This window comes from Ahaetulla prasina, chromosome 1 (genome assembly GCF_028640845.1).
Source record: "Ahaetulla prasina isolate Xishuangbanna chromosome 1, ASM2864084v1, whole genome shotgun sequence".
In the NCBI taxonomy this organism is placed as follows: Eukaryota; Metazoa; Chordata; class Lepidosauria; order Squamata; family Colubridae; genus Ahaetulla; species Ahaetulla prasina.
Genome location: NC_080539.1, coordinates 288,646,704 through 288,718,792, shown reverse-complemented (window position 1 = coordinate 288,718,792; position 72,089 = coordinate 288,646,704).

The window sequence follows — 72,089 nt, the reverse complement described above, 5'->3', positions numbered from 1 at the left end:
TTTGGTTTGTTTGTTTGTTTACATTTATACCCCGCCCTTCTCCGAAGACTCAGGGCGGCTTACAGTGTATAAGGCAATAGTCTCATTCTATTTTGTATATTTTTACAAAGTCAACTTATTGCCCCCCCAACAATCTGGGTCCTCATTTTACCTACCTTATAAAGGATGGAAGGCTGAGTCAACCTTGGGCCGGGCTCGAACCTGCAGTAATTGCAGGCTACTGTGTTCTTAATAACAGGCTTTACCAGCGTGAGCTAAACCGGCCCAAGGTTTAAGGTTTACCTTAAGTTTGTATCTATTGTGTGCTCGTGTATTGTTGTGGTTGAAGCTGAAGTAGTCATTGACAGGTAGGACATTGTAGCAGATGATTTTATGAGCTATGCTTAGGTCATACCAAAGGTGGCATAGTTCTAAATTTTCTAAGCCCAAAATTTCAAGTCTGGTGGCATAAGATATTTTGTTGCGAGTGAAGGAGTGGAGGAATCTTCTTGCGAAATATTTCTGGACGCATTCAATTGTATTAATGTCCGATATGTAGAGTTCCAGACAGATGAGCTATATTTGAGAATTGGTCTAGCAAATGTTTTGTATGCTCTGGTTAGTAGTGTAATATTAGCAGAAAGCTATGCAAAATTTGGTTTACCAGTCTTAATGCCCTTTTGGCGATGTTGTTACAGCGGGCTTTGGCACTTAGATCATTTGACATGAGTATTCCAAGGTCCTTGACAGAGTGAAGGTCATCTGCAAGGTCATGTCCACTCAGTTTGTATTTTGTATTCTGATTCCTTTTGCCAATGTGTAAGATAGAGCATTTGTTGGTTGAGATTTGGAATTGCCAATTTTTTGACTATTCCGACATAAAGTCAAAGTCTGTTTGAAGGGTAGCAGCATTGTTGGTGGTGTTAAATAGTTTTACATCATCGGTGAAGGGAACATAGTTACTTATAATATGATCACAAATGTCATTTATGTATAGTATGAAGGGTATTGGTCCTAGATCGCTGCCTTGGTGGACACCGCTATTAACAGATGCAGGATTTGATAGGGTGCTTCCTATTTTGACAACTTGTTGTCTTTTTGACTGGAATGTGGTTATCCAATTATGAAGGGGTCCAGAGATGCCATAGGATTTTAGTTTTAGAAGTAGTTTGTCAGGTACCACTGAATCAAAGGCTTTAAAGAAGTCTATGTAAATTTCATCTATTGCTTTGCCCAGGAACAAATGCTCTAACACTGGAAGTTTTAAAGAAGAGATTAGATAACCATTTGTTTGAAGTGGTGTATGGTTTCCTGCCTAAGCAGGGGGTTGAACTAGAAGACCTTCAAGGTCCCTTCCAACTCTGTTATTCTATTCTATTCATGCAGTAAATAAAGTTATTCCTGCTACAGTACAAAACAGAACTTGAAACAATGGATGGAAACTCTAGGAAGGATGACCTGTACTAAATATCTTGAGAAATGTCATACTTGCTTCTGAAATAGACAGCTAATAGAAAAACAAAGCAGAAATTAGATTAATCAAACCACAGTTATACAACCATTCTTGAGGGAAAATATAGCAGCAATTTGAATTGTATATCCTATCCTGAAATGAGACTGAATAAATGGTCTCTAAGAACCCTTTCGACTCTATGGTTCTATGGTTCTTCTGGCATCTATTAATGCTTGATTCTATCCTAATCTTCAATTCCTAACTGGGATGTTACTATGCTACATATTTTTTTACTCCTAAATTCATAATAAATAAATGAATATACTATTTTCATGCTGCATATGCTTTATTTACATTTTAGTACATTTTCATTAAATCTTGCCCTAGTGCCTTGCGGGCAAATAATGTAATTCATAATTCTATCAAAATGTATAATAAATCAAGTTTTCAGTCAATCTATATGCCCAAATATATACACCTGCAGTTATTTTGTTTACAACAGTAAATCTATTACTTGTACATATAGGAATTTTAACATACGTTTTAACATAATTTCATTGAAATAAATGATAAATTACTCATGAGAATGAAGGACTTTCTGAGTTCATTACACCGTTTAGTTATAACTAATAGATTGAGAGGAAAGTCAGAAGGGTTGGTGATCACACATCAATTTTCCAGCCTTGCAAAAGTGTTTGGAAATATTTCCTTGGGAGAATATATAGTTTCTCAGACATTGATACCTATGGAGATGATAATTTATAAGTAAACAGAGAATATCTGTATTGTGATGAGTTTATTTGAAACATGAGCCGATAAAAAGCACACAAACATTTCACATTTGCATAGAAACGTACTTCTGTAAAGATGGATGCCATAATTAGAGAGCTTCCCTCAAGAATTCTTGGGGATTCTTAGGGAAAGAATTATTTCAAATAATTATTCTAAATATTCTACTTATTGTTTTGAAAACCCACATATTCTTTAAAAGGAGACATAGATTGCTTCATTTAAAAGCCATGTAGCAGATCAAGTATTATACTATTTCCAATAGCCAAAGCACAGAGACAGTGAAAACCTTACTGTTTTTTAAGAGAAATAGTTACCTGAAAATCTGGAAAAGGAGAGATGAGAAAATGAATCCATTCAGCCACTGTTTCTTTTCCATTTTCAAGTGATCATAGAAAATCAAATGTAATTCAAGTTTTACATTTGCTAGAATTTAAAACACAAATTGCAACAAATTGTGTTAATATTTCAAAAGGACTTTTGTTGTTAAAATAAAAGTATTTCCCAACATTTTAGTCATATTTTATTTGTACGTCAGATCAAAGTATGTTGCTACCATCTTACGGTCTTGACTTTTAAGTTTTAATAATTATAGATGGAAGGATTTAGCTACAGTGAATGTTATTTATTTTCAAATTAGAATATATAGTACATCTCTCAGGTGGTCACAGCCTACAAAATACATTTTATCTTCAGTTTTGCAGCCAGCTATCCCCAGCTGGGAGGTCTTCATGTACAGCCCTTTCATATTACTTAATTATCAGAACCAGCTGTGAGAGAGATTCTTCTACAGGTAACATAAGTCTTCTTGGAAAGACACTCCCCTCCCCTACACACATTTCATGGTGATTTCAACAACCACTGGCTGCCACATAAAAGGCTTCCAATGAGCTAAATGGCTTTGAGACAGATCTCTCATCTCTCCATGCTCCTCATCTGTTTTTCTCTTTCGAATAGTTTTTTGCATTTTAAATTTTAATAAGTTTATACATTTTAGCAATAACATGTTCATCATTTGTACATAATTCTGTTTCAAATTCATTCTTACAATATTCCAGACCAAAAGTCCTTTTATCTACTTTAAATCCTTTGACTTTTTGTATATCAGAAAAGTGTTGACATGTACTGTATATCTTTCTGAAGTCAGATCTTTTCTTGATTTCATTTTTAAATCTCCCTGGAAAATTCCAATATGTCACCGTAAGTTAACCATTAAGCTTAGCTATCATTTCTCTTCTTTAATATGCTTCTTGTGGTGAGAGCCACAAAGGAATTTTTGAACACAGCCTAAATTTATTCCATATTCTCAATATGGCATCATTTTCAATGGAGAACAATCTGTATGATAATACTGCTCCTCTCCTCTCCTCTGCTCTCCTCTCCTCTCCTCTACTGATTTTGAAAACCAGAACACAAACTTAGTTAAATGCTTCCATAGAACACAAAGTTATGCTTGTAATTGAGCATATAGTTCTGGGTTGTTGGTGGTTTGTTGTTGTTTTTTTTGGTTATCTTGTATGTCACAGATCTTGTTCATTCAGACCACTTTCACACAGCTATTTATTTATTTTATTTGTTTATTTTATTTGTCATAACATTATATATAAGCATAAGCATGAAATAACTATACAATATATAAGCATATATATAACCATAAGTATGTAATAACTATATGAAATTGTATACAATCAAAGGGAACATTAGGGCAGGTACAGTAGACACGTCTTATGCACACCCCTTACAGACCTCTTAGGAATGGGGTGAGGTCAATAGTAGACAGTTTGGGGATTTTGGGAAGAGACCACAGAGTCTGGTAGTGCATTCCAGGCATTAACAACTCTGTTTCTGAAGTCATATTTTCTGCAATCAAGATTGGAGTGGTTTACATTAAGCTTAAATCTATTGTGTGCTCGTGTATTGTTGCGATTGAAGCTGAAGTAGTCTTCAACAGGAAGGACGTTGTAACAAATGATTCTATGAGTTAAGCTCAGGTCATGTCAAAGGCAGCGGAATTCTAAATTTTCTAAACCCAGGATTTCAAGTCTGGTGGCATAAGGTATTTTGTTGTAATCAGAGGAGTGGAGAACTCTTCTTGTAAAATATTTCTGGACACGCCCAATTGTATTAATGTCCGAAATGAGGTATGGGTTCCAGACAGGTGAGCTATATTCAAGAATTGGTCTAGCAAATGTTTTATATGCTCTGGTTAGTAGTGTAGTGTTTCTGGAGAAGAAGCTACACAAGATTAAGTTTACAATTCTTAAAGCCTTTTTTGCAATGTAGTTGCAGTGGGCTTTGGCACTTAGATCATTTGATATGAAAACTCCAAGGTCTTTAACAGGGTGGGGGTCATCTACAAAGTAGTGTCCATCAAGCTTGTATTTAGATCAGATTCTTTTTTCCAATGTGTAAGACAGAGCATTTGTTGGTTGAGATTTGGAGTTGCCAAGTTTTTGACCATTCCGACACAAAGTCAAGGTCTTTTTGAAGGGTAGCTATATTGTTGGTAGTGTTAAATAGTTTAACATCAGCAGTGAAGAGAATGCAATTGCTTATAATATGGTCACAGAGATCATTAATGTATAATATGAAGAGTGTTGGTCCAAGAACGCTGCCTTGGGGAAACGCCGCTATTGACAGAAACAGGATTTGATGTTTTTGTTAGTTGCGAAGTTGTGTCCGAGCCATTGCGACCCCATGGACAACATTCCTTCAGGCCTTCCTGTCCTCTACCATCCTCTGGAGTCCATTTAAACTCATGCCTCAGTGACTCCATCCATCCACCTCGTTCTCTGTCATCCCCTTCTTCTTTTGCCCTCAATCTTTCCCAGCATTAGGCTCTTCTCCAGTGAGTCCTTCTTTCTCATTAGGTGGCCAAAGTATTTCAGTTTCATCTTCAGGATCTCGCCTTCTAAAGAGCAGTCAGGGTTGATCTCCTCTAGAACTGACTTGTTTGTTCGCCTTGCAGTCCAAGGGACTTGTAGGAGTTTTCTCCAGCACCAGAGTTCAAAGGCCTCAATTCTTTGGCGCTCAGCCTTTCTTATGGTCCAACCTTCACAGCCATACATTGCAACTGGGAAAACCATAGCTTTGACTATACACACTTTTGTTGGCAAGGTGATGTCTTTGCTTTTTAGTACGCTGTCTAGATTTGCCATAGCTTTCCTCCCCAGGAGCAAGCGTCTTTTAATTTCTTGGCTGCAGTCCCCATCTGCGGTGATCTTGGAGCCCAGGAAAATAAAATCTGTCATTACCTCCATTTCTTCACCATCTATCTATCTATCTATCTATCTATCTATCTATCTATCTATCTATCTATCTATCTATCTATCTATCTATAGGATTTGATAGGGCACTGCCTATTTTGACCACTTATTGTCTGTTTGACAGGAATGCTGTTATCCAATTGTGGAGTGGTCCAGAGATGCCATATGATTTTAGTTTTAAGAGACATTTGTCATGTATCACAGAGTCAAAAGCTTTACAGACGTCTATGTAAATTGCATCTATTGCTTTGCCCTGATCAAGATTTGTAGTCCAAATGTTTTTGCAGTGTAGAAGTTGTAAATTACAGGATAATTTTTTTCCGAAATCAAATTGTTTATTAGAGAGTAGGTTGTTTGTTTCTAGATGGAGGGTAATGGATTGGTTAATGATTGATTCCATTACTTTGCAGGTGATACAGCATAAAGAGATTGGTCTTTAATTTTCAACTAGGCTAGGGTCTCCGTTTTTAAAGACAGGGATGATCATGGCTAGTGACCAAAGTTTGGGAAGGGAGCTGGTCGTGAAAGCTTTTTCAAAGATTATGCTTAGGGGTTCTGCTAAGTTAGTGGAAAGCTTTTTTAAGAAGTATGCACATAGACCATCAGGTCCAATAGATAGAGATGCTTTCAGTTTGCGAAGGGCCTTTTCAACATTATCTTCTGTGAAATCTAATTGTATTAGGTCATTGTACTCATTGTTGGTAGGACTGGGGAATGATGGGTATGAGCCATTATTGTTAACAAAGACTGAGCCGAAGAATGTGTTAAAGAGGTTTGCTTTAACTATTTCATCATTATATTCTTTGCCGTTAGATCGTTTTAGTGGTGGGATGGATCTTGAGTCTTTAAGTTTGTTGTTCACAAAATTATAAAAAGCACGATTGGATTTTGTGTGCAGAAGGTCTTCTTCTTGTTTGGTGTGGTAATTGGTGCATTCAATTTTTATTTGGTTGCATATATTTTTGTAGTGGTTTCTGAAGTTGGTTACATAGCCAGTTTTGTTTTTTCGCCAGAGAGATTTTTTTTGGATTGAAGCTTTTTTATTGATATGGGTAATTTGTTTTTTCTGGTTTTGGTGGTGGTTTGTGGTACGTATAGTTTAATGACTCTATTGACTTCAAGTAGGAAAACTCTATAGTGGTATTCAGAAGTGATACAGGTTGAGAATAGATTTTGCCAGTCAAGATATGAGAGGTCAGTGTTTATAAGTTCATAGTTGGCTTTTTTGAAATTGTAGTTTGGAATACCATTATTATGACGATTTTTGTAAGGGCGTATATTGAGACAAAAGTCTATCATGCTGTGGTCACTGTTGGAAAAGGGTTCTTTTATTTGTAATCCATAAATTGAGTTTGCATTATTGCAGAAGATGAGATCAAGGCAGTTGTTGTGTCTTGTATTGTTAGTTACTAGTTGATCAAGACCTAGATTTGTAACAGCATTGTAAGGGTAGTGTGGATGGGTTCAGTTGTACATTCGTTTGTTATCCAGTTAATAAGAGGTAGATTGAGGTCACCCAGGAAGATGAGAGGATATGGACAAGAGGTGGCCCATGTTAGTAGTGTGGTTAACATGTTCGCATGTGCGATGTTGTAGTCAGGGACTCTGTAGCATAGCAAGAAGTGAAGTGTGATGTTAAGGGACAGTTCGCATACAATAGTTTCAGGAAGAGCGAGTTTATGTGCAACTTGAATATTTTTTAGATTCAGTGACTTTTTGTAAAAGATAGCCACTCCACCTCCTCTGCGGGTTTCACAATCTGACCGAAAAACATGATACTCTTTGTCTGAAATAATGGAGTCAGGGAGGGATGAATTCAGCCATGTTTCGCATACAAATATAATGTCAAATGTACCAGTATTTAACAAGAGGACAAATTCAGGCAATTTGTTTACAATGCTTCTTGCATTTATCAGTTTGTATTTGAGATCTGCAGTGTTTGGTGTTGAGGAAATAAGGGCGTGCATACCTTGTTCTGAATGACGGGTGGTTGGAGGTTCTGAACGACGGGTGGTTGGAGGTTTTGTACGATAGATGGTTGGAGGTTGGTTGGTTGAACGATGGGTGGTTGGAGGTTCTGTACGTCGGGTGGTTGGAAGTTCTGTACGACGGATGGTTGGAGGTTGGTTGGTTGAATGATGGTTGGTTGAAGGTTCTGAATGACGGGTTGATGGTTCTGTATGTCGGGTAGTTGGAAGTTCTGTATGGGTGGTTGGAAGTTCTGTACGGGTAGTTCGAAGTTCTGTACGGGTAGTTGGAAGTTCTGTACGACGGATGGTTGGAGATTGGTTGGTTGAATGGCGGTTGGTTGAAGGTTCTGTACGATGGATGGTTGGAAGTTTTGTATGACAGATGGCTGGATGTTTTTAGTGATAGGGGGTTGGATGTTTGCCAACTGACTGTAGGTTTTTCTTTTTATGCAGTCAGCACAGTAGTCAATATAAAGGTTGGTTTCTCCTTCGTCTTGTCAACATTTGAGTTCTGTGTGGAGTTCACGGGAGCGAATCCGTTGCAGAAATGATAGATCAGGCCTTGCTCTAAGTTTGTTGAGGCTGGGGATGCTTCTGGCAATTGAGTTTATAGCATGAATGAACTTTCGTTTGCTGGTCTCATTTATGCAGATGACTCTACAGAATTTAAGCGCCACTGAGCCATCACTGTTTTTGTATTCAGGTCCATCTCTGAAAGCTACCCTTTGCACTTGCCAGATCCAGAGAAAACTGTTTTTCTGCCCTTTGAACGTTCTTATCATTGTTTCCTCTAAACTGATAGCCTTCCAGATGAAGAATGGGGACAACAGAAATTAAGATGCAGCCAATGTCTTCTTTGCAACACAGCATAAGTGCATTCTGTTTTCACAATAAGGCACAAGAGCTATTCATATCCACACACTGGAATAATGGCAAAATCCATTGATTTCAACAGAATAAACTTAGGAGTATAGAAGCTATGACGATTCCAATTTCATAAATACACATATCAGTCCTAGATCAGCATCAAAGAGATGGGCAGAAGGAATCTTATTGCCATTTTTAGATAAAGGAACATATATTCATTTTTAATGTCTTAATTTTTAAGACATTAGTAAACTGTCTTAGAAAAATTCTATTATATGAATTAATGAATGCTTGAAAATGCATAGAATCACATTTATATTCAGTTATGTGTATGGAAACAGTACATGAAACTCTTAAAGTTTTCTGATTTTTTTCCTGCCCACGAAGCAAACGTGTGGTTGAGCAAATAAACGAGTGGGCAGATTATAACACAGATTAGACTAGAATATTTGCCTCTTAATAGCTTTGGTATTTTTTTTCAATTGCTTGAATGTCTTATAGGTGATAAAGCTAAAAATTAATTAAAATCTCTATGTGTTTAATATTTTGATTTTCCTGGCATCCATTTCACAATAATATAGGATTTTATACCCTGGTATAGGAAATTGTCATTTCTAAAAAAATTAAGGTGTTCATTTTCATTCCAAAATAACTTATTTCAATCCATTTCTAGATCATTTTGCAACTTTTACCCAATCTCTCAATATTTCTACATACAGTATTGTGTACATTTCTCATATCAACTTTTCTACATACTTCCCCCAAAATGCGTATTGAGTTTCACAACATTCTGAAAGGTGCTAATTTCTATGTGCAGGTATAGTTTTGTTTCAGTGGCATTGAGAAATAAAAGAGGTATGCCTGTTGCCATTATCAAGGGAATAACTTCTAGAAGAGAAGTTAATCTCGTCAAATCATTTCGGCCATCTGCCTCGATCTGCTCTGAAAATATTTGCCCCATTCTCACACTATGCAATTGGCTCTCTGTTCCAAGCTTGGCTGTTCATTTGGGATGGAAATCCAACATATGGCACTAAAATGACAGTGGCAGAGTCGTAGTTGCTTCCAGAGGTGGGATTCACTTACCTTCCCCACCGGTTCGCAAATGTGAGTGTATGTGCCACCTCTGCACATGTTTACTGCCCTCTGCACATGCTCAGTAGTCACGCATTACATCTGGATGGGTGGGCAGAGCTTACCGCAGTTGCCGCTACCGGCTCATGCGATCCGGAGAGAACCGGCTGAATCCCACCACTGATTGTTTCCCCCTGCTGGAAATAAGATTCATTCAATTGTTAAGTGAAACATTCTAATTCAATTTTCTTTTGTCACCTGTCTCAGTGCTTCGCTCTTCTTCCCTTTTACATTTAGCCAAACATCTAGAAGGTATTATTAATATACACAGGCTTTCCCCAGTCTTTTCTTTATAAAGAGAAGCATACTAAGTTGTCTCCACACTAATGAAGTAAAGGAATTGTGCTGCCTTGGTTGGTAATACAGAAATAATGAAATTCATCATGTTGAAAATTTAGATTCCACTCTCCTGCTTTGGCAGACGGAAAAGACCAGTTAAGTCAAGGGCAATTAGCACAAAGACAATGTCTTAGATTTAATGAATAAAAAAAGAAAGAAAGGTCCTTATCCCTTTTCCTTCACTTGCCTTTGAGAAAAGTGGGGGGTTTTGGGTGGGGGAGGGGGCTTGTTTGTGTTTTAAGAAATACTTTTAGTGGAAACAATTTCCATCTGCTATTATCAGGTAGTTGAACAACATAGATGGGAACACACAGAGTTATCCTGCAGAACCCCCATGTTTCATTTAAATTGGACTTAGGAAAACAGTGGATTTTATTTATGGTTTCAGTTCCTACTGTATGTCCTGCTATTCTCATTTTCATATACTGTACCTTGAAGCTGACAGTATTTAGTGCAAACTAAATGTACTTTGTAAGCTCTCCATGTACACAAGTATCATTTGGGGTCCTATAAAAAATAAGATCTTTGTCAGAGGATATTGTGATTCCTCCTAGAATTGGGGCTTTTTGTAATGCATGGTTAATGTGAATTCATTTTGAAAGACATTAAAGCAGCTTAAACTTTTAAAGATTTTGTTGGTGTCATTTTACAAATCATAGTTAAGCAAATCATAGTTGGCCCCAGATATAATGCAAGAATATATATTTACCCAAGTGACAGTAGGAAATGAGCACATATCCCATGGTTCCTGTTTCATTTATTCCACCATATTTATCTTACCATCTCCTGTGCTGTAACATATTCTTAGGATCAATTCTAGTTTTTCAGTGATGTGACAGAAATTAGGAACAATACAAGCAAATAGTTTTGCAACAATCTGTTGCAGTTTGTTCACAAGTCCATACAAGCAGGGGTGAAATGCTCCTGGATCAGACCAGATTTTGCAATCTGGTAGCTATCGTGGCCGGTGGTTCGGTGATCTGGTAGCAATGCCAGAGCAAGGGTCTGCCCACCCACCTGGGTGTCATTATTTCCTGGTTTTAACCAGGAAGTAATGTGTTTTTTATCTTCTGTGCATGCCCAGAAGGTTTTGTGCATGTGCAGAAGGTCTGTGTACGCATTTGTCGCATGCACTTCCGAACCGGTAAGGAAGGTAAGTAGATTTCACCCCTGCATACAAGCATGTGGGACCTGTAACAAAGTGGCCATATTATACAGTATAATTCCTCCTTGAAATTGTCTGTCATTTCCCAAACAATACACCCACACATATACAAACAACAATCATGCAGTACCTAATGACTACTTGGCAAACTTAGGGTCATATGTAGGTCAATTGACATTCAAAGGTAGTTGTAGATTTTTATCTTTAATAGGGAATGAAATAACTTAGTCATCAGAACTAGAGCAGAATAAATATGAATGGAAGTACGGAGAATTCTCAGGATTTCAAAATAACACGCATGGGCTTCTTCCTTCTCCCCGATTTCTCATACAGGATGAATTAGAAAACACTTTGGGAGCAATAGCTGGAATTCATTTTAAATGAAGAGGAAAGAAGAGAAGAATTCATTGTACGTCTCATTTAATATACACTTTATATTTGAGAAAAACAGAACAGAATCAAATTCAGAAGCAGTCATCTGCAAGTGACTATTCTTTGCACCATTTTATTTTTGCTAAATTTCATATCTTACCAACCAAAGTACTTTCCCCCGAAGCTTATGAAACATTTCAAATAAATATTTGTACTGCTATGCACACCTTCTCCTCTGAGCATATTTCAAATGTGCTGATTGTTTTTCAATAGAGAAATGCATCTTGCTTCAGATATGCTTTTTCTGTAATATAAGCCTCTTTCCTAAGACTTTTGCTTTCCCTAAAAACATGCATTTTTCATTGTTAACAAGTTGCAGATCACTTCGCAGAATTCTGAAAAATGCAGATTTCAGTATCCGCATTCTTTCTATGTTAGACCATAAAATATTCTGACTTTCTCCTCCATTACTTACTGTTTCATGTGATACAGGATTTTATTTCTTTTACTGTGTAATTGCTGCTTGCATGACCTCTATAAAGGAAGAAAGCTGGTACTTCATTTGCCTTATATTCCCAGAACTTCTCTTTCAATTCATTCAGCTTTGTTTAGTTTCTTTCAAATCTTCATATGCAAGCCCTTTCAAGACTCTTGAATATAAATGGGCCTGGCCTTGTAGACTTAAACTTGTTCAGAAAATAGATTATCTACACAATATCTTCCAACGAAATGGATTTCCATGAAACTTTATCAAAAAGTGCCAGATTACTCAACCCAATATAGCACAACCAACCCAAACCATAAAAAATAGCACTGTCATACATAAAAAAATTATCAGAAACCATCCACAGACTATTACAACTTTATGTAACACACAAATCAACTAAAGTCTTCCAAAACATCCAAAGTAAACCTAAAGACTGAGGACTCCAGAAGAAATTTATTTATTTATTTATTTATTTAATCATATTTATATACCGCCCTATCTCCCGAAGGACTCAGGGCGGTTCACAGGCGCTTAAAAACACATAAATACAGAATAAAAACAATTAAAAAACTTATTTTAAAGCCCGTTAATTAAAATATACAAATAAAACCCAATTAAAACCCATAAATTTAAAATCTAGCTCAGTCCTGCACAATTAAATAAGTATGTTTTAAGCCCGCGGCGGAAGGTCCGAAGGTCCGGAAGCTGACGGAGTCCGGGGGGTAGTTCGTTCTAAAGGGTGGGAGCCCCCACAGAGAAGGCCCTTCCCCTGGGCGTCGCCAGACGACATTGCCTCGCTGACGGCACCCTGAGGAGAGCCTCTCTGTGAGAGCGCACAGGTCGGTGAGAGGTATTCAGTAGCAGTAGGCGGTCCCGTAAATAACCCGGCCCAATGCCATGGAGCGCTTTAAAAGTGGTCACCAAGACCTTGAAGCGCACCCGGAAGGCCACAGGTAGCCAGTGCAGTCTGCGCAGGATGGGTGTTATACGGGAGCCACGAGGGGCTCCATCTATCACCCGCGCAGCCGCATTCTGGACTAACTGCAGCCTCCGGATGCCCTTCAAGGGGAGCCCCATGTAGAGAGCATTGCAGTAATCCAGGCGAGACGTCACGAGTGCGTGAGTGACCGTGCATAGGGCATCCCGGTCCAGAAAGGGGCGCAACTGGCGTACCAGGCGAACCTGGTAGAACGCTCTCCTGGAGACGGCCGTCAAATGGTCTTCTAGAGACAGCCGTTCGTCCAGGAGGACGCCTAAGTTGCGGACCCTCTCCATCGGGGCCAATGACTCACCACCGATGGTCAGCCACGGATTAAGCTGACTGTACCGGGATGCCGGCATCCACAGCCACTCTGTCTTGGCGGGATTGAGCTTGAGCCTGTTTCTCCCCATCCAGACCCGTACGGCCTCCAGACACCGGGACAGCACTTCGATAGCTTCGTTGGGGTGGTCCGGTGTAGAAAAGTACAGCTGGGTGTCATCCGCATACAGCTGGTACTTCACACCAAAACCATTGATGATCTCACCCAGCGGCTTCATGTAGATGTTAAACAGAAGGGGCGAGAGGATCGACCCCTGCGGCACCCCACAAGTGAGGTGCCTCGGAGCCGAACTCTGCCCCCCTGTCAACACAGACTGCGACCGGTCGGAGAGATAGGAGGAGAACCACCGATAAACGGTGCCTCCCACTCCCAATCCCTCCAACCGGCGCAGCAGGATACCATGGTCGATGGTATCGAAAGCCGCTGAGAGGTCTAATAGGACCAGGGCAGAGGAGCAACCCCTATCCCTGGCCCTCCAGAGATCATCCACCAACGCGACCAAAGCCGTCTCCGTGCTGTAACCGGGCCGGAAACCGGACTGGAACGGGTCTAGATAGACAGTTTCATCCAGGTGCAAGGGAAGCTGATATGCCACCATACTCTCTACAACCTTCGCCGCAAAGCGAAGGTTGGAGACCGGACGATAGTTACCTAAAACAGCGGGTCAGGAAGGCTTCTTAAGGAGGGGCCTCACCACCGCCTCTTTCAAGGCGGCCGGGAAGACACCCTCCACCAAAGAAGCGATCGTAATCGCCTGGAGCCAGCCTCGTGTGACCTCCCGAGTGGCCAGCACCAGCCAGGAGGGGCACGGGTCCAGTAAACATGTGGTGGCATTCAGCCTACCCAGCAACCTGTCCATGTCCTCAGGAGCCACAGGGTCAAACTCATCCCAAACAATATCGCCAAGACCACCCTCGAGCATCTCACCCGCATCACCGCAATCTTGGTCCAACCCATCCCGAAGCTGAACGATTTTATCGTATAGATAACCGTTAAACTCCTCAGCACGTCCCTGCAACGGGTCATCCCGCTCCCCCTGATGTAGGAGGGAGCGAGTCACCCGAAACAGGGCGGCTGGGCGGTTAGAAAAAACAAGAATCATCTGCAACATACAATGTAAAGACTATACATAGGATAAACTGGTAGAAAACTAGCAGAATACATCCATGAACATCAACTAGCAGTTAGAAGACTCTTTAATTTCCCAACATGTGGACAGATTTAACCATAGTTTCATCTGGGGAACCGTGACCATACTAGACCCAAAATAAGTCCAGAAATGCTAGAGAATCCATGGAAACCTGGTACTCTGATAAATCAGCCATCAATTTCTTCTTAATTTCTTTTAATCTGTATATAGTATATTTTTACTTGGCTGTACACCGCCCTGAGTCCTTCGGGAGAAAGGCGGTATAAAAATCGAAATAAATAAAAAAATAAAATAAAAATAAATCAATTAACACAGAGAAATAAACATCATCTTCATACTCTGTAAAAGAGACAATCAACAAGCCAAAAAGGGAACAAAAAGTCTGAAACATCTCACCACCAGCAATCAATACCCAGATGAGCAAAGATTAACATCAGGATTAATATCAACAATCAAGAAGCAAACAATACCCCAATCAAAGAACTGCTGAACAAGCAAACAGTAAACAGACTCTCCATCAAAAAACCCCCACCAAGCCATCAAAACTAAAAGGGCAAGCCCTAGAATATAAATTGAGAACAGACCCCATTCCCTACTATAGTACTGATGATGTTACCTAGTTTGCGTAATGAAACCAAGCTCAAAGAACAGTACCAAGAACCCTCATTTCAACCCTGAGCTACAAATATTGTCAATTATAAATACTGTTTTATTCATTATTTGTATTATGGAAGACAGTTCATTTAAGAACATTCAATTCCAAGTTGAGGAATTTATGGTTTCCTAGTGTTCTTGAGTCATATTCCAATTTATTTTTCTATCTTGTTCCATTATGCATTGCTTGGATAGAGGTTTCTTCTAATATATTGATCTACATTGTTTCCATTATGCACTGCCTGAGGGCAGTTTACTTTACAGTGACTGAAAGACTATTTAATTACTTAGTAGTATTTTCCAAATTTATTCTTCAATTGTTTTTTCTCTCTCTCTTTCTCTGAGCAAAGTATAAATATTCTGTTTCACTACATCTTTCCCATATATATATCTATGTATATAGATATAGATATGTTTTCTGAGGTTTTCGCAGGTGTTTGTATGTAGGTCTTTGGTTATTCGGGTTTTCTCCCGCGTAAAAAGAAAACCCGAATAACCAAAGACCGACCGACCTACCTACCTACCTACCTACACACACACACACACACACACACACACACACACACACACACACACACACACACACACACACACACACATATATATATATATATATATATATATATATATATATATATATATATATATAATTGTTATTGTATTCACTCCCATTTGTTAAAGCATAGGCTTATGTTCAGAATTAAGATGATGATGATGATTATGAACCATTAGGTTCATGTCAACTCTTAGCAATTACATAGATATTCCCCATAATGATGTGTCCCTTATTTGGTGCTTCTGTTATTCCACTTTTACACTCTTTACTACTACAATAACACCTTTCTGCTGGTCTTCTTTTAGGATATATGGCTTTATTTTTAGAGCTTATCAATGTTGGAAGAAAAATCCACCTGGTTCAGTTCCAATCTGGGAGAAAGGTGCTGGAAATAAAATGGAGACTGATTGGAAAGAAAGTCAGTTTATTGATGAACAGAACCAAAGTGTGCAGTTCTGGGACAGCTGACAAATTTGCTTGATGAGTGCAAGGATTTTTATACAATTTTTGAAATGCTATTGCAGGTTGTGCAATGTCTGAGCCTGGTGTCTTTGCTAGTCTAATGATAGTGGGTTAATCCTATTATGTCCTAAAAGGTCACATCCTGTCCTTAGAATTTGGGTGGGGGAATACAAATTTTAATTCCATCATTTGAAAGTGAAGGTGTTTTGTTTGTGAATAGTCTTTTTTAATGGGCACAAAATCAGCTGGAGGCTATTAAGAAGAACTGGGTCTGCTTTCTGCCTCTAAGAACATGTTTCTCCATTTCTCCTATAGAGAAATAGATTATATTTAATATTATATTTAATATTCCCCAAAATATTTCATTCTCTAGAAGAGGGGCAGTCTTTCCAGACCAAGATTAAAAATTCAATTAAACCAAAAAGGGTAGGCAGTTTAGTGTCATTTATATTCAGTATCTTCGGATATATTTTAGATATAGATATAGATGATATGGCTATAAATGATATATAGGTAATATAGATGAGATATATATAGATAGAAATAAAGATAGACATAGAAAGATAGACATATATATTCTGACAACATGGTTAACATAAGTAATTAACAAAGTATTTTTCAGAGTATAAGACGCACTCCCCCCCTAAAAGAAGCTGAAAATTTGAGTGCGTCTTATACTCTGAAAAATACGGTTATGATCTCATGACAATAAATAAGCTTTGAAAAGCTTTGAAAAGCTTTTTTTCAGCCGTGAAGCAATCTTCCACATGCTTTGCCTGCTCCCTCCAACTCTCGGCTGTGTTTTAGAAGCTTTTTTTCAGCCCTAGCTGTGCTAGCGATCTTCCATGTGCTTTGTTTGCTCCCTCCAAATCTCTGCTGTGCTTTATAAGCTTTTTTTCAGTCATAATGAGGTGCTAGTGAGTGAAGGGATTGCCGTGCTTTGCCTGCTTTTCTCATTGCTGCTCCCTCTCAGCTGTGCTTTAGAAGCTGTTTTTTATCCCCAAGCAGGGGATAAAACCAGCAAATTAATGTGCTGAAGCTGACCAGACTAAGGACGCTAGTCAGATGAATACCTGGTAGACAGATTCCCCCCCACCTAATTTCCTCCCCAAAAACTAAGCTGCGTCTTATACTCTAGTGCGTCTTATACTCCAAAAAAATTTGGTATTTAACTGTGCTTTCATACCTATACTATGATTTTTGCTATCAGAAAGCTATGAAGTTGGATATCATAGTAAGATTTCTATAGAGATCTATAACTCTTTCTCTCCATTACATGCTATGGTTGGTATTCAAAGAGGCTTGAGTGGGGATATTTATGATGTTCTTTTGGTTCACATTTGAAAATAAACAGCATGATTCATACATCCCAAAATAATGTGCAGATAGAGTTACTCTTCCAATTTCACACATCTCTGAATGTCATGATGCAATTTTCAGCTAACAAAATGTTTCAAAAAGCAGATAACCCAAATGCATAAAAATACACAATTTCTAGTAAAAATTGTTATAAAATATGTTTGAATTTTCATGCATTTTATTCCAAGCACCTCTGCTGAATTAATGCAGGAACAAGATGGAATAGACCCCTCATAGAAGAGATGAGAAAGTAGCTTGAAAAGACAGAACACTGGTTCATGTGTCTTAGTCTTAAAAGTCTCATAGAATAAGTGAAGTAGTAGCAGCTGCAGCAACAGCAGTAAAGAAATATCTTAGACGGGTATCGAGGAAGAAGCTTTTGAATCATTTTCATTCCCAAATCAGGCACTTTGTCCTCTGCCTTCAAAGCAAAGCAAAGGCCAGTGGTGGGTTGCCCCCAGTTTAGAACGGTTCTATAGAACCAGTAGTAAAACCGGCAGGAGGCTCTGCCCACTGACCCGAATGTCATCAACAGTGATCTGCACATGTGCTGAAACTTCTGCGCATGTGCAGAAGTGTGCACGCAGGCACAAGCAGAGCAAACAAACACGTGCGGGCACGATACAAACCTGTAATAAAGGTAAGTAGAAACCATCCCTACCTCTCACTAAAAAAAACAAGTGGAGTCAAAACAAAGAAAAGAGCATCTAGAGCAGCACACAAACAAACTGAGGTTGTCTGCATTTGTATTACAAAGAAACAGCTAGCACAAGTATTTAAAGATGTCAACACTGTAATATCCAGTATAAGTACCAATTCACTGCAAAAAAACAAATCTACTAACGCAAAGCATGACTGCAGTTGAAATTGAATATGTAAACTTCATGCAGTTTTCTGATACTCAATATCACTATTCTATAAAGCAAATCAAGAGCACAGGAGTAATAACAATTATCTAATTAACAATAAATATCTGCATATTCTTTTTAAGAAGAATATTGAAAAAAGCAAAAGGAAAAAAGTAGATACCTTCAAATTTTGAATTTGGACATGGCAAAACAGCAAAAACAACCACCAAGCAACCTTAATCTAATGTATGCTTCTTTGACTAAATATCAGCAAGCAACATATTTTTGACTAGTGATATGAAAAATGCTGGATTAAAAGAAAACAAGCGAGGTTGAGGGATGCAAAATGAAGGACAGACATTGAATAACATAGCTGGATGGGATCAATGAAATAACAAAATTGTCCTTGGAAATGCTGTAAATTATTGCTAGATGAAAAGTATTCGGTCTGATTCACACCTTACTAATTACCTTTTAAGGTCACAGAAATCAGGGTCTGGTAGCACCTTTTCAAACTAATAAATCTTATTAAAAAGTATAAGCTTTCATGAGCTGCAGCATATCTCATCAGATATACAACATAATAACTTTAAAATTCATCAAATTATTGGGGCTTATTTCGTACTATCTAGATATGTAAGATGAGTAAATCAAAATCACCTGCATTGGACTAATGTTATGTTCCCTTAAATCTGAATATGAGAAGCTCCATCTCTTTACCCATCTCTACTGGTTAACACAGAGTTTGTTCATTTTTAAAAATATTTTGTTTGATAAAGAATCAACACGTCCTCCCCATGCATGCACCCTGGCCCCCATGCATGCGCACGTGCCCCCTCCTCTGCATATGCGGCAGAGACCCAAAGACCAGCTGGCAGGCGGGAGGCATGTGCGCATGCATAGCAGAGCAGAACTTGCATGCCATCAGAGAGGGCACTGCGTACCATCTCTGGCAGGCGTGCCATAGGTTCGCCATCATGGCCATATGCCATGAAGAGGATATCAGTAGTTTTGTAATTTGTGATAGACACAGAGACTAAAGCATAAAGCACTAGACTTTTTGTCAGTATTAGTCTATCCCTTTATGGTTCTAGGGCCCACTGATTAAATCAGCGCCATTACTAGCTCAATAGTAAAGTGAAATACACTACATCCAGAAATTGGAAAATAATATGAATAGTATTTGAAGCATGGGAAGAACTGGTGGGAATGTAGGGGATTAAATTTTCATTTTCACAATTTAATTTCAGTTAGAGAATAATGGCAATGCTCTCCTATCCTTTGAAAAGCATTTTTACATCCCACGTTTGGATAACTTAATTTCTTTCAAGCGGTTCATTTGAAAAAATGAACCTCTTTTCCAATACTTTATTTTTACCTTTTCTTTCAGATAATTTTCTTTTCCCAGCCTAGACGTATTTAACAGGAAAATGGAATATTTTATTTTATTTATTTATTTGCATCCCATTTTTACTACTTTTACAAATAACTCAAGGCAGTGTACATATCCAACATATCTTCCTTCTCTTATTTTTTTCCATAACAATAAACCCTATGAAGTGAGTTGGGCAGAGAAAGAGTGACTGGCCCAAGGTCATACCGCTGGCTTTCACGGCTAACATGGGACTAAAACTCATGGTTTCTAACCTGGTGCCTTAACCATTAACCAAACTGGTTCTCTATTAGTAAATGTAAGTAATAAAAGGGAAATTCAATATTAGTTCATATGTTTCCCTAAGAGGTCATCAAGGGACATTTGGTCTTCTGACATTGTGAAGAAAGAGCAGGGAAGGGAATAAATAAAATACTTTTCATCTACAAACAAACCCCATTTCTTAATTAAACAAACATTGTGAACTCATTTCTGGCAATTGATTTTTTTGCATTTTGCTCCTGAAAAGCCAGGAAGAATAATTTAGGAGCTAACCTTCTATATCTGTGATTCTAAACAAGTACTCACCAATACTTCAAATCAGTGAATTTATTTCCTGATGAGATGACAATTTTATCCTAAGAAATAAATAAGCAAAAAATGAAACAGAATAAATAGTAGGAATAATATCTAAACCCTCAGTTGATTCTGACCGCCCAGTTTGTTTTCTTAGGTTATAAATAATCAAGAATCGTCACATTATCCCTGATGTTAAGCATGAGTATTCATGAATACTTGAACATTTACTGACATTCAGTAATGTCCAAAAGAAAAATTAATATTGTTTTTGTTACCTTTGGGCAAAAAGAGATCAAAAGAAAAAAAACCCTCTCCATCCAAGACTGTGAATCTTTTTTTTTTTTTTCATTTTCATCCTTAGCACAATGAACCAAAGCTTTAAAAAAGATAATATATTAATAGTCTCATCACAACATACAAGCTACAAAGTATCTCTGATATTGAACCTAACTATACTTCATGATTATTTAGTTGTTTATTGGTTGATTTATTGAGACAACCTGACATTTTATTTTACAACTTAATGTTGATTGGCAGATAAATTTTATTGTATGTGAGTACATCCATTTTTTTGAGATTGTTGTGACTGATATATTTATTGAAATGCTTGGCAACCATTAAACTATTAGAACCATAGAATTTTAGTTTTGCTGTATTGTATCATTTATTTTCTTATGTTCAAATTCATGATATTTGTATGATGGTTTCTGATGTATTCTGTTTGTATATATTTAGTTTTTTTAGACATTTACTAAAATTAACATTACCCATTTTCTTGGGAACTGTTCCAGTTGTGATATACAATTAATTTCACATATATTTAATTAGGGTTAATGGAGTTTAAAAAAAATTTCAAATGATTTAGAATAGTTGTCCAACTTTGCAAGCAATCTGCATTCATAATATTAAAAGTGTAATAGAAACGAGGTTCTTATAGTTTAATGATGTAAACAAGCACTGTCTGAATTTCACCAGGCCCATCTAATGATCTTCACACTTAAGATACTAGATGGTGAAAAGAATTACAACCATGCTTAACTGAATGTACTTAAACCTTCTGTTTTGTGAGAGTTCTGATAAAAATAAGTTTTCACCTGCAGGAAAGCTTAGTGTATGTGTAGACCACATACTGCAGACCAGTATGTATAGACTGCTCTTTAGAAGGCCAGATCCTGAAGTTGAAATACTTTGGCCACCTAATGAGAAGGAAGGAGTCACTGGAGAAGAGTCTAATGCTGGGAAAGATTGAGGGCAAAAGAAGAAGGGGACAACAGAGAATGAGGTGGCTGGATGGAGTCACTGAAGCAGTTGGCGTGAGCTTAAATGGACTCCAGAGGATGGTAGAGGACAGGAAGGCCTGGAGGAATGTTGTCCATGGGGTCGTGATGGGTCAGACATCACTTCGCGACTAACAACAACAGACCACAGGAAATACCGTCACTGTGGTATTACATGGCCTTGGCCTTTGGCCTTACATGGCTTGGCCCTTTACAAATTTGATCCTTTCAGGTTTATTTGCTGAGGTGTAAAATAATCCAATTTATAGATCATTGCATATAAACCTATACAAATCTATACAAATCTTTATAAAGGAGTGAAATAATTGCTTTTCCCCAAGGTAGCAAGTCAAAATCATGCTACATGTAAGATTTGTTTAGATAAAGATCCAAATCATTCAATTAGTTCTGCTCAAGCATGTTGCTGTGTAATGACCATCTTATTCCAAGCACTAATTTTACCTATGTTCTGTGGTAAAAACTCTTCGTTTAAAATTAGCTACATATTTTTTTTTAACTTTTAAGATAATTTTCAGAGTTTCCCAATTACTAATGATTACGTGAAAATGCAGAAACAACCATCTATCCCACTTTCACTAATTTTCTTACTGGAGAAATTTTGACTGATTAGGTGCCATTAAGTTCTTGCTGACTTACATACAGCACCTATATACAGAGGTTTTTCTTCATGACAATCTGTCCTAACCTGCTCTTTTGATGTCTTTGAGTCAGCTTAGGACATTTGGTGCCATTGTAACTAAATCCATCCCCTTTGCTGCTGGTCATCCTATTCTTCTATTTCTTCCTTTCCCCCTTTCCCACATTAGAGTAGTATCACACTTGGCCAATAAATTCTCCTCTCTTCTCTTCTCTTCTCTTCTCTTCTCTTCTCTTCTCTTCTCTTCTCTTCTCTTCTCTTCTCTTCTCTTCTCTTCTCCTCTATTGTTTTCTGTTCTGTTCTGTTCTGTTCTGTTTTCTGTTCTATCCTATCCTATCCTATCCTATCGTATCCTATCCTATTCCTGATTGCTTATTTGTACCCTATGACTATCATTAAGTGTTGTACCTTAGAATTCTTGATGAACGTATCTTTTCATGTACACTGAGAGCATATGCACCAGGACAAATTCCTTGTGTGTCCAATCACACTTGGCCAATAAAAAATTCTATTCTATTCTATTCTAATTCTATTCTATTCTATCAGTGGTGAAATCCCCCTGGTTCTATCTGGCTCACTGAACATTTAGTGCCAGTGGTGGTAAGCCCCGCCCACCCACCGGGACATCATTACATCCCATTTTTAACCATCAGCTACCACCCGAACTGGTAGCGGAGGTAAGTGGATTTCATCTCTGAGTACTACATTATAGTGTATACAAAAATCATTACATAGGGATTAATAATTATAGTCTTTAGCTTCAGTCAATGTAGTAAAAAGAAAAAGTGTCCTGGTTTAGTGTTCAGCAAACCTAATTGGCTTGCAACAGAAAGAAAATGCCAATATATACAAACCTTACATGCAGATAATGGATAATAAATCTTATCTTGAACAACTGTAATATTCTTTATAGAGACAACTTGATCCATAGGGTAGCTATTTGGGCAAGAGTTTCTGCAAAGGCAATTCTATCTTAATAGAGTAATAGATTACACTGAAAATGTGGGACTTATGATGACTGTTCTTATAAATACTTCTGCCAATGGATCTGTTAAGAGCAGTAGAAGTTTTACCTCAGCTTGTGCAATGATTTTGGAAGCAATTCTCACCTGTCTCCACAGGATAGGTCAACAAATCAGTCCATCAATCAATTGTAAAGAGTTCCTATGCTTGCAGAAAATTCAAAACATCTCTTCCACAATATTGTCAAAGCATGTAGAGCTCTAACATGTATGCATGTGTAGATAAATTCCTTTAAAATCCCATGCTGAATTTAGAAATTAGTTAAGAATTTTTTTCCCCTGGGGAACCTAAAAAATAATGTTCTTAATTTAAATATGATATAAATCTCGGGGCAAAAAAGATAAATTAATTTTAAATTATAAGGCTTGTGCTAAAGTATTTTGATTCTGAATGTCTGAAGGCAAATTTATTTTTGTTAGAAGATAATTGTGTTGGAAATGGTTTTTGAGTACAAAATCTACATTGACAGGAAAGACAGGAATTTAAGAGTAAACTACTGTGACATCTTTATCGTCAGAAATCTATACATTAAAAAATGTCACTTGTTGTAATTTGTTTCTATTATTATTATTTTTGCCCTGTGATTCCTCCTTCCATCACAGATGTAAATTTGGGTGAGCTTAGTTTATGATTTAATAATGTTGTTTGATTTTCCAGGTGGATCATAAATGAAGCATGAAAGCATATTTTAAAATTTAGAATCATTTTTCTTCATTTCTTTCCTGGTACAATATTAGATAGCTTTGTAGTTGCCCTTCTGCAGCCAGAGTAATGAAAATGAACAGGTCTTTGATTATTACGATGAGGTAGTTAATCAGAATTCCATATGTTCTGTTATATAAATATTTAAAGATTATTAAAATTAATCAGCATGGTTATAACAGATGACAGAAGCCACATTGGATTTTAAAGTACTAAATTCAGTTCATAAATATTGGATACTGAGCAGATGCTAGGAAAGTAAATCCAAATAAGTACAATTATTGATTTTTATACCTTGGAATAGATTCAGCTGACTCTGTAGAGGAATAAAACCAAACCATACAGCTGTTTCAATAATTCTTCTTACCTGCAGATATTTTGTACAGAAAAGATCACAACAGCAGGGTCACAATGATTTGCTTGGAGAAATAAATATGACTTTTGGCTTTGATCTGGCAAAGACGTTCCCAGTTAAAAACAACAACAACAACAACAACACACTTTTTAGTGCTGGTGATGAGGGTAGTGAAATATATGAAGAAATCTTATATCATACTAAACTGATGGTCCAGTTGGCCAGTGTTAAACATTTTAGCTGAAATTGCTCTTGAGTTTCAGAGAGGAGTAATTTCCAACCCTGTTTAGGAGCATTAAGCTTAAAGTGGGATGTTTGGAATTTAAGGCATATCTTTTAGTCTCCGAACTCTGAGCCCTCTGTTTACTAGCTTGTTATTTCCTCATCTATGTCCTAATGTAATAGCCTGATAGAGTGACTGCTTCTTAATGGTAGAGAAAGCCATGCTTTCTGAAACTCTAGCTTATAATTGGGTTACCATAATATGCATCCAACGTGCCTACCGTTCCTGTCCTATTGTTTTTCTTTTCTTCTTCCTATATATGTTTATATGTGTATATACTACATAATCTTTTTGTATGATGTTGTGACAAATAAATAAATAAATAAAAATCCATTCCTACTAAAGCCATAGTCAGAAAAAAACATGACTACTACATAAAGCCTTTTTTCCCTTTACAATAATTTCTTCTTGCTGGTGTAAAATAATTCTGCTGCCCTCAATCAATAATAATAGAGCTGGAAGGAACTTTGGAAGTCTTCTAGTCCAACCCCTGCTCAAGCAGGAGATCCTATATCATTTCAGACAGGTGCGTATCCAGTATTTTGTTAAAAACCACCACTGATGAAGCACCTATAACTTCTGAAGGCAAGCTGTTCCACTGGTTAATTGCCCTTGTTATTAGGAAGTTTCTCCTCAATTCCAACTCCTTGATTAGCTTATGCCCATTGTTTCTTGTCTTGCCTTCTGATGTTTTGGAAAATAGGTGCCTCTTCTATGTGGTAACCCCTCAAATTCTGAAATACTGCTATTATGTCACCCCTAGTCCTTCTTTTCTATAGACAAGCCATACCCAATTCCTGCAACTGTTCTTCATATGTTTTATGTCCCTAGGCCTTTAATCATCTGAGTTGCTTTTCTTTGCACTTTTCCCAAAATCTCAACAACTTTTTTGCAAGGTAGTTTTTTGCAAGTGCAGTATTTCAGGCAGGGATGAAATGCTACCAGTTCGAATGCTATGTAAATGCTATGGGTGAACCAGTAGTGATAAAAACTACCGGTTCCTCTGAACTAATATTTCTGATGATCAGCTGTGCTGCATGGTTTAGCTTTGCTAGAAAACAGGAAATCCTGCTTTCACATGGGAACCATGCGGCACAGCTGATCCCCACCCTTGTTGTTCTACTTACCTTCCCAAGCCTCCTTTTGGCGAGTACTGCGCATGCCAGCTTAACTTCGGGAGTATTGGCTATTCCTGCCAGTTTAGTGTTATCTGCAAATTTAAAGCGTTCCCTTTCCATTTCCTCATCTAAGTCATTTATGAAGATATTGAAGGATACTGGAACTAAGACAGAACCGTATGGTATCCCACTGGAATCCATGTAGATTCAATACCATTAAGTACTGATACCATTGATTATGACTTGTCAGCCTTTTACAATAATAAGTAAAATTATAATTTTATAAAATAAAATAAAAATAAAAAGTTTATGTTGAACAAAGAAATTTGGCCAATAGTTAGCGAAAGCCTCGCAGGTGCCTGAAAGTAATTTGTAGAATTGTGTGGTTATCTTTTATTTTGTTACCAAAGGCAATAGAAGAAACAGCAACTCTATTTCAATATTATATCGGAGATAGTATGCACCCAAACCAAAAGGTAAATGCATTAAATGCATATCACAAAGTATGTACAGTGATAAAGCAAAAAAGAGACAAAGCAGCACATAAGTCTCAAATGTCATATCAATTTAAAAGTCATCCTTAAAATACAAACATCTCTTTTACAAGGCAGTGTGACACATTCGCTTTTCTTCAGTTTCGATAAATCACTCTTGACACAGGAGTAGAAAACAAAGCAAAAATGTAACCTTTCACCTCTGACATTTTGCTCAGTTAAAAACCAACATTAACAGAATCTTCTGTTGTCACCATTGTTATTTAAATATAATGGAAAGGCAAAGCTATTTTAGAAATTGTACTTTCTCTCTGCAATGTCCTGCACCATTTTATTAAAGCATTTTCAAGATTGTAAATTCATGCTGCAACTAGGTTTTTTTAAGCCTACAATGTCACATTGTGTATGCATTCTCAGTCGTATATTGTAAGATTAGTTATAATTCAGTTCAGGTATGAACACTTCACATAATCTCAAAGGTAAATTGTATTTCTTTCTAAACAAGTTGGAATTCTTACTTATATTCTTATTTTAACATATTTCTTTTTGGTATATGGTATGGTATGAACTTGATACATATGAAAGCCAGGACCAGTTGTTGAGGCATAAAAAGTGAATAAATAAAATAAAAATTAATTCATATATGGAAGCCTGATTATTCAGAAAATGGAATTTGTAACGTATAGTCCAGTGGTGGGTTTCAAATTTTTTTACTAACAGTTCTGTGGGAGTGGCTTGGTGGGCATGGTATTGCTTGGTGGGCGTGGCTTGGTGGGTGTGGCAGAGGAAGGATACTGTAAAATCTCCATTTCCACCCCACTCCAGGGGAAGGTTACTGCAAAATACCCATTTCCTCCCAATTAGCTGGGACTTGGGAGGCAGAGAACAGATGGGGGTGGGGCCAGTCAGAATTTTTACTACCGGTTCTCTGAACTACTCAAAATTTTCACTACGGGTTCTCCAGAACTGGTCAGAACCTGCTGAAACTCACCTCTGATATAGACAATAGCTTATCGATGGCAAGAATACCAAATAAATTATCATTCCATGTTATTGTGTGACTCTTCCTTTTTTTCTAAACACAAGAAGGCCCAAATAAGTGTAAACGAGAGCATAACTGACCTAGATTTCAAATCCTCCTTTAAGCATAGGAGGATGTAGGTCTTGTCAGATTTAGGAAGATTTGTTAGCTCAGAGTTTGATCTTGTTTATCTATGAATCAAGAAGAATGCTAAGTAAACAACTATGCAGTTCACTGAGGGTACAACCTCTAGTACTGTTATAATACAAAAGTAAATTTAGGGGTAATGTTTTCATGTACATTAAAGATGTGAATGTTATTTTGAATTATATTCCAGAATTGTGGGATTTACTTTTTTAGAGGAACTTTGATCACATCAGGCATAGAGAATAGTCAAGAGAATTACATTTGAGAGACAGGAAGAGTAGTGTTCCTCCAAATATCAAGCATCGCTTCAAGAAAGTGTAACTTATAAATTTTTGAAAAGTCTCTTTTTTATGCCTGTTGAAAAATAAAACAGTATAAATTTCATAGCATTGTATTTGAAGAGACAAATATTTATATGCAATTTGATGTATTGTCATTACAGATATATGTGTGTGATAAATTCAGATGAGCTGTATCTATTTAATATGTTAGACTGCAGGGTTTTCTGTTTCCCTTTATTTTTCTTTTGTTTGTTTTGGTGGTGTGTCTTAACAGTTAATTAGATTATTTGTTGGATGTGTTTTTGTTCATTGTTTTGTTCATTGCTTTTTGTGTATTTTTAAAAATGCAATTAAAAGCACAAGAGAAAGATTACTAGCTGCAAGGGACATGGTGTTGAAGAAACCAATCTAAATTATGTAATGATATTGAGAAAATTTATGATAGCCATTTCCTTATACGCATAAAATATTGTACTTCCCTTATGATTCCTGCATGCAATAAACTTCTACACAACAAATAGACTATTTCTTATTTTATGTAATCTCACTTGAATATAAACTTATTTTTCATTTTTTCTTATGCTAAGGTTGCAATCATATCATATATTGCTAACATTGGGCATGGTTATTTGGAAATAATGCAGAGGTTGTAACAATGTGATTAATGTTTAAGATACAGCCTGTATCCTTTATTTATTTATGTATTTATTTAGAATATATTTTGTATGGAAAAGCCAAAGGTTCATTCCTGATATTTAATATTGAGATGGAAAAGCAGTTTGCATGAGAATTCAGGATTAAATTCAACTGCAACTAGACAGGAAAAGTAATAATAATTAAAGCTTTATTGCCTTTATGGGAAATAGTATGGAAATCATGTAGATAAAACTATTAGAACACACCTAAGTAAAGCATTAGAGGAGGAAAATGAAGAGGGAAAATTAAAAAAAGAAAAAGAACTTAGTAATTTTGTAGAAAGGAGGAAGGGTGAGAGAATTTGAACTGGATAAACTATAGAAAGTTACATGATGGATTATGCAGTTTAGGGTAAGTTTAGCTGAAAATGCTTTCTTGGAATTTTTTTAGTTTTACAGGACTATTATGACTATTATGAAAGGCTACTGAAATTGTGAAATTAAAATCTTTCAAACACTTTGCTAATGTATTACAGACAATATCTCATGGTGGCTTTGAATTAGGGGAAAGCACTTCAATTTACTACCTGAGCTTTATTGTGGAAGGAGTAGTTGCCATCTTTCCAAACATCTCTTGTATATTACACTACACTCCGAGGGTTATGACACAGAAAACTTGCAAGAACTAGAAAATCAGAGGTTTATGTGATGATAAATACTACTGGTTTTATGCTGATTTTACATACACATACTCCAAACAATTGAAGATATTATTTCAATAAGTGCCATCTATCTAGGCAGCTATTAAGAAACCTGATTGCCACTACAATTTATCATGGTATGTAATATTTGAGTACATATACAGTATGAGTGCTTATAATAACATGATATAGCAAGCAATATGTAGGGATAATGCCTTAAACCCACGTTTCTCAAGGTGAAAAAAATAGATAAAACGTCCAGTGGTAGGATTCAAAATTTTTTACTACCAGTTCTGTGGGTGTGGCTTGGTGGGTGTGGCAGGGGAAGGATAATGTAAAATCTCCATTCCCTTCCCACTCCAGGGGAAGGTTACTGAAAAATCCCCATTTCCTCCCAATCAGTTGGAACAGAGAATAGATGGGGGTGGGGCCAGTCAGAGGTAGTATTTACCAGTTCTCCGAGCTACTCAAAATTTCTGCTACCAGTTCTCCAGAACTGGTCAGAACCTGCTGAATACCACCTCTGAAAAGGTCCCAGGAACATGTCTTCCTTGTTCTGTATATTTTTCTGAGCAGACTTAACAGTTTGAAGCAAAAGTATGATGAATCCAAAGCAATGTAAAAGTTTCAGAGCACTCCAAGAGTTGATTTTAGGTTACCACTGGGTTTACCTTGCCAAGAAGCCTGCAGGGCTCCTGTCCCAAACTATTTTATTTCCTATTTTCCAGTTTCCTTGGTTGTGAACTCTGTGCCTTGCTTTTTTTTTTTTTTTGATTTTTTTTCTGCCTCTGAAAGCCTCCAAAACAGAGCTTCAGAAAAAAGGCCTCTGAAGCTCATTTTGGGGGCTTCTTTTCTGAAGCTTCGTTTCTGATGCTTTTTTCAGTCTCTGAAACCTTAATTTGAGAAGCTGGGTGGGGCTACATTCGGAGTATAAGACGCATCCAGATTTTAACCCTCTTTTTGGGGGGGAAAAGGTGCTTCTTATACTCCGAAAAATACGGTATTTGAAAATAGAAAGGTAAAGAAAATTTGTGAGCAAAAGATGAAAAAGACAAGGCATAAGGTTTGATGCAACAATAACCAGAGCCATTCTTGACAATTGAATCAATACAATGTGAAATGTTGGAAGTTTCACCTATAACAAGAAGCTGAGAAGTAGCTTGGAGATCTAGTTAAGAGGAGAAAGATGCTAGGACAAGAATGAGAGAAGAAAAGAGGATTGAAGACTCACTCATGAAGGTAGCAGTCAGCAATCAGCTACAAGAGATAATCAGAGTGAGTACATTTAGAAAGGTAGAGGATGAAAATTGTTTGATTACTAGACTGCTAATATAATAGCTTGGGATAAACTGTGCATATTGCTTATACACATTTGAATGATTCAAATAAATGTGCAAAAAGTACACAGTGGTGTATTCTTCTTCATTATTATTATTGGATGCCCTGGGATGGGATGATTTTTTTTTTTCTTTTGCTAGAAGCAGTGGTGACAGGAAATCAGACTTCATTTGAATAAAATCCATAATTTTGAGAAATGATAACATAGCAGATCATTGGAAACTCAGCTGCTGAGTACAATAGCTCATAGCAATAGTATAATAGCTGGGATTTTGTAAATAAGAAAACATTTGTGGTTTTAAATTTTATTTTACTCTCCTTATTTTTGTGAAATGGTTTTACTTTATAAAATGTGTGTCTATTGTATGTGTCTAGTATTATAGTTCATATTTGAGTTATAAATTAACATTCAGTTCTTAAGGGTAAATGGTACATTTTTTCTTTACTCAGTCCTAACCTGAAAGAAATCATTAGCTTTATTCATGGGGGAATTGCACAAATTCACATTATTATTTTGTGAGGGTCACAGTATTGCAAAGTTTGGAAATATCTGCCTTAAATTGAGATCATTCAATGCTTATTGAAAAAAAACTCAATGAATACAACCATATGATTTATACATCAAAGAGAATTCCAACATTACTACTGTGCATTAGCAGTTCTGCTAATTATGCTTCTGAAAGAAAAAAAAGGGTGCAACCTATTTTATTGCTTGTTAAAGGCTTGTCTGCTCTGTAATATACAGTATAATTGTATGTTTTAAGGTGAATTAAGAGGTCAAAATGTAAATTGCTAGTTTTACAGCAGCTTTAAATAATAATCATCCACTGTGTCAAGATTTAAGGCTTGAGTGGATATTGTATTTAAGGAGCAATAGCACAAGTCATATTTTTATACTAGCTCAATATTTTCAGGGCTTGCAAAATGCATCATCTGTAAGTCTAAATTATGTTCTGCAGCTGCACAGATTTTATATGACTTTAATGCAATTTCCAAGGCCTGTAACACAACCTGGATATACACATTTACCCATGGGAACTTCGCTGATATCAAAGGGTGAGGAAAAATATTAAGTAACATGATGAAGTTGGATTTTATTTTCTATTTTGGAATTTTAAAAGAGGACATGGGGAAATCAGTTTCACACAATGTGTTTACTGAAATATATAGGAATATTTGCATGGTGGGAGGAGCAGGGAGAGGGTTCAGAGAGTGAGGAATCTTATATACAAGAGAGAATATTAAGCCTCTTGGAGACAAGACCAAGTCTTCAAGCCACAGTTGACACTTGCTGTCATCTTTTTATTTTCCCCCTGTCTCTGATGAATAACAGCAACAGCAAGATCTGCATATTAATTACAGGTAGCCTTTTATTTGTGACCACAGGTAGGACCGATATTTTGGTCACTAAGTTGTTGGAAGAAATGTCCATCTGGGTTCAGTTCCAAGTGGGGAAAAAGACTCTGGATTCATGGAAGTTGCTTGGAAAGAAGGTTTATTGATGAACAGGATCACATTGCTTGAGATCCTGGGCAGAAAAAGGGAAGAGATGCTGAGAGTGCCTGGGTTTTATATCCTCTCTGGCTTTGAACTTCCTGGGGCACAAGAAGAGTATCCTGCTTGGTTGCTGTCAGAAGTCATAGCTAGCTTTTTAGGTTGCCTGTGTGTTAAGTTTGGTTGAATCTTGCTAGGTGATGCAATGAAGAACAATTAAATGGCTCTGCTCAAAGGAAGTAGATCTTTATTATGTAGACTAGATTGGCCCAGGCCTTAATGGCCCATTAACAAAGGTGTGGGGGATGAGTTTCTGCCTCCCTTTTAGGGAAAATATTTTGCCCTTTTAATATTTCCTAAAATATTTCATTTTCCTAAGAGAAGGGTGAGTGCTAACTTCCTATAAAGTGATGTGGTTGATAAGCAGGTCACTGATGACTGGACCCAATTTTACAAGCATTTTTTTTTTACCATGGTTGTTCAATGAATTACACTGTCATCAAACATTTTGGCTTCCCCCATTAACTTTGCTTGTCAGAAGCCCTCTGGGAAGGTGAAAATTGTGATCATGTGATTGCAGGACATCGCAATCATTGCAAATGCAAGCAAGTGCCAAAATGTTGATCATATGACTATGAGGGTGGTATTGTTGGAAGAAATATCCATCTGGGTTCAGTTCCAAGTGGGGACAAAGACACTGGAAACATGGAGACTGCTTGGAAAGATGGTTTAATGGTGGCCAGGATCACATGGCTTGAGATCCTGAACAGAAAAGGGCTGAGATCCTGTGTGCTCCCTGGTTTTATGCTTTTTCTGAGCTTTGAACTTTCTGGGGCACAGGAAGAGTATCCTGATTGGTTGTCAGACTCCCAGGGGTGGGGTCTTAGCTAGCCTTGCTGGCTGTCTCTCAAGCTTGCCTGAGCCTTGCCATGTGGTGAGTTTCAGTTGTATTGTGTTGCAAATCATGGGGGATTGAGTGAGCTTGGTTGAAGCCTTAATTGCCCATTGACAAAGGTGGGGAGAATGAGTGAGCTTAGCTGAGGCTTTAATGGCCCATTGACAAAGGTGGGGGAGTCAGGAAGTTGCAGGAGCTGCTTTGTCTTTAAAACATGTTTCTCCATTTCTCATCCAGGGAAATATATTCTGCCTTTTAAATATTTTCTAAAATATTTCATTCTTCTAGGAGGGGGGTGGGTGCTAAATTCCTACAATCCCTACTTTTTTTTTTTTTTTTTTCAAAACGTGAGTTTTGAAACATGCTCTTGGCAAAAATTAAAATTGATCAAATCAGTGGGTGCTTTTAATTTTCCTGATGCAAAGGAAGCCATTGATAGAGACAACAGAAAAAAAGATTCCTTCAGTGGCTCCCAAAAGCTTTCAACCATGAAGGTCTAGCAGCCAGGGGAAAAGTTCTGGTAAGAATTTTACAGTATCCAATTTTCTATGCCAATTAATTTCAGCTGTTAGATATCACTTTCTGAGAGCTTCCAGTCAGGTTTCAAGCAAGCACACATCCCAAAATTTTCACAGCCATGGTTTTCCTTTAAATTACAGGCTGTCCATTTCCAAGGGTTGGTTACTGAACCTGCCCTAGCTCTTACTTTAGTCTATCCAAGATTTTTTTCCCAGTCCAAATTGAGGTTAATCAGTGTGCAATCCAGGCTTTTCCTTTCTTTCTTTTTTTTTTTTAAATTACGCACAATGAGCCCTGGGACTTCTACTCATGAGACCACCAGTGCAACATATCTTGCTTTACTGGGCAACTGGGCAGCATCATTTGTGAGTCATTCAGGGCTTGGGTTTTGGATATCACTTTTTCTGCTATCTCTTCAAGAGAGGAATTGCCTGAGGGGTGTGCCCCTCCCCCATGGAATTAGCAGGGAGATCTGACTCCTTGGGCTTTTAGTGCCACAGAGCAAAAATCAACCTAGAAGTCTTGTGTGGAGATAAGTGAAGGGAATAGTTTCAGTCTAATTCTGAATGGTGTCTCTCTCTGTGTGTGCCTGTGTAGGCAGCTACTTTTACAATACAGCCAGTACAAACATTTTGGACATATTTCCCTCCCACCAGACAGAAATCTAAGGTGTTCAGAACTTGCTGTGGTAGCCACTCAAATACAATCCTTACATGAGTACTTTAGACTGATTACAATGTAAATGAGACAAGACAGAAAACCTTACAAGGAATTTCCCACCTCCCCCATAGTCTTTCTAGTTGTCTTCTGGGAATTGAAAAGAGTCTTTTAGTCTTTACTTGTACATCTCAGGGTCCTTTCTTTCATGTCTTTTGGGTGGCATGCTTGGTGGTCAAGTCAGGTTTGGAAAGGTCTGCTCCAATCTGGTTGCTATGATGACTTTCAGTGGGGGCTGGATTCAAACTCAATTCCTGACTCCAACAAATGGAAGGTCTCCTCTGGGGGCAGCATCTGGAACCATGTGCTCTGCTTCCACAGTTGCAGAGTCATCTTTTCAGGGCTGAAAGACATTAGAACAGGATCTCCTCCCCACTTTTGTGGGTAATCTTCTCAGGAAAGGCATTGTAACGGGGGGGGGAGAGATATCTTGCAGGCAGAGTTTGAAAAGAAACAACACATCAATATTGCAGTTACTAAAAGATAATGCAGTTTCAACAAAATGTAGTTTCAACTGATGAAAAAGAAAAAACTGGATTCGCATGCTTTAGGAAGAGGATGAACAGGTAAAATCATTTAAACACACAGTAAATGCAAGACTGAATTTTTTTTTCTTGTAAGTGAACTTAAAACGTTTCCTCATAAACTTGAGTTGTTACTTTAAGATAAAGAGAGGGAAGGAGGAAAAAAAAAACAAATAGGATGAAAAGTTCTTTTTCCTCTGTTTTGTTGGCTGGACAAAGACAGGGCAAAGGCTGTTTCCTTCTTTTTCCCTCTCTTCCCCATTTTCATTGCTTCAACCTTTTCTTTTTCTCTAACAATTTAAAATTCTTGTCTCTAGAGATCAGATACATTTTACAGTTACAATTACCTCAAGGGCCCACAAAGACAGACATACACACATAAAAAACAAGGAGGACAAAGAGAGGAAAACAAAACTCTGAGATTTACACACACACTGATCATTCCCGCCATAAATCTCAGTTAAATTAGGGAAGGCACAAATCTTAACAGACAGACCACGTGGTTCCATAGAAGACAAAGAAAGAGACAAACAAACAAACAAAACAAACAAAAACCCAAACATTCCTATTTATATTTTTCTTTTCTTTTAAGTACCTTTATTTAGCCAAATTTGTCTTCCTGGTGTTATCTCTTAGCAAAGCCCATTTTTTTTACACAATTTCTTCAATTTCTTTTCTCGCATGCCAGTCAACACTGGCACCTGCCTGGCGTCCCAGGCCCCAAGCATGTCTCTCAGGGGATTTCCCTCTACCCTCGAGCTTACGCTTCCCATGATCCTTGGAATGTGAGGCTCACTTTGTCATAGCCGGGTACTCCCGCAGTTTCGGGAAAAAAAGGTATCCGCGAAGGACTCCGACTCCCTTCTGTCGAAGTATGGGCCCCTTCCTTGAGGGAACTCTTATTTGAAGATCACTAAATAAAATAAATAAATAAAATAGTGATCCCGGAGGACCTTGCTGCCCCTACAGCAGGTACGAGCACCTCCTCTCACTCCACATGCACCACTTTAGGCTTTGCTTTCCTTTTTAGATACACCAATAGTTCCTATATATTTCTTTTTTCCCCCCTTCACACTCCTTTTCCTTTCACTCAGCTTCCATTCCTTGAAAACACAAAGTTCCACATTTGGCTCCCCCCCCTTGCTTTCTCTATCCTACCGGTCACGGCTCGGTGGAGCTAGCAGTAGGTAGAGGTGCGGCTAGAGGTTGCTCAAAGAGGTGGAATCAGACTGTTTCCTCAGGTGGAATCCCACACACACACTTCTTCCTTCCCTAACAGAAGGTCCTGTGCTCTGGCAAAACCCCCATGCTCTCCAGATTTTTGGTCTTTCTGCGGTTAGGAAATGCACAGAGGATGCAAAATCCAGCTGTGATTGGGAGAAGGGCTCTCTCATTCACACACATGCAGGCATACACATATTTCCCATGCTTTTCCATGCTTAAAATTAAAATTTAGAGGTACTCACCTTCTTTCCAAGCAGTCTTTGAGCTCAACACTCAAAACCCCTTTAAAACCTAGTTCCAAATGGCCAAGGTCCAGGAAAACTTACCCACAGACACAATGAGTCTGCTGCTAGCAAAGGAGGCTTACCTGGGCCAGGTCCATTGGTTAGGTTAGCTTGGAGTCCCATCTGTGGGTGCCAATTGTTGGAAGAAATATCCATCTGGGTTCAGTTCCAAGTGGGGACAAAGACACTGGAAACATGGAGGCTGCTTGGAAAGATGGTTTAATGGTGGCCAGGATCACATGGCTTGAGTTCCTGAACAGAAAAGGGCTGAGATCCTGTGTGCTCCTGGTTTTATGCTTTTTCTGAGCTTTGACCTTTCTGGGGCACAGGAAGAGTATCCTGATTGGTTGTCAGACTCCCAGGGGTGGGGTCTTAGCTAGCCTTGCTGGCTGTCTCTCAAGCTTGCTTGAGCCTTGCCATGTGGTGAGTTTCAGTTGTATTGTGTTGCAAATCATGGGGGATTGAGTGAGCTTGGTTGAAGCCTTAATTGCCCATTGACAAAGGTGGGGGGAAATGAGTGAGCTTGGTTGAGGCTTTAATGGCCCATTGACAAAGGTGGGGGGTGGCAGGAAGTTGCAGGGAGCTGCTTTGTCTTTAAAATATGTTTCTCCATTTCTCATCCAGGGAAATATATTCTGCCTTTTAAATATTTTCTAAAATATTTCATTCTTCTAGGAGGGGGGTGGGTGCTAAATTCCTACAGTATAATGGTCATAACTTCAAGCATGAATTTTAAATCATATTTTTCAGTGCTGATGTAAGTTTGAACTCTCATTAAATGAATAATTGTAAATTGAGGGCTACCTGCATGAAGCTGAGAGAACTAACATCCAGTTAACTACCCAGGCACTGTTGAGTGTGAGAAAAAATTGAGAACGTGGTCCAAAATCCATGGAAGGAACTCTTGACTTTTCCAAAGATACAGTGAAAATGAGAAAAGATATAGCGATACACCAGAAGAGACAGAGACGGGGGAGGGGAGAGAAAAAAAAACAGCAAAACATGGAGGGAAAAAACAGTTTACTTATAAATAATTTGTAGATGTTATTTCTTAAATAAAAACTTCAAGTTTACTGGTAAGATCATTCATAACATCTACATCAAATAAGCTGCAGGTTTTCATTTACTGTACATAATACCCATTTGTTTTATGGAAATGGAGCAGGGATTAGCAGTAGATTGGGGTGTGGGGAGAAATGGCCTGTAGCTTGTTATATAATATGCCTGCCCAGAATCTGTGATAGGATACAATTATCTGTTCCTACTATATCATTTTGTCCATGCTTTCATCAATATTTTTTTTAAAACTTACAATATTACTTTGTTTTATAGATATAAATTAGTTCATTGATCCCCTGCTCCAAATGTTTTATTTTGCACATTTTATAGCCATGATATTATTTTACTCATAATTCTCAGGAAGATCAATCTGAATGCATGAGTCACAGCTACTAAATCAGATAGCATTTTTTAAAATGGGTTTTTATTTAAATTTATACTTAAAAATATAAATGTATTCACTAGCAATATGCAGTGCTAAGACATCAGACCATAGAAAATGCAATGGAGTTCATCCAGCACTACAAGTGGAATATCCATTCTCTTTCACTTTCTCTCCCTCCCTCCTTCTCTCTTCCTACTGTCTCCAAATATATATTACAGAAAAATGTCCCAATAACATGAAGCGGATTTAGCAGATTATTTGGAAAATAAATGGAGGTAGAGGAAAAAAAAGTCTTACATACTGGAAGATACCTTTGTACAGGAAGATATAATTCAAATGTACTAAAATTAAATGTACTCAAACGGCTTGCAATGTGCAGGCACAATTTCAAGTTGGAGAGATATGTACTTACAACAGACATAGCCGCTGAACTTTCAAAGTTTTATCCTTAGTCCTTGTGCTTGTGGAGAACAAATATTGGCAGACCATTGTAGTTCATGGATCTAACCCCTGCTGAGATAATTAGAAACCAATGCCATCACCTGTGCAAAACTGCTGCTTCTCTTCCTGTAAAAAGGTATCTAACTTTCTTGTGATAGTCATATAAGAAAGACATGTTAACTAAGTGAGACGTTGATTAGAAAAAGAATTTAAAGTAACTTTTCCTACTGAAAAACTTTATATCCAATTTGCTGTGCGCCAGGAGACAGGCTGTTCTGTGATAACTTTAATAGAAGGTATTACACTTGCACATAATGTGACAGCAGTGAGAGCCCCTCTTCCCTAGGTAGTCATATGAAATGAAGACATCAAAATATCTACCATCTGTTTCTGCTTCTGTTTTGTTTAATACTAAGACTAAGAGAGGAAAATCTCTAAAGAGTTGATCATTTATACTAAACTCCCATTATATTTTCTCAAACTCGATGTAAATGAATCTTTCGATTCAATGAAAATATATAAACATTTATATAAACACACATTTCATCCTCTCTCAGTCATTCCATATGACATAGTGCATTATAACAGAGCTAAATATTATAGAGCATCTTCTTCTTTATTCCTCTTTTACCACGTCTGGTGTTAGGGATTAGAAGCATTTCCTTACAAAAAGCATGTACATAGTAACTTGAACATCTCTCTCTCTCTCTTCTCTTTCTTTTTCTTTTTCTCTTTCTCTCTCTCTCTCTCTCTCTCTCCTGTTTTTAATTGGCCTAGAAATTATTCTGGTTAATTAATTAGAATGAATGAAAAAAAATGAAACTATATCTCTTTCTTGTGGTCTTTTCCATGACATGAATCAAAAGTTAATCGTCTTGGAAACGACTATTTTTTAACAATTCTTTCCAAATTTTTACATAAATGAAAGCACAGAACTTATTTATTTATTTATTTAATCAAATTTTTATACCGCCCTTCTCCTGAAGGACTCAGGGCGGTTTATAGCCAGATAAAAAACAACAGAATAAATACAGAATAAAATAATATTTAAAAAACTTATTCAATTTGGCCCAAATTAAAATATCTTTAAAACAATAAAACCCACTAAAATTAAAACCAAATAAAATCTAAAATCCTATGCCAGTCCTGCGCAGATGAATAAATATGTCTTCAGCTCGCGGTGAAAAATTCGAAGGTCAGGAAGTTGGCGAAGTCCTGGGGGAAGTTAAGGCAGATGGCAATCTTTTCCTGTTTTCTATAGCAATCTTTCACTACTATTTGCATAAATATATTTCACTGATAATCACCGATTTACAACTGATATAAAAGTAAATTGGCAGATTTTCTGCAGTGCTTGAAATCACAAGTGCATTCAGAACATCAAAACTCTCACTCCATAGAACTATATTTTCTCAAATCCACTTAGTGAGAACTTCAGAACCAGTGGTAATAATATGGAAACATAATTTCTGATTGAGATCTAGAGTTTTTATTTACAGCTTTCACATAGGCTGCTAAAAATTATGATGCTTATTTTTTTTATGTGCCCGAAAAGAGTTACCCATCTGTGAAAAAAATTGCTTGGATGGTAATGTAATGAAAACATCAGTGAACTCACTTAAATTATGTAACAATTAAGAAATAATATATTATTTAACAATAAACATACAATGAAATAATGTATTAAAGAATATAGGTGTTTGTTTAAACTGATGATTATTGAAAACAATATTCCAAAATATTGTTGTTGTTGAATGTTACTTTATTTTCACCTTAAATATGATGTTGGAAGGCTTATCAGACCTTTTCAGCTTGGGTCATGAAGGTGTGTGGACTGCAATTCTCAGAATTCCTAGACAGTATTGCTGGCTGGGGAATTATGTGAGTTGCAGTCCACATATTTTAAAATGGTTCAGATTGAAATACTAGATTTCTGAACCAAGTTGTGTTGACAATCCCAGGCAAACATCCGACACAACAAAAAATGTGAACAGGCAGCTTACATCTGAAGTCCTTTCTAATATTCAATGTCCCCAATTCCTTCCTCTTTATATACATGTACAGTATACATGTTGCAGATTTATGCAAAAAGAATTATGCAAAATACCTTCTTCATGAGTTGAGGAAAAATACATTGTTCACTTCCTTGCTAGAAACAAATATTTATAAATCTCACTGGTGCCAAACAGCTCTTTAAAAGATGAATATAAATTATCATTGGGTGGTGATCTACTGGGGAGTGAAGACTTCCCTTTCCAAATTTTACAATCTTTCCTTAATTAATTGCAGCCATCAGAAACAAACAGAAGACGTGTTTTGTTTTGTCTTCTTTTTAAAGCCCTTGGTGGAATAGTGAAGGCTGAGAGAATATTGATAATGCATCAAGAGGAAGGCTAACAATGGCCCTTCAAATCCCCCTGTATCCTAATTATAATGAATGAGTAATATGGAAAAGAAAAAGGCACTTTTATTTAATAAATATCTCATAAAATAAATAAAACTGGATTTTGTTATTTTTGTGTGTCGATTTTCCACATAACATATTGGTTCTTGATTCTATATATATTGAAATACTAAGATAAAACCTAGGCATACATTCTAGAAGTAACAAAATAAAACCAAAACGTGTTTTTTAAAAAGGCAACTGGGCTTCGGATTTTTTTTTTCAAGTTTCTTTTCTCATCCAAGAAGCTTCTTCAGCTCTGATCAAATGGTGGAGAATGGAAGGATTTATATTCCTTGCAATCATCTAGAGTTTAGCACTTTTTCTGAGAGTTGTTCAGGCCACTTGGAGGTTTATCTGTGCCCTCTGGGTCACCTGAATAGTGCTAATGTGTATGAAACCTTCTTGGAACTGCTGTAAGGACTGAATTGTAAACAGGAGATAGGTGGTGGTGTATCCCTTCACCTGTTGAGAGAGGGCTGTTCAATCTTAATGCACATGGCCACTTTGACCCCTCTTTCAAACCAGTGGTCCTCTCAGTCCAGAATGTGGGCTTATCTGTCTTCAAAAAATTAAAGTAGGTTTATGGTTAGGTCTCCATGGCATCATGACCAAAAACTGATGTCAGGGACAGGTTTTGAAAGATTCTCTAAGGAAAGGGGAAGTGATACCTCTTTCTTGGGACTTGTTTGTTGACCACAGCATGGGGACTTCCATAGATATTTTAACAAAATAAATTATTTATTTTACTGTGGCAAATTTAGTTTGCTAGCTACCACGCTTGAATAGGAGACCTTGAGGCTTGAATTCTATTGTCTCACAGCTTATGGTATAATTTATTTAAGGGAATTTTTAAGAAGTATCCACTGAATACTGCAAATGTGATGTGCACATTAAAAATCAGCTTACAACACTATAAATGCAAAATAGGTTTTTTTTATGGCAAAACATCCCAAAGTTTGAAATCCTGAATTAATTTTTAAAAATTCCATTTTCAGAAACAACCATTAATCAAATTCTGAGTCAGCAACTCTTCCAGTCTGAATATCCCATAAGAACAATTCTAAAGATTCAAGGTCAGGACTTCACAGGCAGTTTGGTGCACCTTAGAATGTCAATCATTTGTGAGATTCAACTAATACATTTCCCCACACATTTGGTGACTGCTTATAATGTTTACAACACCTGCTGTCAACAAAAATAAAAGAAGATATTTGCTTTGCATCATTTCATAATAATAAAATTCTAAGCATGTACTATCAACAAGGAAAGCTTTGGATCAACCATCATCCTGTTTTCTACAACAAATGCAGTATACTTGTTTTCAGTTCTAAAGAATGGCCCAGTCACACCCAGGCTTAAAGTTGGGGTAGTAATTGGATTCATCAGATGGTAATTTGGATCAGTAGCATACAATTTGCAAAAAGGTAGGGAGACAGAGATTAAATTAGACTTTAGATTATGTTCTGAAATAATGTTCAGAAAGAACATTATGAGTTATGAGAAATGAATTTATAACCTTGGGAATGCTTTAGCTCAGGAAACATCAAATAAAGTATGTCTGTGCGAGAGGCATATAAAATTATGGAAAGACTGGAGAAAGTATATAAAGGAACAGTTTTCTTCCTCTCACTTAATGAAGCTGAGTTGAAGAAGATTTGGACTAAGACAAAGAAAGTACTCTTTATATGGTACAGAATTAAACTCTAAAACCTACTCAAATTGGTGAATTTAGTATAGCTTTAAAAGACAATTGAATTAATTCATGAAGGACTGGACTATCAGTTCTTTAAAGATCAGAAACAACATTCCCCTGAATATCAAATGCTGGAGAGTTCACGGTTTCTATAAGGTAAATGGTATGGAAACAAAAAGTTGGACTAAATGTGTCTTTGTTTCATTCAGTATAGGTTTTCATATGTTCCAATGATCAATCTATTTCCAAAGGGAATGAAAGGTTGACAATGATCATCTTGACCCTAAAATGCAAAACTTCTGCCACTTTTTGACTTAGTAGGGATTGTACATACAATACAAGTTACGCACATCATATTTATGCCTGGAATTTTATGTTCCACTTTGAATTAATTACCAAACACAATTTATGATATATTTTGAGAGTTTGGAGCATTCACTCCTTATTGTGGGTTCTTCTTCTGCTGCTGATGGAGAACTGCCATGGATCCACTAGAACTGATGTAGAAACTATGATAAGCAATCAGGAATATTAGCAAGATTGTGCAAAGGTGAAAGGTATATTTTGCTCTGATGATGCTTTGTGCAAAGCATCTTTCCTGAAATTGTTTCATATGAAATACAGCTCTTCACCAAAAAGCAAGGCAAAGTACAATTTTAGAGCTGCATTTCATATGAAACGATTTTTGCATATTGGGAACTATTTATTCACAATAACTTCATTTTAGGATTTGGCTCTAGCTATGTTAGTTGCAGTAATTTAGTCAAGTTGGGATTTAGCTGTAATTTCATCAACAGCAAATCTTTGTTCTAGGTTATGTATAACTCTTTTTGATTCAGATGATTCAAAGTTTGATCAGTATGCAGAAGACAACTCAGCATATGTCCTGATGCTTGAACTCAGTAGTTTACTACAGATATTAAAAAAATATTGTGCACCAAACTATCAGAGGACACTCGTACAAATCTTGGAATCTGACAGAAAAAAGAAAGACTGTCAAATAGTGTCTTCAATTTGCAATTCATGGAGCCAATTCAAGGAAATATCATGGTAAAGATATAAAATGCATACAGAAGGCAAGTAAGAATATGAGAATATATTTATTCTGCCTCTTCCCATTAGCTAGTATTCAAGACTGCTTGCGTATATAACCAAAATGGAACCAAATTTAGTTAATTCTAGATAATCAGCATGCTCCTCGAGAAGCTGTAGCACTGTTGCTTAGTGTTCAGGATTCTGGGATAATTATACTTAAAAACAAAGCCATACAGATTTTGAATAAGGATTTCTCAGCATTTTGCTTCCATAATGACCAACCAAGCAGATGTAAATTGGAAATCCATGAACAAGACATGAGGGAATAGCTCTTTTCAAAACTGATATTCAGAAGCATGTTTTCAAGTAGAAAGTTTCTTTTAAATCAGCAAGTATTATTTGTCACTCTCATCTAGATTCTCAAGATGTGCACAAGTCTTTGCTGATTTCATTGTTACCAATGTTCAGCTTTATCTCTCAAAGTTCCTGCTCCATATCTCTAATTACAATCTCTATTAAAGCTGCTAATAAGGTTGAATAGAGCTAATGGCTTTGAAATGATTTCTATAAAATGACCACTCTCCACATTAGCTGCTGGATTTATGAGGCCAATCCCCAATCTGTAACTGTGCAACAAATCTCAACGGTAGAAACACAAGGGAAGATTTCTGTGTATGCTTACTGTAAAATTAATAAAATTTTATGCAGTGCATGTTTACCCTAAAGTAATGCCTGTTGGGGTTGTATGGTATTATTCTTTATCACAAATTAATACTTTATTAATAATTAATAAATAGAAATATAATTTTATTCCATTGTAGCAACATGACACAAGAATATTACCTAATTCCTACTATTACTGCAAGTATAGCATTTCTTATTAATTTCCAAAATAAAGGTGCCTTTGTACCTTCAAAGTGCATCTGTTTCAATATAGAACAGGGGTAGTCAACCTTTTTATATCTACTGCCCACTTTTGTATCTCTGTTAGTAGTAAAATTTTCTAACCACCCACCGGTTCCACAGTAAAGCGTCGGGTATCATCGTCTGCACATGCCTCTCGCACATCGTGGATTGGGTTTTTTGGGGGGGCACTGGCTACCATCTCTGCTTGTCTGTTACAGCTGAATGGGGTGGGGGGAAATGCACGAGCTATTCTGGGACGAGGCTCTTTTGTTTGTGGTCACACTATAGCGCCATTTAGTTTCACTTACATAACGTGAACTAAACTTAGGCGTGGGCGATACAAATAGGATATTTTCAGAAATTTAAATTGTCACAGGGAATTTTATGAAAACCTAATGAAAATGTTTTTAAATAATGCTATGATTTTTTTTAAAAAAGTCAATTAAATTAAAAAAAAGAAAAGTGCTTCAGTATCGGACAAAACCCCTACTGCCCACCATGAAAGCTGGAACGCCCACTAGTGTGCATTAGAGACCAGGTTGACTACCACTGATATACTGTAGAAGTTGTTTTCCATATAGAAGATCTCCATCTATAATTGCAGAAGATCTTTACATACATACGAAAATAAGAAATAAGCAGTAATATGTATCCATAATTAGTTTGTGACCTATGGTGTAGCTTTAATAAATAAATATGAATTCAGCTCAGTTCATCATATTCAGTGGTAGCTTTTTGATTCTTTAAAGTAATCCAGATATGAGAGAAAAGGATCAAAGTCTGGATTGTTACTAACAAGTCAAGTCTATAAAATTATTTTATACTGATTACCATTGTATCTACATGATCTACACTCTCTCCCCTAAATCATCAACTCCAAGGGATTTTCAAAATAGCCTCTTCCTTGGTCAATAGATTTTGGAAGAAAAATGAAACCAGAAACTTCCAGGGATGGGAAATCCTCACCTAGTAATGGAAAAGTTTGTTAAATGAAGTTTCTTTTAAACTGTTGTGTTGTCCCTTATAATGCTTGGTAGTAAAAGCACAGCCGCATTAAAAGAAATCCGCAAGGACTAGCTACCTTTAGCCTTTCTGAGAACTGAATTAATTTTAACTTGATTTTATATAGTTTAATTTATTCCTCTGACTCACATGTTCAACCAAATCTATTTTTATTCATTTTAATGAGAGTCTTATCATTTTTTGAGTCTCAAATTTAAAACCCACCTGACAAATGACTTTTAACACAACTCTTGTCTTATTCCAGATATTTGAAAGAATTCAAATAGTGGATTTTCTGTTTTACAAAATAATTTAACAGAGCCCCACTTGGTGTCAGGCCTGGAAATCATATTAAACTTTAGGTTTCCAGACGCTGCCACATTTTTCCCCTGAGGGGAAGGAGGGGGGGCTGAGGGGTATGGTAACATTCTTCAGACGGTCAAGGTCGGATGGGGTTCACATCTGCAGGAAGAGTGGCAAGAAGATATTCGAATGGACTGGGAGAACGTGGGACCATGTGACCATCAAAGGGGTCAGGGGGGTGGGACTCTTGGGGTTTGTATAACTGGGGAAAAGAATCCAGAACTTCAGTTTTGGAATTGCACTCATCGTGTGCCAGTCTCCTCATGCTAGTAAAGAACTCTGGAAAAGAAATGTCTCTGAGTTTCTTTTACGCAGAAGAGGTATTTCTGGAACCTTGACACTTGGCTGATGAGAGAGACAGTAAGAGAGAAGAGTTGTCATATATATATATATATATATATATATATATATATATATATATATATATATATATATATATATATGTCTTTGGTTATTCGGGTTTTCTCCCGCGGAAAATTGGAAGTGTCTTGGCGATGTTTCGACGAAGTCTCATTCGTCATCTTCAGGCTTCAGCTTCGTGCTTCTGGGAGCAATGTTTCACACATTGCTCCCAGAAGCACGAAGCTGAGCCTGAAGATGACGAATGAGACTTCGCCGGCAAGACACTTCCAATTTTACGCGGAGAAAACCCGAATAACCAAAGACCTACATACAAACACCCGCGAAAACCTCAGAAAACAAATATATATATATATATATATATATATATATATATATATATATATATATATATATATATATATATATATATATATATATATATATATATATATATATATATATATATATATATATATATATATATATATATATATACTTAAATGTACAAACGAGGTATGGTCAAGCAGTAATGAATGACATTCAGAGACATCTACATCACACACATCTTGCCTTAAGTTTATCAAGAGAAAATATGCTTATGAACTAAGGGATTTTTCATATTCCATTTTTTTCTGATCCAGAAGCAGCCAGATTCAGAATCTCCAAAACTGTGAACATCTAATGAAGCTTCAAGAAGCTTTGGACACAGACATAATTTTTAACATCTGTTCTATATTGCATCATTTCAGATTAATTACATTATTTGAGATTTGTATATTATGGAATCTATAAATGCAAATTGAATTCATTAAGGGCCATCAAGTCTTATTGATGCTTAACAATCCCATAGATTGCTCCATGACAATCAGTTTGTTCCTTACTTTGTCTTTCGGATCTTCTAAGGAGACCTGGTGGCACAGCGATTAGAATGCAGTATTGCAGGCAAACTGCTCCCAACTTGGAATTTGATCCTGATAGAGCTCAAGGTTGACTCAGCCTTCAATCCTTCGGAGAATCCAGATTGCATTCATGTTTTTAGTTTATATAGTTTTTATCTTTTATTTTTGTAAGCCACCCAGAGCTACCTTGTGGTAAGATGGGCAGCCTATAAATTTTACGAACAACCAAACAAACAAATCAGCATCTATCTTGCTGATGGTTATCCTCTTCTCTTTCCTTTCACCTTTCTCCACATTAGAGCCTTCTCTAGAGAGCTAGGTCTTCACAAAATATGTCTTAAGTAGGATAATTTTTTACCCTGATTATTTGTGCTTCAAGTGAAAAATTTGGGTTGATTTGTTTGATAATCCATTTATTTTCTTGATAGTGTATAGTATTCTCAGGAGTCTACTCCAACACCTGTCAATACTTTTCCTATCCTGCTTCTTCAAAATGCAACTTTCACTTCCCTAGAATATCACAGGGAATTACAATTTTTTTCATTATTTTGATCTTTTCAGGTACAGACCTGAATATCACAACTTCTTCATATGCACTCCAATATAATTGGTCTGTAAGGTAAAGGTGAAGGTTCCCCTTGCACATACATGCTAGTCGTTTCTGACTCTAGGGGGCAGTGCTCATCTCCGTTTCAAAGCCAAAGAGCCAGCGCTGTCCGAAGATGTCTCCGTGGTTATGTGGCCGGCATGACTCAATGCCAAAGGCACACGGAATGCTGTTACCTTCCCACCAAAGGTGGTCCCTATTTTTTCTACTTGCATTTTTTATGTGCTTTCGAACTTCTAGGTTGGCAGAAGCTGGGACAAGTAATGGGAGCTCACCCCGTTAAACGGCCTAACTAGGGATTCGAACTGCTGAACTGCCGACCTTTCGATCAACAAGCTCAATGTCTTAGGCCCTGAGCCACCGCATCCCTTCCAACTGGTCTGTAGCAGGGATCAAATCTAGCAGGTTCTAACAGGTTCTGGAGAACCAGTAGTGGAAATTTTGAGTATTTTGGAAAACTGGCAAACACCACCTCTGCTTGGCCCCAGAGTCTGGTGGGAATGGAGATTTTGCAATATCCTTACCCCAGGAGGGGAGGGAATGGAGATTTTGCAGTATCCTTCCCCTGGAGTGGGGTGGGAATGGAAATTTTGCAATATCCTTCCCCTGCCACACCCACCAAGCCTACCAGAACTGATAGGGAAAATTTTTGGATTTCATCACTGGTCTGTAGTACATTTCTTAAGTGTTTGTTCTTTTACTGGTGATTCATCTTAAAAGGCAAAAATTATCATTTCAGTATGTTCATTACCAGTTCTAAGATTGGTTGCTATTGTACCTATTGTCATCAGTTTGGTTTCTATATTTAATTTAATCCCATTTTTTCATAGGAAGGAAGGAAGGAAGGAAGGAAGGAAGGAAGGAAGGAAGGAAGGAAGGAAGGAAGGAAGGAAGGAAGGAAGGAAAACCCCAAAGTGGAAAAATATTAAAGACCCAAAAAATTATTGCTTGTCATATCCCCACTATATTCCTGATAATCTTGGAAGTCAAAATGTTGGAGAAAGATTTTCTGTACGAACAAATGATATTATAATAAATACTGTACTGTTTTAAGTTTGGATTCATAGATGTAGCTGATTATACCATCACATCATGATCTATATGTGTGAACTGTATATATTTGCTCCCTCACATAGAAAACGAACATTCTCTTTATTATAATTTATTTAGTTTATTGTCAAGTTAGCCTCCCTGAAACTTTGTTTCCCATCCCATTTTAAAAGGCACTCACTTAGATTAAACAATGTGAAATACTCCCTCCATGAAATGCTCAGTGAGTCAATATGTGGTGCAGCCAATTTAAATATGATCTCCTAAGAATGCGTAAGGACCCACAAACTATGCACTGCTATGAAATCACTAGTCTCATCAGTATCAGTTAAAATGAAACATAAGTAGTAATCATCTGATTTCGAAAGAAAAAAATTTGACCTTCAAAAACCCTATATAAAAGCTGGAAGCTTTTTCATCTGTGACTTAATCTCAGTGCAGCTAAGATAATTATGCTCCTCTGATGAAAAATTAAAAGGCAGATGGGATATTAACAGCATGCATTTGATTAAGAATTCTCATAGATTTAGCCTGATCCAAGAGCTTATTTGTTCTTTGTCATTTCTTATATTTTGTTATGATGTGTAATTAACTTCAAGCTATTTTTTGAAAGATTATCTAATATAAAGAACCAACCTCCCTCCCTCCCTCCCTCCCTCCCTCCCTCACTCCCTCCCTTCCTTCCTTCCTTCCTTCCTTCCTGTCACTTGTACATAAGGAAAATTTAAACAACAGCACAAGTATTAAAGATGAAAAAAATGTCATGACATTCAAGGTACATTCAAATGTTATTTAAAAAAATTCCAAACTCATCAGAAGGAGAATTCAGCTATCCTTAAATCTACCTTACTGTAATTGATAATACTTACAATGATTTATTATTGCTAGTTCACGCCTATAGTGCTCTTTGCTTCAGCTATTCTAGGGCTAAGCTGAAATAGAAAATTTAATTTATAAAATTGGGATTGGCATCTGGTTGATACTACTTATGCCAGCAAACTGATAGGTCTCTTCTTGTCGTTTGCATTTCACAATCAACCTATTTGTTCAATATTGTCATTTAAATTTCATGCAAGCCATTGGAGAAAGACTTCCTTCAATGTATTGCATTGGATGAAGGTGGAGGTATTACTACATGATGCTTAAACACAGGCATTATCTTACCTACACCAATAACAACATCATCAAGTAAACTTGCCAGAATCTTTATATAGGGGGGAACCTCAAACAACATTTTGAGGTTCCCTTTCAAATCTACACTTCACTTCATACTTCTAAGTGAAACAAGCAAAGGAAAAAGTGAGTAAATAATATCTCATTTATATATTTATTGTTAATCATTTTCCATAATGCTATCCCTTTTTGGAAAGCAACATTATTGTGTGCAGAAAACACATAAGTAATAATATGCCAAAATTACTACTGAGTTAAGGAAAAGAGAAACCCAGATGAAGCTTTCTGTACTTGCTTTCTATGCTTCTTTCCACCATGTGCCATGCGCCAAATCATGCCCTGATTTGATTACTGCAATGTGCTTGAAAAATATTGGGAAGTTAGAGCTGGCGCAGAATGCAATACTGTGCCCAGTTCTGGGAACTCCTAGGATGGGGACATATAGCAATAGCAATAGCATTTAGACTTATATACCGTTTCATAGTATTGGAATACTCCCTGTTTATATTCCATCAACATATACTTTCTAATAAAGGAATTAGCTCTCTCATTATTTAAGCCTAAACCTCATTTCCATGTAATAATTGTATTCTTCAACATCAGAATTTCACACCTTCATTTGTATCTATTACACTCTTCCTCTTTCTCCTAGTTTCACTCCATGCATATAGTTCATTAATGTTGTGTTGTGTTGCATCATGTCATATCAAGTCATTTTCTTTAAGATTTACTACTCTTACATTACAAGCTGCAGTCTTTCATGTACTATGCTCATCCCAAAATAGGTCCAGAGATGTTGATTTCCACTGTCCATTATGGCATTTCTCATGCAATATTTTCACTAAACATGCTTTAGTAAGATTGAAAAAGGTTAATGTCAGACTTAATCATAACCACTGCTAACAAGAAAGAAAGTGATGCTCAGTTTAGGCACTGATTGGTCAGAATTTCTCAAATACAATCAAAGGCAACTTTTACTCCATAATGATCATACTCTTTTATGTCAACTAAGGACTCCTTTCTAGTCCAATGTACTGTTCTTGTGCCCACATTCCATTAATTTATTTTTTATTTTTTATTTTTTTTATTTACATTTATATCCCGCCCTTCTCCGAAGACTCAGGGCGGCTTACAGTGTATAAGGCAATAGTCTCATTCTATTTGTATATTTACAAAGTCAACTTATTGCCCCCCCAACAATCTGGGTCCTCATTTTACCTACCTTATAAAGGATGGAAGGCTGAGTCAACCTTGGGCCGGACTTGAACCTGCAGTAATTGCAGGCTGCTGTGTTCTAATAACAGGCTTCTTACAGCCTGAGCTATCACGGCCCTTAGGAAATCCATCCTACATTCATACGCAACCAAGACCTCATTCATTGTTTCTGTTTAATTTGCCAACACGAGTAACTCACATTCTGTACCGTTGCATACAAAGCATATTTATTAGGCTTTTTTTCATCCACATATTAAAAAGTTAATAGCTTTCCTGAAGTGGAAATGATTTCCCACATTTCCTATGAAATAGGATGTTCTTTATTAGTGTTTCCTGTCTGATAATACGGACTGGAGAACTTTAGAAATGGTGCATGTCTCGGCATTTTTAATTAAAGTAAGAAAATCATCAAATCTTAGTTACATTATAAGCAGTATTAGAATGTCTCCCTCCTGAATGTACTATAGCTTTTGTCTCAGCTTCCTTAATAGTCCTTTCCTGTGATTTGAATGGTGTTAGGAGAGACAGAGAAGGAGAGAAAGGATATTTTCTTGCTTTTTTTTTTCACTGTTTGACAACAATGCTGCGTCATTCATACTTCTTCGGCATATTAATGGGTTTTTCTCTTGTTTTGGGTTAGAAGAAAAGTATATTGAAGTAAATTGGGCTCCTTCGTAGCTTATCTTCAGCTTCACACAGCAATGAGGTTAGGGAGTTCCTGCCCACACACAATTTAATAAGGAATGGTTTTAGGATAGCAGATGTTAATCTCCCTTTTGTCCTTTCCTGTCTTCTAACTGTATTCAAAACAGTCCAAAAGTGATATGTACTTTTTTTAAAGCACCTGAGGGCAGGACAAGAAGCAATGGGTAGAGACTAATCAAGGAGGGAAGCAACTTAGAACAAAGGAGAAATTTCCTGACAGTTAGAACAATTAATCAGTGGAACAACTTGCCTTTAGAAGTTGTGAATGCTCCAACACTGGAAGATTTTAAGAAGATGTTAAATAACCATTTGTCTGAAGTGGTGTAGGGTTTTCTGCCTAAGCAGGCAGTTGGACTAGAAGACCTCCAAGGTCCCTTCCAGCTCTGTTATTATATTATATTAACTTAGGCTTTTTTCCCCACTTGGATCTGAGATTCCTACTCTCTTTGTTAAAATTAGAAAAAAAGATGTGCCATACTTAATGACCCATGGTCAATAATTAAATTTGCAATAAAAAGTATTATCTGCTGTGTTCTAGAGATGTTTTTCCATGTGTTTAATCTGCCGCTTCTGCTGTAACAAGTAGTAGTTTTACAGCATGAAAAGGCCTCGCATGACCTGGTAATAAATCTCCTTTATAAATCTCCTTTATAAACTTCCTCCTTAAAGTTAAGAGTGATCACTTTTCCTAAGGAGAGGTTTGTGGTTAATAAAAGAAACTCTACTTTAAATGCTTTGCCAATGCATTTGTGTAAAACTCTTTGGGTTAATTCCTTTTTCTGCTAAAATAGCTTATAGTTAATTTAGAAATGGAAAAGTGGTTGGGCTATAAAATGCTTAAAAATACAACCATTAGCTACTTCTCTCATGAAATGAGCTAGCCTTCTGACTTCTAATGTTGTTTTTCTCTATGCTAGTCTTTCTTACCTTCTTCCAAATTAACCGTATAGAATATTGGTCGCATGATGGCAGCTAAACTAGTTTGTGCTGCAACTGATATCCTACCTTTTTTAAATCTGCATGTAGTCTGAAGTTTTTAAGCTATCAGGCAGGACTTTAGGATGAATTTTCTGTAATTTAAACTCAGGGGAACATACACTGGATTCTTTTTTACTCTCCTAAATCCAGTTTTCAACAGGGAATTGGCAAATAACCTTGTGAAACCAACAAACAAGAGACCTTACCAAATGGACATGTGAAGTGCATAACTAATTCTGTGCCAAAAGATGCTCTCAGGTTTCCTTGAAATATTATTTTTCCTGCAAAGGGCCTTGGTGTAAACTCTGTCGATGGAATGAAAATCTAGATGGCAATTCAGATAAAAAGGGGCGGGGTTTACATAACACAGTTATAGATATCATCTAGACCAGGGCTGTCAAACTCCCAGCCCATGGGCCAAATGCATCACGCACTGGCCACGGCCAAGCCCGGTTTAGCGAAGGGGAAAAAAGTTGTGGTATATCATGTGATGATGCTGTGTTGACACGAGTTTGACACCCCTGATCTAGACCTTTTTGACCTCTCTAATAGGGAGTATCTATCTTCCATCTCAGACAAAAGATGCACCATCCTGAACCTGATATTCACCTATATGGCAGCTTTTTAGACTTTTTAGTGGATATCTTAGAAAAGGAATTTCTAGGCTATTCAGATGTCCCTTATAACTATTATCAAACTGAACCTTAATACCATCAAACCCAATTTAGCATGATATAAGTAGCCAGGCAAAATGCTTCTAGTCACAATGTGTTTTAAAGAAATGTTTCCAATCCCTAGCTAGTATTCCACTAATATTACTTTAGCTGCAGCTAATTAGCTTTTGCATCATGTTGAATAGAAAAGAACTATCAGCATATGCCTGCAAGTAACTTTGGTCCTTTATTGATTTGCGCAGTTGGCTCCAATCTCCAGCCAGTTTCAAAACCAATGTCAATTAACCTGGGCAGTTGATTCTATCTGGGATTCAGTCTTGTTTTCCAATACTCTGCACTTCATGGTAGTTTTCCTTCACGAAGCACTTCCTATTGTTTGGTCTACGGGGTCCTATGACATGAAATTAGCTTTTTCAAAATTGTCAGTCTAATTAGACTGCAATAAAATCTCCCTCAAGGAGAATTAAAAGAGCAGAACAAACTGTACAGGGAAATCCCCTTCTTCTCCTTCTCCTTCTCCTTCTCCTCCTTCTCCTTCTCCTTCTCCTTCTCCTTCTCCTTCCTCCTCCTCCTCCTCTTCCTCCTCCTCTTCCTTTTCCTCTTCTTCTTCCTCCTCCTCTCCAAGTTTTGACTAAGTTGATATATTGATAGCAGTGGGAGGGGGACCTTGTATTCAGGTGACTGAATGATGTCAATTAAGCTTCTTCTTGTCAATCATAAAATGTGGAGTTAAAAAGAAAGTTACACATTTTGAGCTAGACTAAGAAATTCCTAAAATTTAAAAACCTACTGTTAGGTTATAATATTATCCAAAAGCATTTCTTGATTACCCTTTTATCCTATACTATATATACTGATATCAACATTTGTCTGCAATAAACAACATAACCATTAATCTTAATTCTTATGCACTATATAGTTTATTACCTTTCTACCACTCACATTATTAGATTTTCTTTCCATTTCTCTTTTTGATACTTAAAAAATTATTTGCAGAATATTTGGCTGTTTAAAGAACCATCTTGAGTAGGGATGCACAGATCAGTGGGAAACTGTTCTGTATCAGTGTTGCAGATATTGATATATTATTTGATTCCATCCAATTTCTGAAGTGCATCTTTTTAAAAAATGTTTAAAAATCTACAGCTATGGCCATAAAGTCATGTGTACTTTCCAAAGTAGATATTTGATTATAGCTTTATAAGACAATATATATTTTTTCTAGACAACATCCTCTAAAATATGGTTAAATGAAATGTTCTATAATTATGCTTCTTTAAATGCCTCCCAAATCAATCACACATTTTTTTAATGCATTAACTTCAGACATTATCTAAATATAGGCTAACCTTTAAACACTTTTTCATCCTTAAATTGTAGATAATGACAAACTTCATGATAGCCATCTATGTAATGATGGAGTCTGCTTTCAAAGAAAAATAAATCAGTAGCAGCTTTGTTGGTATGGGGAGAAATGAGAATGCTGTTTTTTCTGTCATCTTCCCTATTGTCCAGAAATTAGGATTTTCTCCCTAACTTAAAGTGTTCTCTTCATATGTGGCAGCCAGGAGATCACTAAACTAACATTTTAAACATTTTTTGTGTCCCCATTGCGAATCCAAATGACTTCTGTTCTGACCTGTAGCCAGATGCTATTATCATAACCTATGCCAGAAGGATGCAGTATAACCTATGCCAGATGCATGGTGGCTCAGTGGCTAAGATGCTGAGCTTGTCAATCAAAAGGGCAGCAGTTCAGCGGTCCAAATCCCATGTGCCAAGTAACGAGATGAACTCCTGTTACTTGTCTCAGCTTCTGCCAACCTAGCAGTTCGAAAGCACATAAAAAAGGCAAGTAGAAAAATAGGGACCACCTTTAGTGGGAAGGTAACAGCGTTCCGTGCACCTTTGGCATTTAGTCACGCTAGCCACATGATCACGGAGACGTCTTTGGATAGGGCTGGCTCTTCAGCTTTGAAACGGAGATGAGCACCATCCCCTAGAGTCGGGAACAACTAGCACATATGTGCGAGGGGAACCTTTACCTTTACCTTTATGCCAGAAGGATTATTTTCCACCTACTATTGACAATCAGGAAAAAAAATATTCACCAATCATGAAAGCTATTACTGGTAACAGATTTAACAAAAAGATAGTCTTGTGGATTTAACTGTCTACCAGAACTTATTCTATCCCTTTACCTGCCACTTTTCCCAGTCTGTGATGGGATGTAAGAATGCCCTTGGGAGATGAAAGGAAGACCTGTAGCCTAAGAAATGATCAACAAGAAGGCCTACAGTCTAAACAATGATAAGATAAGATGCAACTCAGTTCACAGAGAGAGGAAAAACATAGCAAGTGTTTCAGGTGGGAACCTTTTTCTAGTTTTCTGGAGACTAAAAAGTGAGGACAGAAGCAATACTTTCAGTTTTGCTAGAGTCTGTTTAATGTCACCTTATTATAAATATAGTATTGAGGCTGCTGGTTGGACAAACATTTTTTTAAATGGTATAGGCCAGGTGTCGGCAACCCGCGGCTCCAGAGCTGCATGAGGCTCTTTGGGCCCTCTGCTGTTGCTCCTTGTCCCATCCCTCATCCCTTTTATATTTTTAGATATTTTGGGAAATCAGGGCTGGCTGAGGAACGATCGTCAGCACAGCGGTGTCTCTTCGGATGACCCTACTCCCCCTACTCCTCTTCTGACCCCCTGGTGGGCTGTGGCTGAGCCAGGAGCATGCACACGCATGGCGAGACCCTTCTCAAGCAATGACCAAAGCACAGGAAAGGCGTGCACGGGGCAGGCGGCAGCTCACTTAAGAAGGGTCTCCCCACACATACACACGCTTGTGGCTCAGCCACAGCCCACCAGGGGGGTCACAAGAGGAGGGGGGAGGAAGGTCACCAGAGAGTGCAGGAGCAAGCTGCCCTGTACCTGCCTTCACGCCACATTTGCACATAAGACAGCCTTTGCTTCCTGCCACTTCAGGCTGGAGTTTACACCCTTTGTGCTTGGCCAAAGAGCTGCAGGGAGTGGGGGATCACATGGCAAGGTGATGGCCAAAGCTTCAGTGCAGGAGAGAAGCCACGTCCTGTTAAGAACCCTCCTTAAGCATGTGCGCACACTCCCAGATCAGCCACAGCTGGCCAGGGAGTCATGAGGAGGAGGAATGGGGGAAGGAGGAGGATGGTTGCCCGAAGGGCAAAGATCGCCGCTGCTGCTGGCGATCTTTCCTCAGCCAGCCTGGATTTCCAAAAAGAAGTAGTAGTGAAGCGCTCCAAGAAGAGCTTGCTGGCTTGGCCCAGCCATGGCTTTCCGAGAGAGAGAGAGACAGACACACACACACACACACATGGGATGGGATGGGAGACTACAGAGTGATACACAGAGAGGGTGTGAGAGAGAGACATAGAGAGACACATACAGAGTGATACACAAAGAGGGGGACAGATGGGAAGATAGGGAGAGGAGGAGAGAGAGATAGAGAGTGTGAGAGAGAGAGAGACGGGGAGAGAGGCGGGGAGAGATAGAAGGGGGATAGATGGGAAGATAGGGAGAGATACAGAAGGGGGAGGGGGGAGAGAGACAGAGGGAGAGAGGGAGACATAGAGAGAATGGTTTTGTGGCTTGGCTGGGGGAGTGAGCCTGTGACTGGGTGGGAGTGAGTGACATTGAGTTGGCCACACCCACCCAGGTTTTGTGGCTCCCGATGTGTTTTTTTTCTGTGAGAAATGGGCCCAAATGGCTCTTTAAGTATTTAATCTACATTATTAGATTATACCTATTAAATCCACCTAAGTCATGGAAATAACTATTCAATCAAACCCAAGTTTGTTTGTAGATCAGACACTTTTCTAGATAGTTAACAAATATCTCTGGTCTACAGTTTACAATCTCAAATATATGATTCATAAAAGAAAAAGGTTGCAGAGGATGAAAAAGAAAAGCAAGTTCAGGCATTGTTCTTACAATTACAGTTCGTATTATGACTAGATAGGGTAGATATAACTCAAATAGCTTGAAGGTAGGGCTGTCAGGCAGTGATAGCTGGAGAAAGCTAAGGTCTCATTAAAGCCAATGGAATAGGTCTGCTTTTCTATTTCTCTTTTGCAGCTTGATAGAATGACTGTCAATTAGATTGCAGTTAGAGACAAATCATTTTTTTCAACACAATGCATGGAAGAGACCCAATTCTTTTCTCAAATCTTGACTTCAAAGTCTACATAGAAAATACAATTGAACCAGAATTACTACCTTTCCTTCTGTTCCATCCAGGCATTCAAAAATAGGGAATCTTCACTAAGATGAACCATTTCTGATATGCCTAAATTCCCACCAATGAAACTCAAATGTAATTTAGCTTGCACTGGATGTCTATAGAGATACAGTAATAAAGTTGTTGGCAAGAAGAAAGCTGCCTTCTTAGACTGATAGCCCAGGATAATCTCCTAAAAGCCAGGTGATCAGTCTAAATTAGTTTGCTTCACAGAATCTAAACTCTGAGTTACTGTCCACTTTTTGAGCAGGGACTGAGTCCCAAACTTCAGGAAAACTATAGTTTCACAAATCCAAAGAGCATACTGAGCAAACTCAGCCAAAGTGCACTGGCAAAGCCTTTATTAATAGGAATCCCATATTTTCCTAGAAGAACCTTCTATATTATTCTTCAAGGCCTCTATACCAGTTGCAAAGGAAAGCTGGTTCTCCCCATTACCCTTCTCTCTTTAATCTAAAAACATTCTCCATTCCCAAAGGAAATGGTGCCTGGGTAAAATATGTTCTTCTGTACACAGATGTGTGCAATGCTCCAATTTGTTCGTTTTACTCCCTCTTTCTTGTGGCAAGAAGCTTCCCAAATTCTGGCTTTCTTTGTCACCATCAGCATTTCTATCTCCCTGTGATGGGTCTCCATTTCCCCTGCCAGGCTTTTAATAATAATAATAATAATAATAATAATAATAATAATATTTTAATTTGTATACCGCCCTTCTCCCGAAGGACTCAGGGCGGTGAACAGGCAGATAAAATATAAATACACACAATAATTAAAAACATCCCTTAAAAAACTAATTTAAATGCCCAAAATGTTAAAAAACGTACTCCCCCGTAAAATCACAAAATTTAAAAACCCATCCAATAAAAATAAAAATCAGGCTAGTCCAGCCATACGAAATAAATAAGTTTTAAGTTCGCGGCGAAAGGTCCTAAGGTCAGGTAATTGTCGAAGTCCGAGGGGAAGTTCGTTCCACAGGGTCGGAGCTCCCACCGAGAGGGCCCCCCCCGGGGGGCCCGCCAGTCGACACTGTTTGGCTGACGGCACCCTGAGGAGTCCCTCTCTGTGGGAACGTACCGGACGATGGGAGATAGAAGCCGGCAGTAGACGGTCCCGTAGATAGCCCGGTCCTAAGCCATGGAGCGCTTTAAAGGTGGTAACCAATACCTTGAAGCGCACCCGGAAAACAACAGGTAGCCAGTGCAGTCTGCGCAGGATAGGTGTTATGTGGGAGCTCCGAGACGCTCCCTCAATAACCCACGCAGCCGCGTTCTGAACTAGCTGAAGTCTCCGGGTGCTCTTCAAGGGGAGCCCCATGTAGAGAGCATTGCAGTAGTCCAGGCGAGAGGTAACGAGAGCATGAGTGACTGTGCATAAGGCATCCCGGTCCAGGAAGGGACGCAACTGGCGGATCAGGCGAACCTGATAAAATGCTCTCCTGGAGACGGTCGCCAAATGGTCTTCAAAGGACAACCGACCATCCAGGAGCACGCCCAAGTTGCGTACCTTCTCCATCGGGGCCAATGATTCACCCCCGACAGACAGCCGCATCTGCAGCTGACTGTACCGAGGTGCCGGCATCCACAGCCACTCCGTCTTGGAGGGATTAAGGTTGAGCCTGTTCCTCCCCATCCAGACCCGTATGGCTTCCAGATACCGGGACAGCACTTCGACAGCTTCACTGGGGTGGCCCGGGGTGGAAAAGTACAGCTGGGTGTCATCAGCGTACAGTTGGTATCTCACCCCAAAGCCACTGATGATCTCACCCAGCGGCTTCATATAGATGTTGAACAGGAGGGGTGAGAGAATTGACCCCTGCGGCACCCCACACATGAGGCACCTTGGAGTCGATCTCTGCCCCCCTGTCAACACTGTCTGCGTCCGATCAGAGAGGTAGGAGGAGAACCACCGATAAACGGTGCCTCCCACTCCCAACCCCTCCAACCGGCGCAGCAGGATACCATGGTCGATGGTATCAAAAGCCGCTGAGAGGTCTAATAGGACCAGGGCAGAGGAGTAACCCCTATCCCTGGCCCTCCAGAGATCATCCACCAGTGCGACCAAAGCTGTCTCCGTACTGTATCCGGGCCGGAAGCCGGACTGGAACGGGTCTAGATAGACAGCTTCATCCAGGTACTGGGGTAGCTGACATGCCACCACACTCTCTACAACCTTCACCATAAAGCGAAGATTGGAGACTGGCTGGTAGTTCCCTAAAACAGCTTTTCTTCTGTTGCTGATCTCCAGAGGTGGAATTCAGCTGGTTTGGACCGGTTTGAACAAATCGGTAGTGGAAATTTTGAGTCATTCAGAGAACCAGCAAATCGCACCACTGCCTGGCCCCGCCCCACCCCACCCCACGTCTCCCTGCCACACCCCACCCTATGTATCTTGCCTTCGCCACATGGCCCAACTAATCTCCGCACCTCACCCACTCTACTCACCAAAGGTAAGCATGCCGCCCACTTGCCCTTTGCCTCGGGTCGGGGCCTGGGGATGCAGCATTCCCTGGCTCCAGGCTTGCCCTGGGCCTCCGCCCGCATGCTGCCACCCCCGCCATCTGATCTCAAACTACGCCCTCTGGGCCAAAGCAATTTATTCAGCCTGCAGCCTGCTGCACTAGGCTAAAGGCCCATGGGTAGGGGGCAAGGGGGGTAGGAGGGCCGAAGCAGTTGGGAATGGACCAGACGATTCTTCTTACCTGCAAGAAGTTCCATCTGGAAAGTGCTGCAGCAGAGATCTTGCAGCCACTTCTTCCATCCCTTGCTGAGCCTCAGTTGCTCTCTTGTGCAATTTAGCAGCCGTGAGCCGCCGCTTTCCTCTAAGTCCCATCCGGAAAGCACTACGGCTGAGAGAAACAGTATGCAACATGACTGCTGCTTCTCTGTGCTACATCACTGTCCGGATGGGATTTAGAAGAAAGTGGCAGCTAACAACTGCTAAATTGCACAAGAAGCTCTCCCAGCAGTGTGGAGAGAAGCAGCTTCTGCCCCGGAGAGCAGAGATGAAGGGGATCAGGCCCTGAAAGGCTGCTCGGTTGAGCCTTGACACGTGGCATTCACATTTTCTGCGAACTGATGGTGAAATTATTTGAAACCTGTCACTGCTGATCTCCAAACCATTTGCCTTTTACTCATTGAAAGAAATGTGCCACTCTCAAATCCCTCTACTTTTTGCTGGTTGAATTCAATCAACAGGCTTGATTTTCATAGATTGTCACTGCTTTTATATGATAGCTTCTATGATATCTTTAAATAGCCTGGATGCAAAATACCCATAAATTGTCTACTGCCTATTTGATAGTCATTTTACCTTTAGTTTCAAGTTTTGACTAATAAAGTCTTTGACTGAGTATTAATTAGAGTTTCCTTTTTTGGGATTTTCTGTTTGCATTAGCCTTTAAATGAAAACGTATAGCTTAAAAGCTCCTACAGAATTAGCACAATGGAAGCTCTCCGTTCTTAATAAGCATAAGGTATTATTGTTTTAATAGATTATAAATAATGCCGAGAGTCTTTGTTCCATCAAGTCACATTTCTTTGCAGTTTTATTTTGCACTTTAACAATATTTTATTGTTTGCTTTAATGTTATATTAAACAATATTTTATTGTTTGCTTTAATGTTATATTCGTTTCAGTTCTATTGTTTACACTGCCACATTTTTAAATGAAACTTCCTTCAAAACCTGATGAATAAACAATTAAGATCCAGGAAAAGTTAATAAGGGAAAAAAATGGTTTTTATTTCTGTCTTTTTTTTCCTGTGGAGAGCAAATGAATTATTTCTGTGAGATGGTATCATTTGATTTAGAATGAACTGTGCTGTGCCTACACTTCACTCAGCACTCATAAATGATATAATAGTAGGATCTTAACAACGACAGAGTAATATCTTCAAAATAAGGCAGAATTATGCAGCTGGTACTGTTAAAAAGACTATAATATGAGTTGAAAGCTTCATTTCTTTTTGGTTTTCTCTTTCTAAAGCCTGATGAAGTCTCAAACAGGCAAAATCAGGCATGCTGGGGAATTCTATGAACTATTTAAATGCATCCAAGAAGGATCCAATAAGAGTGAAACATAAAAGAATAAGGTTTATCATTTAGCATATTATCCTTGCTTCACAATTGCTGAAGAGAACAAAAATGCCATATCTTGGATACATGAATCAACTAGAGACTTTTCATATGGAATTTGGAAAAAAAAGTGTCTCTTTTTAGGATCAAGTATAAAAAGAATATTGTTGATTTGAAAGGGAACTGAAAAAAGGAAAGCTGAAAAAAAATATGAGAGCTGGTAAAAGTTGCAACTTTTGCATGATGAGGGAAAGGTGCATAATAGAACAAAGATAAATATATGAGATCAAAATAACATTTTATCATATTAAGGAATAATGCTACAATTAAAACAATTTGGTGTATCAGGATATAGCTGCTTACTTAAATTATAAATATAAATTATACCATGTTAAACAAAGAAACATTGGGGAATTGCTTTGAGAAAGTTGAGTGGCCTAACAATTAAACAGACATATAGCCAACTCAAAAGATGTTCTCAACAAATGGATTCCAATGAATCCAAAAGAAATTAGACAGGGGTATCAAGAAAGAGTCAGACCTAAAACATCACATTATAATTGTCAACATTGATTCAAAGGCACAAATAAAGTAACAATAAAAAAGTAAAAAATTTAAACAGTAAAAATGTATTTAATATGGATTCCTATACTGTGCAGTGGGTACGTGGTGTCTCAATGGCTAAGACTCTGAGCTTGTCGATCAAAAGATCGGCAGTGGAGCAGTTCGAATCCCTAGTGTCGCATAACAGGGTGAACTCCCGTTACTTGTCCCAGATTCTGCCAACCTAGCAGTTTGAAAGCACATAAAAAATGCAAGTAGAAAAATAGGGACCACCTTTGGTGGGAAGGTAACAGCATTCTGTGCACCTTTGGTGTTTAGTCATGCTGGGCACATGACCACAGAGATGTCTTCGGACAGTGCTGGCTCTTCGGCTTAAAAATTGAAATAAGCACCGCCCCCTAGAGTCGGGAACGACTAACACATATGTGTGAGGGGAACCTTTACCTTTACCATTACCTTATACTGTGCAGAGGCTTAGGCTCCTCAGAAAATGTAAGTTGACTTCAACAATAATATTAGTCATCAGTAGAATAAATATTATTTTCCCTGTTCTCCTCATTTCTTGTTGTTGGCTTTCTGCTATCAAGTGATTCCTTGAAAAACTCTTCTTCTTCTGAATATCTTTGAATAAAGGCTACATTCTCATGTAGTTTTAGCCCAAAGCACTGAAACCCTACTTAAAACTTTGCTATTTGCTCTTTACTAACAAGGAAGTTTCACAGCATACTGAGCAGAGTGTAATAGCATTATAAACTCTCAGCCTGCCAGTTAATTAGTTCTGGAGGCAGTGAAGACATTATAGACTACTCATGGTTCTCATGTTAAATAATTTTGAGCCAATAACCTTTCAGAGACTTGTGAGTAATTTCTTAATTATTATGAAACTCAGATTGCTCACCAGCTTAGCCCTGAAAGTTTCAATTGTGAATTATATCTAAAATGGTTTATTACTCAAAATTCAATGCCTCACCCATAATCTTTGAGTTGTGTAGAATATATGCAAAAAGTTTCTTAAAGGAAACCAATAGTTTTTATCTATGTAGAACATTTTAGCCATTCTTGTTTAAGATGAACCACAGCATTCCTTTTCTATCTTGTCCTTCTCTTCCAGTCAAGACAAGCTTGCTTGCTTCATTTAGTTGTTTGTTTGCTTGCTTGCTTGTCTGTTTGTTTGTCCGATTGGAAAGCAACTACATGAGGAAAGGATATACCTGTATGATGCAAGAGTTAGGATGTAAAGGAAGAGGTGAAGAAAGAGATACTAGTACTTCAAATGATGCTTTCAAGTCAGTTCAATATCTAACTATTTCAGTTGTGTCACTGAATGAATCTAAACCTCTATTAACCTCTTGATAAATTTTTGTATTCTTGATAAAATTTGGAGCCTGTATCATCATGTTGAGCGATGAAGAAAATCCTACCAACTTGTTCCAAATGGGTAAAGCTTTTTGGACGAGAAAGAAGTGTGAAAGGAAAGAGGACTTCAGTCAGCTCAACACATGATAGCTGAAAAGAGTAAACACTGCAGAAATCCCATGATGAAACAGTGAGTGGGACAGTAGCTTTGACAAATGGGTAAACAGTATACAAGAGAAGTAAGGTAGTAATTAAACAGTAAAGAAATAACTTTTTCAAGTTATTCCCTACTGTGTATCTGAGTAAGTTCACATAGTGTTTGGGGAACAGTGGTGGGTTGCTACCGGTTCTCCCCGGTTCGGGTGAACTGATAGTAACAGAGGTGAGAGGCTCCACCCACCTACCTGGACATCATCAAATATGCTCTGCAAATGCATGAGTGAACTGGTAGCAAAGATAAGTGAAACCTACCACTGTTGCGGAAGTAATATGAAAATGATCTGCCACCACTGCCTTTTGACTTCTAGTCCAGTTTACAACTCTCAACAACTTTCCTAACAATTTCTATCCAAATACTATTCAGGTCTGATTCATTCTTTCTTTCTTTCTTTCTTTCTTTCTTTCTTTCTTTCTTTCTTTCTTTCTTTCTTTCTTTCTTTCTTGGCAATTTACATCCTGCATAATTATCGGGTAATAAACTAATAGAATGAAAAAATAAAACTCTACAGTGATATATTTAAAACAAATTAATTAAGTGCAAAGATCAAACACCACTAAAAAGATTACCTTAAATTTAACCAGAATAGTAAGAATGAATAAGCACAACAATTTTTAGAAGCATCATTGGACTTTTTATTGTGCCTTTCTAGTTTGCTTGCTGTACAAGCACAATGCAAATCGGGTTAAAATCAAAACATCAGGCTGGTACAGATGTGACTTCAGCAATGAATATTAAAATCCGTATCTTAGCTGGTGCACCGGCGATCCCTTGAAACTTGCTACTCAGATGGTGTGAGAATTACAAGCTGCTCTGTGAGAACTTCATCTGCCCTTAGAGTATTAGGCTATCCCCAACATTCCTTGGTGTGCTTTTCTTGGCTCATTTGGCTACCATTTTTACTTCTTTGGGGAGCCTCTTACCAGCCTTGCAAATTTTGTGGATCATCTCCTACTCTATATTGTGACCCTGGAGGAAACACAAAGGTACTAGTCCTCCTTTGAAGAGCACATTTGGGTTTTTACTAACTACCAATTCTATTTCCAAGAGGCATGCCTCAGCATCTTGAAGGCTGCAGTGCACAAGACTGTCTCCATCAGCAAACAAAATTTTACAATCCTAGCAGTAATGTGTTCAATAGAACAGGGAGTTAAGAGACACAAACTCCCAAGTTCCACTAACTGACTGAGAAGATCCAAAATGGATAGATGTGTTTTCTTTACCACCTTATTTAATATATTTTGCAGTGAATGTACATTATTTTAATGTATATTTCCTTTAGTCCCTATTGCTGCTTTGCATGTATCTCAGTTACTTTGAATGTCCAATTGTGTAAGATTCACTTAGTGGAAATTCTCATTGAGTTCAATGCTGCTGCTTCCAAATTAACACTGCTAAGGTTATTTCCCAGTGAAAAAGGCTTCACCTTTCTCGATTAATTCCTTGGAATTTATTTCAGTAATTTTAAGCTTATTTTATGTTTGCAAAGCAGCAAACATAAAGTGTTCTTTTAAAACAACTGAGTTGAATTGTATTGAGTGGAATTTAATTGAATGTGTGAAGAGGGAAGAGATTGCAGATTATTGAATTACTAACTATGCAATAAAATAGAGGACTGAAAAGTACCATATGTCTCAGCTACCTCTTAATGAAAATTAGTTGAATTGTGAGTCAATTCAATTCAAATCTTTATTTTCAGTGCACAACATATGTGCAATGAGATTGGTTGAGCTCTCTCAGTGCACCCCTCCCAGCACAATACAACTCACAGGGAAGACAGAAAATCCCTAACCCAATAAATCATATTAACAAAACACCCAATCCTATTGCACCAGTGTGAACATGTTACACATTGCACCGGCCCAGCAGTCCATCATACTACATTGTTATGAAGTTATTTCTCATTCAGGAGTCTGACAGCCCATGGATAAAAACTGTTCTTCAGCCCATTTGTGTGGCTGGCTACACTTTTATATCTCCTTCCCAATGATAGGAGGGTAAATGTCAGCCTCCACTCCAATCCTCACATCCTTTTGTACTCTTTATATTCAGTAGTTAGTTTGCATGGGGTTTTTATGTGTAATGTAAATAGCTCATGGATTCAGTTTAAGTAGAGAGGGCCCTTTAAGAGTGTCGTCTGACATGAGATAAATGGGAGGGGAGATTGATAGTTTGAATTCAACAGGAATGTTAGAGCGCGGGCTTTCAACGGACATTGCATTCCTGAGATGATTTACAGCCAGAGACCTGTGGAAGAAGATTACCATGGGGGCCGAGAAGGAGCTGGCATTGGACCAGACCTGCTGACCTCTTGGGATATGGAATGTTAGCCATATTTTGTCTCAGATCCAACTTTATACTGCTGCAGTCATGATGTATCTAGTAAAAGTACTTTTCTTTATTTGCAAATGAAGTCAAGATGTATTCTTTCCTAAATATAATCAGAGGCAGCCTGACAGTAAAGAAGTAATGATCTGGGTGAGAGTCGTCCCTGAGAATTTTCTTCACTCTTCTAAACATACAGTTTGGATACACAATGCTTGGATTAAAACAATTCTGAGTGCATGATGGAGTAGAGCAGTACCATATAAGACTCTTTGGGGAAGGAATCTGCTGCTATCTGTGTCTCTGCTCAAATAATTTGAATCTCATGCTCCCATTAGAAATTACTCAGAGAGTTTGACACAATTCTGTTGTTGCTTTTTTGTCCATGTTCGCTGTTGTGTGTGATGCTCTTTATTTTCTCAAATCCATACACTTTAATTCTTTCTGTACCTTTTTAGTATGACAGAATAAAAAAACATCGTAAATAAATAAGTAAAAAGTTACCTTTGAGTTTATCTGAAGTGTGGTGTTTTAAATGGAGCCATCTGTAGGCTGTTGTTATTGTTGCCATGATACAGACATGGATTGCCCTGTGTCATTCCAAGATATTTTTTCAGCTATCAGTTTTGCCTCAGGATATAGAGCATATAACTATATAGAGTCGTATATACCCAATAGTGATGCTGCATAATTTATAGCCTTTTTTAAAAAAATACAGGCAGCATAGCACATATACCTTTGTTTAAAATATGAAGGATAGCGTTCAAAATGTAGGCCGTAATTGACAAGAACAAGATACTAAAGAAATCCTAAACAATCTAAGATGCCAAACCATCATCTGTACTTTTTTAATGTGCCATTTGACAACAATTTCTACAACATTGCTATCAGGGAGGAAAAACATGTTAGGGGGAATAGTAGGCAGTATCATGGTAAGGAGGCAAAGTTTTCATGGAGAAGGAGGACATTTGTGAAAAGAAGAGAAAACCCTGGAAGGTGAAAGGAATCTTTTTATTCAGTCCCCTTTAAGCAGTCTGTCTCCATCAGCAGCAGAGATATCACTATTTCCACTGAACTTGTGGCTTTTGTAGTCTGCCAGCAGCTTGCAGAGCTGGCAACAGAGTTGGACAGTGAGGAGGTTGGGGAGGAACATGGGCCAGTCCTGGAGTCTGGGGAAGGCTCAGACAAGGGCTCTGTATCAGAGGCAGAGAAAGGACCATCTGGGAGGTATGTGTTGCCTCTGGAGCCTCCAGAGTCGGGCCTCAGTGAGGCAGAGGAACAGGAGGAGCCTGTTCCCAGTGTGCGCTTGCGCAGAGCTGCCAGAAGGCAAGAACAGTTACTGCAAAAGGGACAATTCAGGAGTAGGGTTTGGAGATGATTGGCCCCTCCCATAAGACTTAAAAGAGGAGCAAAGGCACGTGGGCCTTTGCAGGAAGCAACAGTGTTAATTCTGTGCAGTTTAAAGTCTGTTTGATTCTGGAGTCTGTATAGCTTTGCCAATTAGGTCTTTGGCAGCGTGTCAAGAGAGACAAAGGTGGGTAATTATCAGCTTTATCCCGAAGGACTCTTTACAACTATTTGGGACTCATCTGTGAATGAACAGAATTCACAGCTATTAAAATAAAAGAGTTTTTTGAGACTACTAGTGTGTTTTATTGACTCAGGAAGCCTAGGTCAGAACAGTGGCTTGAAGACCTCTATTCTGCTATGGATAGCTACTGCCACAATAGTGCTGGGACAGGAGCCTCTTTCCTATCCGCTTTAAAGAGGGCAGCAGTTCTAGCAAGTGAAAGAAGCTCTTTGTTCTAAGTCCAAAGCACATAAAGTAAGGTCTATTTGCAGCAAGATGGGTTGAAAGTGAAAGTTCACCAAAAGAATCAGGATGGTGTAATAATTACAGTAGATTACAGGCCTGTGGAATGGTGGGCCACGGAGATGTTTTGATCTAGTGGAGCTAATGATTTCAGGATACAACATAATCTTGTACACTATCAGCAGCCAAATGATGGGGTTCTTCTGTTAAATTAAATTCAGCTACCTATTTATCTCAGATCTTCCATTCAGATCAGATGAGGGCTGATTGCATAGACCTCATAGAAGAGATGATAGTCCATTTTGTTCATAGCCAAAATTGCTTCTGGAGTTTGTGTGGCTTTGCCAAGTAGGTCTTTGGCAGCGTGTCAAGGGACATTTGGATATTTCCAATATTTGGAAAGGAAGTGGGAAAGCCTTCAGACCAAAGTTTCTAAAGCACCAAGGAAATCAGGAGATCCAAAAAGTTAAATGAGGATTTATTGTAAGCTTAAGTTTTCTACAAGAATCTGAACTACTAATGGTTAAGGAAATTAGAGGGAGTTAATACTAGAAAGGAATTCAAGATGGTCTGGACTTAGCTCTCTTGTGGGACCATAAGGACTCATGACTAATGATGCATTTGACCCCTTCCTTGGGCTTGAGCTTGTCATCTCCTACACAAAGTTCCATGAATCCAAGGCTCTAGTAGATATGTATAGATATAGTTGAATGCATGGTAGTATTGAGTACATAGGGCTCTATATCTGGAGAAGTCAGACATAGAAAAAATTGTTATTCTGATGGCATGCATTCAAATAACCCCACACTACCACCATCTTAAATTTTTTTTCTCTCTCATCAACTGCTGCTGAATTTCCCCATTGTGTGTAATATCTTTGCCCATTTGTTCATAATCCGTTGACTAGTAATGTTATTTAACTTGTGGTTTCAGATTACTCTTATCAAACCAAGTAAAACATGATTGGCCTTAAGGGGTGTAAATGCAGTGCAACAGTAGCACCCCAGCAATTGAGCAGTAGAGAAAAGCTAAAAATGGAAATTCTCACAGCTTATTTTATAAAATTAATTTACTATGGGAAAGCAATATCAGAAACCTCTGATTTAGTTAAAATGGAGAGGCAAGCAGTGGTTCAGAATGGGAATAACTTACAGAAATATTCTGTAAACTACAGGAATACAATAGTCCTTCTAGAATATTCCTTCTAAAATATTTTGGGAAAGAATCCAGTCCATTGCTCATAAAATAATACAGGTTTACAAATCTGTTTGTATTGGATTGAAATTCTAAATCTCTCTGAAAGTTAAATCAAAATTAAATCTGTGATTTGGTATGTCAAATCTAGCTAAGCTCTATGAGATACATATTTTTCTCCCAAAATGCATCTGAAAACACCAATCTGAATGCTCAAAATAGATTCAGAAAATTGAACTGATTTGGAGTTATTATTATTACATTGAGGCTTAGAGAATACAAGTTGTCATTCTACTGGAATCTGTCATTCAGGTATGTCAATCCTAGTTGTTTCTCATTTGGGTCCAAAGAGGGTTATTAAAACTTTAAAATCCAAACAAAGAACTTGGCTGGATGTTATAGTATTCCTTGTTGATGCAAGCTACATGTCTCAAAAGTTTCTCCACTCCCCTGGAATTACTGTTCTGAATTATGATTTGCATAAATAATCTGAAAGTAATATAGATGGAGTAAGAGGAGACAGTGCTTGGTAAAATCAACAAAAAATTTCTATGAAATGTAACAAAGTCAGTTAAAATAAATATTTCCATTTGATCACTTGTAATATCAACCATCATTCCCTTCTGCTTTCAGGATGCTGTCCTTCTCTAACTTGTTAAGTAATCTAGCACCTGGTGGTGATGATTTACTAATTATATTTCAGTTTTGAAAAATTATATGTAATTATATAAAAAATAGAATATCAGCTATAATTGCAGTCAATCTTACGAGTCTTGATGTCTTTCTCAAAAAAGCCAAATGCAGTGATGAATTTTTTCGTAACAGCTTTACAGATTTCTGATACTCTTTCAGGTGTACCAAGAAGCAAAATAATTGGATTGAGTTGAAATTAGTTATATAGCATCTGCTGAGATCATTCTTTGTGTCTAATTGCAATTAGCAGACTTTTTTTTATGGAGATGACTTCTATTTCAAGTAGTCACTTATTTCAGATCTGTTGCTAATGCTTCTTTTTTGTGCCTAAAGTTGATCACTTATTTTGTGTATGTATGTTCTCATTTATGAGAGAAGATCAACTCACTTTGGTTGTGACTATTAATTGCTGCTATTATTCCCATCCGATACAAACATTTGAAAATGCTTTGTTCATTTTGTGTGCGTGTGTGTGTGTGTGTACAGAGTAAATCTAGATTTAATTCTGAATGTATGATGGGTGGTTGAAGGCTGTAATACCCAGCTCTTTCAAGCGAGGTGACGTACACAGTTTGGTCCCATCAGGATCTTACAAGTTGAAATATATAGGAAATCAAAGCCAAGATCAGTGGCACAGGTGACTGAGACTATTTAGTTTAAAATAATTGAACTAAAGTGGAAGTTTTAGCCAAGCTTAAGAATCCCAACAAGGATCCATGCTTATGTTGTCCAACTGCCCAAGCTACAATGCTGTGAGCCATATCAGAAAATAATTGCTCTGTTCAGAACTCTACAGTGGTTGACAAACAAGGTGCCACCTTTAATAAGGCTTCAAAGGATAAGATGGGGCTGCAGACATTGTGGTTAATGCGAGATAGGATCACTGATAGATTGGATTTTGGCTGCCTCAGATCTCATAGGAGAGGCAGATTGACCTAATTAATTCTAGCCAGAAGTATCTTGACTGGTTGCATGTTATGGGTTTATTTTTTTTTCATTAAGGCAACTTAACTTAACTGGGTGAAAGCCAAGAGTCATTGGATGGTTGGAGTCAGAATGAAATGCTGGATTTTGAACACTGGATTTTGGGCAGGGTTCAAACCAAAACTAAGTCTTAAAGTTCAGTGGCCTTCACGTTGTTGTCTCTCTATGTTGTCTCATACAGTTGTTCTGCAAATAGAACCACCCAACTTTCATCAACATGTTTAACGTTAATTTTATGAAATTAATTTATATAATTCCCACTAGGCCTTAGTAAAATATGATCCGCAAGACAACTTATATAAAACTCTTAGGCAAACCCTCATGTCAAAGAACCCATAGCAAATAGCTACCAATCCAAACTCCAAATTACCCTTTCCCCCAATCAGCCATTTTTTGGGAATACTGTAACTTTGTCAAAATAGGATAGTTGCCTTCTCAAGTCTGCCAAGAAAAAAGTTGGGACAATAGAGTTGGGTTGTAAAGCAAACCCAATTTCTGTAAATAACCCTTTATGAAGGTATGTTTGCATACCTGATATATAGGAGTTTTTAAGATGCTACCATATTTTTTGGGGTGGTGGTGGTGGTAATTCTCCTTGTGGGGATTATGTCCTAAATTAGTTGTGATGTTCTTTTCATGTAAATCTCTTTCTTTCTCTGATGGATTACCTTATATCTCCTTATTTTGGTTTAAAATAGTTCATTCTTTGTTTTCTTATTATTATTTCTTCCCTTATCAAAATTTTGTTCCCCTTGCAAGAAATGTGAATGGGTTTTTCTTCTTCTTCTTCTTTTGGACCATTTCAGGAAGTCTAACCTTAAGATGATAAAAAGCTGTCCATCTTTCCATCTTTTCTGTTTTCACATGCATTCTTGAGAGAAGAGATGGAAGAAAAGAAAATTATGCTGGATATGTCATGACAAGGCATGTACAAAGTAAAAGAGTGAAGTGGCATGGTGATCTTTATATGGATCAGGGTTTGGGACACTATCAACTTTTGTATATTTTTCCTCTTTTTTCCCTCTCTCAGTCTTTTGTATATTCACTGCTGACTATCTGAACATGAGAACAATGAAGCCTTGCTTATGTTGTTCTGGTAATTTCTTAAAGAAAAATAACTGTATTCTCAAAGGCAGTCTAACAACTATTTGGGGAGATCTGGTTGGACTATTAGCTGAATTGGCCATCCGTATCATCAAAATACAGCTCCTAAATTTTAAGTAATAAAAAAACCTTTCTAAAGTGGAAAACTATTGGAGACTCAGAAACAAGCTTCTTAGAGCCCTGGCGGTGCAGTGGTGAGAATGCAGTATTGCAGGCTAATTCTGCCATCTGCCAGCAGTTCAATCCTGACTGGCTCAAGGCTGACTCAGCCTTCCATCCTTCCAAGGTTGGTAAAATAAGGATCCAGACTGTTGGAGGCAATATGCTGAAACTATAATCCACTCAGGGAATGCTATAAAGCATTATGAAACAGTATATAAGTCTTGCTGTTGCTAATCTTTTAAATATTACTGCATTGCATGTGCCTTTTTGTTTTGCTTATTTGCTTTTGCTTTTTTGTTTGTTTGTTTCAACGTGGCGTCTGCATTAACATATGGTTTATGCTGCTTGTCCTGCTCCTTCTTTTATATTATTTCACAATACTAAATAATTCCCTGAATACAATAAATCTGAACCTCTCTGTAACTAATTGTAGAGTTCCAGGCGAGAGAGTAATAATTTGGCAACAAAGGTTTTTCTTTGTATAAAAACACATTTTTTTATAAATAGGGAAAAGAAAGGAGGGACCAGCATTCCAATAGTGCAA